Source organism: Centroberyx affinis, unplaced genomic scaffold, assembly GCF_046629955.1.
Source record: "Centroberyx affinis isolate AG114_WGS23_722 - 3 ecotype Tasmania unplaced genomic scaffold, CSIRO-AGI_Caff_v1 ptg001634l_1, whole genome shotgun sequence".
Classification (NCBI taxonomy): domain Eukaryota; kingdom Metazoa; phylum Chordata; class Actinopteri; order Beryciformes; family Berycidae; genus Centroberyx; species Centroberyx affinis.
The window spans coordinates 1-57,857 of NW_027280071.1; the positions used below are offsets into that span (position 1 = coordinate 1).

Here is a 57,857-nt window from a genome sequence, read left to right on the forward strand (position 1 = left end):
TTTACTTTGATGTCTTGAGGTCCATTCAAAGCTGTGTGTGTGGTGTCATGTACCAAAAACACTCTCAATCCATTTTTACACAGTACATATTCATTCATTCATTCATTCATTCACTACCCCATCTGCCCCCTAGTGGCTTAGGAGGCATGGCAGTGTCTACAGACACTGTGGGGTGAATTCACAAAGAATGAATAGTCACCACTGATACACTGATGTGTCACTTTTAGAAATTTAGTTGCGAACGCAATTTGCATGTCTTAACGTCCAATTCTCTAAAGAAACCGTGAAAATCAAGTAATTGCGTGGAAACTCCCACACAATTACTGCTGATCGCAATTAACAATGAGACAGATGTATTTGGACCAAGCCACAGAAATGCAACCTGCAAAACATCCAACGCTGCCCTACTGATAGATGGCTGCGATACCTCCTAATTGTTATGGATGGGACGATATATAGAAAATTCAATATATCGCAATACAAAAATGTGACAATACGTATTGTGGGGCAGAAAAATTTATTGCGATATTAGCTCCATTTTACTCTGCTGTAGTAATCTCAAATGAGACGCTTGACCATCACAGTTTCGCAAGCTCTCCTTCAAAACTATATTATAATGACATTTTTTAATTGTTGTTTACATTCTAGCAGCCAATGCCAGTGCTAGAAAGATTTGTGACTCACAAATAAACATAACTCTGCACAGTCAGACTTTGTCGTCATTGAACTTTTATTTATTACATCGTAGCGTGGTTGTATTGAATCGTGAACCCCATATTGTGTATCGAATCGTATCGTGAGATAAGCGTATCGTCCTGTCCCTAGACTACAACCTAGAACGCGAATATTGGTCTCAGCCTTCGAAATATAACAATTTCACCTTAATTGTGAGTGGCAATTGGATGCACTCTGTAATGAGGCTAATTTGCATAGAAAGGGCTGTTTTTGCGCTGAAATGCGTATGGATAACACCCACTGCGAGTGGTTTGTGAATCACGTTTTTTTTTTTTTTTCAGTTTTTTTGCGACCGTTTAACGGACGCAAAAGTGCCAATCCTCTTGTGAATTCACCCCTGTGTGTCCTTACTATTGTGCTACATCAGTCAGTTATAGAGAGACATTTATTTAGATGAAAATGTCACAGATTATTTTGTTCACATTATCCTGATAACTATGATAAACAGGAGATCCTAAGTTCGCCACCAATCATAATCAGTCGACAGACATTCTAAATAGGCCACCAGAGAATCAGTCAACCAGTGTTTCAATTGCCTGATGTATAGGCCTACATGCATTATTTATGCTCATGCGGCATTTGGTAGTAATTGAATATGGTCTTTTAATTTTTTAATAGAGAACGGCCCTATGCGTTCTTTAAGCGGTTTTGCCGTTTTTTAATTTCTTCGAGAGACTTCATTACACTTCAATACACATTGACAGTTCACATTCATTTATGAGGTGTTATGAATTTAGCCTATATTTAATTTAACCTACATCAGGGATGGCAACCGTGTGCCAGGGAGTACTGTGGTTGGAATGAAAACCTGCAGACTCTCAAACACTACAGCAGCTGATTTCACTGATTAGTTCCTCCTCTCTGGTTGAAAATGTGCGAAAATCAGTGAAATCACCTGTAGTGTTTGGTTGAATGAAAACCTGCAGACTCTATCACTGGCCTATATGATTTGACCCAGTTTAATGTATTGAACAGAAAACATTGATCTAACTGCTACAGTTATGCTATCACTTAAAGCTTCTTCTTATATATATTATACGTTTATACAAACCTGTAAATTGAGCCTTTGGTCATGCTTCAACATGCTGAAAACGGATGGCGAGTATCATGTCCAGAGAACTGAAGGGATCTGAATTTTCGGGCCAAAACGTGAACTAGGAGTTCTGTGAATCTGCACTCGATTGCTTTGAATTGTGAGAACTGAATACAGTTTCAGAGCAAATTAATTCATATACATGAATTTCATAATATTACATTTAGTTTCAAGTTTATTGGAATTCAGGTTTCAAACTAATAAATTCAATTTCAAATTATGCTATTCAGATTCAGTTTTTCAATGCAATTATTCAAGTTAAACAATACAAATTCAAATTATGTGGTTCAAATTCAGTTTTTTAATGCAATTATTCAGTTGAGCAATTCAAATTCTAATATAAATAATTCAATTTTAGTTGCTATTGACATATTTCTGCCCATAGAAAGCCTTTTTCATCAAGCGCACACTAACATGTAATTACTATGTTCGGATAAAAAATGATTTATATCCACATGGTCAGGCAGCAGTGTCATGCCGCCATAAGAAAAATATATAGAATAATAATGTAGGCTATTAATAAAAGTCTAATTGTCTGACTCCTAACTGGCCGACAGGCAATCAATCCTGCCTCCTTAGCTTTGTCCCGGTCCGGACACAGCTCAGTCCCTAACCCAGCTCAGTTTTAGCACAGCTCAGCCCAGCTCAGCTTCACACACACACACACACACACACACACACACACACACACACACACACACACACACACACACACACACACACACACACACTCTCATGCCCAGGCTGCATCATCGTGTAGCCTCAGCTGCTAGCTGCAGACGCTCGCTGCCACAGTCTGCTTCCTCAAACTCCTCTGGGGCTGTACCATTCTCCGCTGAGCCGGGGGGGTGGGGGGTGGGGGGAGGTCCGCCTGGGGTTTCAGGATCTCCCGGCCAGCGAGCGGCGTACCCTTTTCTCCGCCATCTGATGCGTCGCGGCCCATTTCCTAACACCCCCCCCACACACACACACCTCCCCCCTCCCCCCCCCCCCCCACCCTTAAACCACACCGTCTCTCGGAGCGGCTGTCTGCCAGAAACAACGCAGCCTCCTAATACCCGGCACCCTCCCCGCACACACACACACACCTCGGATTTCACTCCCCTGCTTATAGTACAATCTCATCATTTCCAGCTTGCTAGGGCAGCGGAAGAGAGAGAGAGAGAGGGAGAGGGAGGGAGAGAGAGAGAGCGAGCGAGCGAGCGAGAGAGGGAGATGTTTTCAGCTGGTTTGCAGGGAGCGAGGTTGGCCTGAATGCGTTCTGTCTGCTCTTCAGAGGCATCCAGGTGAGCTGTTTCCTGCTCGAAGGTAAGAGGAAGACTGAGATTAGTGCTGATTTTCCTCCTGCACCCACCCCCCACCCACCTCCCCATCCTTCTCTTCCTTCGCGTAGATCTCTCTCTGTGTGTGTGTGTGTGTGTGTGTGTGTGAGCATGAGCGTGAATAGTATTCCCCGCACACACATGTCATACTGTACCACGCAATGTGCAGGCATGTCGGCGTACTCGTACATCTAGGGCAGATGCAGCGTGCGGGTATAAATGGGGTTTGTGTGTGTATGAGTGGTCGTGTTTATGTGTGTATATATGTGTGTGTGTATGGGGTGGGGGGTGGGGGGGAGTGGGGGGCGTTGTATGGGTGAGCTCTCGTGCTAACGTGCTAGCATCGGGAAAAAAAAAAAAAAACGGGCTGGCCCACCTGAGACTCGGTGGTGACGAGGGGCTCCGGGTATAGTGGAGGGTATAGAAGAAGGAAGTAGCGGGAAAGGGAGAAGGTGAGGGAGGGGGGGGAGGGAAGGGGGGGGGGGGGATGTCCTGTGTGTGTGTGTGTGTGGTGAGGGGGGGGGGATCTGTAACCTGAATAGCCTCGTCTGCAGTTTCTCGAAAAAGCTTCTTCACGTCCGTGCGTTCGGCCTGAAACGTAGATGCCGTCTTTGCCCCCCCCCCCCCCTCTCACACACACACACACCTCCCAGCTCCCGCCACCACCACCACCACCATCATCCCCCTCCGTGCTAAGAGACGCCGTTTCCGTTTTGTGGTGGCAAAATGGGTTGCTGACGTTTTTGCCGGTCTGATGGATGCGTGCACGGAACTCTGCAGCATTTGCTCGCACCGTACGTCCGTTTTTGGACGATCTGTAACCACGCTTGTCTTTCCCGGGGGCCCCAGAGGGGGTAGGGAATGTCGGCGTGGCGGGGGGAAGACAAGACAAGGAAGGGAAGGGAAGAGAGAGGGAGGGAGAGAAGAAAGAGAGAGAGAGAGAAAGACAAGGCCACTTTGCCATCTGCGGCGACGACTTCCGAGATGCATCGCAAGGCTTTCTTGCGGGGCCATATGCAGCTCCTCGGGAAGACAGCAGGCCAGGCTGTTAGGGGGAAGGAGAGAGAGACTAGGAGGGAGGGCTGAAACAGAGGAGTGGACACAGAGTATCAGGATTTCAAGTGGGTGAGACGAAGAGGGAGGGAGATAAGTGTTGTCAGGATACGAATGCTAAGCGGCGCTCCGTTCGCAGAGACGCAACGAATATTCTTGGCAGAGCTTCAAATCCTTCCCTTGAGTACATGCGCGAAATAGTTGGGAGCGAAGCTTATTTTCCTTTGTGTTTGTACCACCTCCTCATTTTTATCTAGTCCTAGTAGTGTGTATCCAGTGTATTCTCCGTTGTGTATTCTATCTGTGTTGTTGTGTTGAGGTTACAATGAAATCCAATGCCTCAAGTATAGCCGGAGCTTCAGTGAAGAGGCGGGTTCCTGGAAGGAGAGGTCAGGACAGACATGAGAGCATCACTTCAGTCTGAGAGCAGACACAATGCCGTGATTCATCACCGCCATAATTCAGCTTCTAATGGCTGAAACCATTTCCCCATGTGTAACAGGGATGGATTCAATGGCCCAGGGTGTGATTCATATCAAGTGGTCACGAAACAAAGGTGATCGCTTGAGCGGCATCCATGCCAACTGTGCTTCAAATCCAAATTGGTTCACGCCATAATGTGACACCGGTTCCATCTGGACTTGATGTTCTCGCTGTCATGCAAAATCTCCACATGGGAATAACGCTGAGAGATGTCGGGAAGTCCGAAATGTTTGGCTTTGCAATGGAATGGATGGAACTTCCAAGTCCGAATTCCAACTCGGTTTCTCCACCCAGTTCCATCAGAAATCACTGCCACTGGAAACGATACATAGCATTACTTTTAACACGTTTCTAATCCTCATAATACACTTAAGTTACATTTTCAGCATGGCATGACCTGAAATCTATCAAAACACCTATAGTTACCTCCGCCAAGGAGGTTATGTTTTCGGTGCCGTTTGTTTGTTTGTCTGTTAGCAGGATTACGGAAAAACTACTGGCCCAATTTTAATGAAACTTTGTGGAAGGGTGTAGCATGGGGCAAAGAAGAACCCATTCAATTTTAGAGCAGATCCGACTCACGAACAAGCAATAATAGCACGAACCTTGGCGGAGGTCTGCGCTCTTCGAGTGCCCTTCTAGTTTAACTTACAGTTGCTAACATTCTATGCTAACTAGCTAGCTAACGCTGGCAAATGTCATTGAATTAGCTGTTTATTTTACGTGGGGCAAAGAAAATTTCGTGGGCGTCCATGTTTCTCTCTGGTTTTTCCGAGCAACCACTGAAATGTACCGAGGTTGAGATTAGTACGTACAAGTTGGGGATTTCTAGAAGGTATAGTGGATCCTCAGAGCAGTGCTTGGCCCTGAGGCAGACTTGGTCAGAAAACTGCCACCAGCACTCTCGCATCCTAACAAAGTGAAAGGTGCTTCTGCTTTGTGAACTGCTGCTGGGTTTGGTTTTCACAGCCTTATATGACAGTGTTTTGAAGATGAGGGAGGCTGCGGGCTGCCAGGGGGCCGGTCGGGAGAGGTGGAGGCTGAGGTAAAGAGCTTGGCCAATTCTCCCGAGTGACTGTGCACACTCCCGAAGCCCGAGCTGTCGGGACGCCGGCCAATTAAGTCATTTGTATGTCTGAGCTTCCTATTCTCCAGCATCTCAGCCGGAGCCAAGGGCCGGCTGTGCTAATCAGGAGGTACAAGGCCCTCGCTGACTCACTCGCTGGCCAGAACATTTCCTCCCCCGAGACGTCTGCCTGGGCTAAAGGACCCACAGCCACCTCCTCCTCTCTGGAGGGACCGGCTGGCCAGCGCTCATAAACGGTCTGGACACTCACTTTGAAGTGTGATGTTTCTTTGGAGTTAAAAGCTGCAGATGGAGATGGTGACACATTGTCGTGAAGTGCAGCTAGTGCAGCGCAGTAGTGGCGAATAAAGCGGCGGGTAAACCCTGATCATCCTACCAACAACCACCAAAAACCGATAATACGCTCAGACAAGCCTTCATTTTTGTGTATTTTCCATAAAGACCTCATCTTTCCTGGCCAACGTTACGCATTGTCACATTTTTATATTGCTATATATTGAATTTCAATATATTGTCCCATCCCTACCCTCCACTACATCCTTGATTATAAAGCAGATACAACCACATCAGTTATTATAAGCAGAGCATGATATAATAAACACAATCCGCACATTTTTAGGGGGTTGAGTATGTCATGGGGCAACTGTATACTTAATGACATGATATTAAACTGAATGTGATTTGCTGGTGTTTATCCGATTATACTGTAAGAAAAGTATCTATGCTTTTACTGGGGTTATAATCTGCTTGTAATGCATCATAATGCACTTCAAGTCATGTGTTACCCTGGACAAACCTTTCAAATGTGCCATATTAATGTCATTATATTCATAATAGGCCCATTTAAACCCAGCATTTCAAACTAATGGCATGTCTAATGAAAGCAGAATTAGACCTTGTTTGCACCTTATGAAGCGGGTCAATATAGATCACTTTCTATGTTCTTCCTATGGTGTCTAGATGACAGATATCGTATGGAGCTACCGCAGATTTTCGCTGTTGTCTTCAGTGGTGGTTTATCTGCGTGCGGCTCTAATGAAGGGCCTCTATCTGGGGCATCAGTTGGCTGTTGGGATATTTTATTTCTCCATGGTGCTAATTAGACTCTCGTCCGCAATATCTGGAGGCTGGTTTTCAAAATGATTTCAAATAAGGCGGACTAGAGCCACAGCATGCAAGAAAAAATATATTTTGATTTTATATTCTGCTGGTGCTCGTATCCAGAGTGACTTGCAGAGAGCGAGTGGTCAGTGTCAACAGGACACTGAACCCCGGCTCCCTGTTTACCTTGAGTGACTGTACGAATGAGGTTTTAGTTGTTGCCGTGTGCTTTCACAGTAGACAATAATTTAATGTAACCTAATAACTTTATTTGCTGAAAGTGGCATCTAATGTCATTTAGTGGCAGCTCTCAGTGTCGCATTCCTTGGAGAACGAATCAGAGGTAATATCTCTAGGTAATTTTATTGCTGGAAATATACTGTATGTGATATTCTGCTATGCTGTCCATCCATTAGGGATGGGACGATACATTGAAATTCAATATATCGCGATACAAAAATGTGACAATACATATTGTGGGGCAGAAACATGAGTCGCGATATTAGCTCGATTTTATTCTGCTCTCGTAATCACAAATGAGACAGCTTGGCCATCACAATTTCACAAGCTCTCCATCCAAGTTATATTATTTGCTCTTTGTAATGGCATTTTTAAATTGTTGTTTGCATTACAGCAAGCCAGTGCCATTGCTAGAGATTTGTTTCTCTTGTCGTCATTGAACTTTTATTTATTACACTGTATTGTGGTTGTTTGGAATCGTGAACCCCATATCGCGTATTGCATCGTATCGTGAGATAAGCGTATCGTCCCATCCCTACTGTCTATTCATCCATCCATCCATAGTTCAGATCCCTGAGATGTCACAAGACGTTGACAGAGGTGTCACATGAAAAGCTGCTCTGTTAGAGGAGGCGCCTACAAAGGAAGCCCTATTCAGTGCAGCACACACACAAACACACACACGCGCACACACACCCCTCCTTCATCTGCCATTCAAGAACGGCGACACAAAAGCACGCCCGCTCTAGACAGTGTGGATGGCAGGAGGATGAGGTGTTTTTTTCCACTCTCTCCTCTTGGTGTGTCGTCTCACTATCGTTGCCTTGAGCCCCCGGAGTGATGAGGGCCCCGGCAAGCCGATAGCCCCGCATTGTCTCGGGGAAATGGAAATGCGTTTACAGAGAATACAGGCGGGTTAACATGGCTGATAGCAGTGAGTAAGCAGAGCACATAAGTAGGCTTTATGGCTGATTGGTCTTTTATGGCCTCAGTGGCTCTTGTCATCATTCAGGCTAATGTCATCAGTAACTACTCCTCTGGAGATGGTCGCATTACCCCGGACCGGCCCACTGCATTATAACCTACCTATTGCATTACTGCATGACAACTGTGGTAAGATAAGATGAAGCTTAAACGATTCCCGCGGGGGAATTGGGTCACTGCAGCAGCAAAGAATCAAATCTAGACAAGTATACAATGCAGTTTATCACTGTTTGTGTGTGTAGGTGAGCATGGGCGCATTGGTGCATGTGTGTGTGTCGGTATAGCAGGCAGCGGGGCGGTGCAGTGATTAGAGAGACGGTCCTTCAACTAGAAGGCCGGCCAATGGTTCAAATTAATGTGACGACAAGGATCCACCCTGCTGAAGTGAAGCAAAAATAACATTTACCTTCACATATGTACATATCTAGTTCACATACTGTATGTATAGTCTGCTCGCATGTTTATATGCGGGAATAGCGTTAACCCAACTTTGTAGCCTGATGTAAATCTTTAGGGCTGGAAATTCTTAGTATATATCATTGTAAGTATAATCAAGTTTATAATTTTATTGTTTTATATTATTTTATATAGGTACTAGCTGATCGTTTATTTACATATAGAACGGTGTATGGAATAGTGTATGGATCAACTGGAGCAGAGAGGAGTCCTGAAGATTCTCGGGAACCTGCCAGGTGACGTCAGAAAAATAATTTGTTTGTTGTTTTGCCTAAATCGTGCCCAGGCTTCGCTTATATCGTGCCCATGTTTTTGCAGCTTGTGAACATGCTTTACTCAATCGGGGTCACGCATAAAAAAAATAAAATAAAATAAAATTCTGATGTCACCTGGCAGGCTCCTTAACATTCCTCATCAGTCACATAAAACAGAATACCATTCTGCAAAGGCTGGGGATGGTAGAGGAAAAACTCATTAGCTATGAGGATTGTCCATTATTCACCAAGTTTCCAGCCCCCTGCACACAGCCAGCTATACATAATAAATAACACTAATGCTTTGACAGTAGTGTATGCTAAAGTGTTAGCATGGAGCCTACTATCTCTCAACATAGTGTACGCTAAACAAGGCATGCTAAAGTTTTAGCATGGAACCTACTATCATTCAACATAATGTATGCTAAAGTGTTAGCATGGAGCCTACTATCACTCAATAGTGTGCTAAAGTGTTAGCATGGAACCCACTATCACGCAATAGTGTGCTAAAGTGTTAGGATGGAGCCTTCTATCACTCAACATGCATGCTAAAGTATTAGCATGGAGCCTACTATCACTCAACATAGTGTATGCTAAGTGTTAGCATGGAGCCTACTATCACGCAATAGTGTGCTAAAGTGTTAGCATGGAGCCTTCTATCACTCAACACAGTGCATCCTAAAGTGTTAGCATGGAGCCTTCTATCACTCAACACAGTGCATCCTAAAGTGTTAGCATGGAGTCTACTGTCACTCAACATGTTAACACGGACCCTTCTATCACTCAACAGTGTACGCTAAACAAGGCATGCTAAAGTTTTAGCATGGAACCTACTATCATTCAACATAATGTATGCTAAAGTGTTAGCATGGAGCCTACTATCACGCAACAGTGTGCAAAGTGTTACCATAGAGCCTACTATCGCTCAAGTGTGGTAAAGTGTTCACTGTTTTCCTTGAAGTAATATGGATACCAATAATTATAACAAACACAGACAAAAAGAGTATGTAGTATGAAAAGAGTTGGAAATAGTTGAGTGTCTGGAAATAGTTGGGTGTCAGCCCCCCCCCCCCCAACATAGCTAACAACCATGTTGTTGGCTTGTCTGCAAAGGGTAGAAATTCCCCTCATCTCACACAGACTAAGTCAACATGATGGGAGGGTATTTGAGGAATAGAGTGTATGAAAATGTGATTATTTTAAGGAGGCAGAGGTGATGGACCAATACCTACACACTTGGTACAATATAACCACAACTACTTAGGATACCTATCAGTAGGCTACCTATGAACACACCTACTTAGGACATGTACACGCTTCTTTTTTTTAGGCTTCCCTTACAGGCTTAAAGCTTGATTACACTGCCGTTGGTTCATTTTCATCTCACTTTCGATTGCGCTGCCAAGACCGCTGCGCAGGAATTTGAAGACAAATAATCCATCCTTTTTTTAGTCTATTCCTAATTCCGACTTCCGCTAGCCCCAATCTATCAGTCTTTCTGCTTCTGTCTATTTTGGAAATACTCCGGTGACCTTTTTTTAACGCGCCGAAGATTGTACCGCGTCCCGTTGTCTCTCAGGATCCCAGCAAGGAGTGCCGCTGAGTTTAAATCCTATGAATATAAGCCTCGTCGAACCGCCTTCCCTCCCTATTAGGCATTCTCATCAAGTATTGATGCCTTGTAGTGTGATAAGTCCTAAACGGCGGCGTTTGTTTGTGTTGGTTTATGTGTTGCTTGGTTTTCAGAAGTCGTGTACGCCAATGTTCCAGATGACAACTGCTGTCACAGAGGACACACTTGATATGCATGGGACACATGTTTGTGACAGCCTCGCCGGCACATTAACATGCACATTTCTACTCTTCTTCTCTCTTTTTTTTCCCTTTTTTCCCCGCATCTCCCGCTCTGTTTCTCTTGTGTTTTCATCTTGTTCCTGGCCCATTTTACCTGCTCGTCTCTCTAAACCTTTTTCTCACTTCTCTTGGGAGTTCTTCCCGCTTACTTCTTGCTCGTCATTGTTTAATCCTAATTGGACCCATACTAATGACATGGAAGTATGAGAACAAATGCTGTGCAGGACACAAAATGGTTTGATTTGCCGCTTCTTAGGTCGTTGTTTAAGACAGTGATTCTCAACCTTTTTCATATCAAGGACCCTAAGGACCCCCATTTGATGAGATTTTGTCTCTCGGACCCAAATCTGAGAATATTTTTATTGTCAGATATGATTTTGTCCAGAATCCCATGACTATCTGTATTGTAGGTAGAGAGATAACAGAGAAACTATGATCAAAACAGTCATTCTTCTACATTCTCTAATTGTGTTAACTTCTTGTAAATGAAATAATGGTGATGTTTAACAATTCATCAATTTTCTGGGGACGCCCTGGAACCCCCTCAAGGACCGCTGGTGGTCCCCGGACCCCACGTTGAGAACCACTGGTTTAAGAGACGTTTTACCATTTTTAGCACCAAAGAAAAAGGGAAATGATGCAGTGTGGGAAATGTTCCAGTGTGTACAATGAAACCTGGCCCGTGTAAAGAACCTGCCAGGGAGCTGCAAGACGACTCCTCCTTGTGTATTAGAGTAATTAGAAGTTCCTTCTGCAGGGGAGCCCGGGCCTAAATATTTAATCTGAAGAGAGAGCCGTGGCAAAACATGTCATGCCGCCTGCGTCTTTTGTGCCCGATGTACACACTCCGATGGAGCACCGGCTGGTAAGGCGCTGTGTGTTTTGCAAAGATAGACCAGGAGCGATTGTGCTAGAAAGGGGGGGGGGATTCCGCGGCTATATACGATTGCGCGGACGCGGAGAGATAAAAGCGCGATTGCGTGAACGTTCGCGGTATGGCAACATCGGCGGCAGCCCGGCAGCACGGAGGCTGGAGCTTGTTTTTGATCAGAGAGAAGAGAGATGGAGATAAAAAGGCTCTCATCCTAGCGGAGAGAGGTAGCAGCAGGACTCTACGGGGAGGGAAGAGACCCAGGCTGACAGAGAGATGAAAAGCCGCTAGGATCTGGAAGAGGGGGGCCGAGTCAATTTTTGGCTGAACAGCGGTAATCGCAGATGGATTTTTTTTTTTTCGCTTCTCTTTTTTTTTTGTGTGCTCACTTTTATCTTCTCCCTCCCTCTTCCTCTTCCTCTTCCTCTCTCTCTCTCTCTCTCTCTCTCTCGCTGTTTGACAGATATGTGTCACAAAGATGTCCACACGCAGCTGCCAGGGAACGGACTCGGTCATCAAGCCCCTGGACACCATCCCTGAGGACAAGAAGGTGAGGGTTCAGCGCACGCAGAGCGGCTTCGACCCGTTCGAGAAGCCCACCAGCCAGGTGAAGAGGGTCCACTCCGAGAACAATGCCTGCATCAACGCCAAGAGCTCGTCCGCCGGCAAGGAGTCGCCCAAACTGCGCAGGCACTCCAGCCCTAGTTCTGTAAGTGGATGCTTTTGATCGTGTTTGTGTGTGTGTGTGTGTGTGTGTGTGTGCATTAGGGTTAGGCCGATACATCAGTTTGCCAAAATATGGGGGCTGATATTGTCCTTTTATTAAAAATGGGATCTGGTCCAGCCAGTGTGTTCCACCTCTGATATGATGCAGTTTGATTGATTATATATTCATTGTAGAATTGATCAATACTACACTGGTTGTCTATGGGAAGACCTTAACCTGAACTAATTCGAATGAGACATTCTGATCAGATTATATACAAGTAGCCTATGAAATTATATGTTTTAGTAGTAGTAGTAGTAGTAGTAGTAGTAGTAGTAGTAGTAGTAGTAGTAGTAGTAGCATTAGCATTAGTAGTATTTGTACTAGTGTCAGTATCAGCTGATTCTAATGAGACATTCCGATCAGATTATATACAGGTAGGAAATTATATGTTTTAGTAGTAGCAGTAGTAGTAGTAGCAATAGTAGTAGTAGTAGCAGTAGCAGTAATAGTAGCAGCAGCAGTAATAGTAGCATTAGCATTAGTAGTATTTGTACTAGTGTCAGTAGTAGTAGTGTTATTTCGGTTTCAGTGGAGAGTTTTAGTGTCCCATGATGGTCTAAATGCTGTTTCAGAGGCTGACAAGAATACAATTCTGGGGGAAAAACTGAATACTTGGAATGCAAATTGTTAAATTAAAGCTAATGAATATCGGCACAAAATATCAGCTATGACAGATTCAATCCACAAAAAGTAAATAAATCTGTATCTGCCTTCAAAACCCATATCAGGACCCTAGCATGCACTTGATTGACTTTAATGTGAATGGCTGTAAGTAATTTGTATTTTTCAGGTGTTTTTGTTTCAGCAACTAAGCCGTTTTCTGTTTCTTAATCTGAAACTAATTAATCAGGATGTATTTTTCTCATGGTTAATTGAAGCTTGTTTACAAACATGATTTTCTTAATCATGCAAATGAGATACTTTCAGGTTTTATACGTATGTTTGCTGTTTTTTTTTTAATTTAGCTCCGAATGTAAAACGTCTAATTACTGTGCACACAAATAAGATTTAATAACCGTGATATGGGGCTTGACTGATTGCCTGCCAGCGTCACTGTGAGATGTAAATGAATTGTTTGAGCCATGATTAAGGAAACCTGTAAATTGGCTCTTTCACGGTCCTATTTCTCAGGCGGCCACACTCCCCTTCCCCCCAACTCTCTCATAAACATTTAATAGAGAACCACTTAGATTGAAAGGATGTAGCAGCGGCTGGGTCTACAGGACCACTGTTCTACTGTTTCAGTTTCCCTATCGCTCTGCCGCTCCGTCTAGGTTTTGGCCGATATTCAGACATTATCGAATATCGCGATATTTCGGCGATATTTCGTGAATATCACGATATTTCCCGCAATATCGAATATCCCCCCCACACACACACACAAACAAAAAAAACTCCTCCTGGCTAGGGCTGGGCAATAATTCAATATTATTGTTTATCGTCTTTCAGTGGAATCATATTGTGATGATATGAAGATATTTTGATATCGTGACACACATTTCTGCTGTCTAAATTGATGATGACAAGCAAATTTTACTTAAAAACTCTCATAAAATGAGGTATGGTAGGAATATTATTTGAATATTTCTGTTTTGTTTGACATCACACCTAACATCACCATTCGGTTCAATGAGATGAACATTCATTTGATTATTTAACGTGATTTTGCATACATGAACCATATTGTGATATAAATTGATATCGAGAAAAATCCTTATGATTATCATGATATTGATTTCAACCATATCGCCCACCCTACTCCTGGCCATGGCACAATGTGTTGCTTGGATCCCAATTGTACAAGGATTTAAACTTATAAACCTATAATCTACTAGTGGTAGCATAGTAAAAAACAAAAATAATCATACTTGAAGTGAAAAATAGTTAGTGGGTTCCCTTTTCCACAATCAGCCTGTTTTTCTGGAAATAGGCGAAATAACCCCCCCTCGTGATAATATCGTAATATCGCGATATTTTGGCGGGACAGTATCGCAATATAAAAGTTTGGATATCGCCCCAGCCTAGCTTGATCAGCCAGTTCTCGATAGAGATTGGTCAGTGAATTCATCAATCTGGAGTGAATAGGCCTTAATCAGCTGTGACATTAAAAGGCGAGGACAAAAAGAGGGATTCACCAGACCTGTGGAATAATAAGGTCACTATACTCGTATGCTGCATTCATGTCATGGGAGAGATGGGAGATACGAGCTTCCTACTAAATACTGTTCACCTCAGCTTCCAGATGGTAAATACTACTGGAAAATACTGTTCACCTAAGATTTCACATGGTAAATACTACTAAAAAAAACTGTTCTCCTCAGCTTTCACATGGTAAATGCTACTTGGGAATTCAGGGTTTGGTGATGGACTCTTGATTTCCTCAAGGTCCTGAATTCTAACGTCGCCGACAAGAAAATAGCTGTAGTCAAATGTAGGGAATGATACAGTCATTTCAAATCAAACCAACTGAAGGAAAGACTTTCATCTCATAAGCTATTTTGAGATCACAACTCGGAACGCCACGCCAGGACACGACTACTTGCTGGATTTTTTTTTTTTGTGGCTTGTGGTTGACATTGCAATGTTTGCTTTGCTGTAGAACATGAACTCAGATGTATCACTCACATGTGTGTTATGTGCGAACCAGCTGAAAATGATTATCAGGAGCAGCCAAAGTCTACAGAAACCTTCAATCATGGCGTCTTGACGGCTTCAACGAGTTTGGACACTCGACCGCTTCCGAGCGGTTGCTTTCAACCGCCGAGCCGTTCCGACGGTTATTCCGGCGTGACGTAAACGCAGCATCATTCAAAGCATTACCTTGAAGCTAAATGTCAAACAGTTGTCCTCTTACATTAGTGGAAATCCTAGTTGAGCCTGAGAATGGCCTCTACCCTTCAGTGCTGATTCATCTGTTGGCTGCAGTGTGCGCACGCTACAGTCGGAGGTTGACAGAAGCCAGAGCTCACTCTGTTTGTATGTGTGTGTTGCACATATTAATGTTTGTGCATGTAATTCCTGTCTGTATGTGAGGGTGAACAGCCATCTGCTAACCCCAATACATGCCGTTCTGTGTGGTGTTGGTGAGAGTTTCATGCCAAATAACGTTCCAAAATTTGGCAATTTAAAATGGTAATCTTCTGTTTTAAGTGCCTGTTTTTTTATTATTTAGTCTCCATTTTTGGTGCTCAGCGCTCAGTGTTCTGGTGTTTCTGCACTGCTCTTCCCAGAGATCAGCTGTCAATCAAATAGTGTGTCCAGTACTGTGACGTCTTTTTCCTTGGATTTTCTGTTGATGAAATCCATTTCAATGAGGCCACAAAAATAGCCTGAAAACTTTCATTGAACACGTTGGTGAACAGATTCAACAACAGATCCTGCTGCTGTGATTTTCAACTGACTGTGGGTCCAACGTTTTAGAACATAATTTCACCAAATAGCATTTTTATTGATAGAAGACCACATAGCAGAGGGATACCATTTAGGAGAGATAGTTCCTGTTTGGGAGACCGGATCTACTTTCATTTTTAAATACAAATTTTAATGTAAACCAAGATTTAAAATGCAAAATGAGGATGGACCCAGGATGCTTTATTGTCTTAAAAGCAGGATCTGTTGTTGAATCTGTTTTCAGGCTATTTTCGTGGCCTCATTCAAATGAATGGGAAGTAAAAATCCAAACACTACAAACTCGTCCAGCTGCATCTGATCTTGGTGATTAGTTTATATTCTGGTGGTCAAGTGCTGAATAACCCCCATGTTAAAACTAAATGGAATATTGCTTTAAAGGATAAGTTTGGCGATTTTGGACATATATATAATCTGTCTCTTACATACCTGTAGTACTTGGACCCACAGAGAATATTGGCTCCAGAGTCAGCTGTCAGTTGAAACAGTGAGCTCTGTTGCCTCTTGCTGCTAACAATGAGTCCAAATGGGGTTTTTATCAAAATATCTCTAAAAAAGCTGTTTGTAGGCTCCACAGGAGAGTTGAAAGTAAACATGACACAATTCCGCCATTACGCACACTTTCACTAATCAGGAAATCACAGAACTATTTTCTCTGCTGCAGCACAGACTGCTGTGGGGTGAAAGTGCGTTACTGGCGGAATGATCTATTTTGGACGGTCAGGTCAGATTGTGAACAGTAGAGTTTGGTAGAAGACGATCCACTGTGTGGAAATGGTGCTGCTGCTTTTCAGGCTGTGGACAGAAATACGTTGGTTGGTCGCCATATTGTTTTCACAGACTGGCTTTTTTAGAGATATTTTGACAAACCCCATTTGGACTCATTGTTAGCAGCAAGAGGCAACAGAGCTCACTGTTTCAACTGACAGCTGACTATGGAGCCAATATTCTCTGTGGAGTACTACAGGTATATAAGAGACAAATTATATATAGGTCCACAATCGCTGAATTTATCCTTTAAAGTATTCACCAACCACTACACTACAGCACGTAAAGAGGCTGGGGGTGGAGAGTAGATTGGAGCAGAAAGGCTTGGCACACAACGCTGAAGATAGAAACCACTTGATTTCTTATTCTCGGATGAAAAATGCATGAGAAGAGCAGCGGGCTATTTAAAGATGAAATGCATTGTAGTCCAATCTCAGCATCACTCTGAGGGAGATGAGGGGTGATTACAGCAACAGGAGTTTCTCTGAGAGGTCACAAGGAGGAGACTATCTTCCACAATATGCTGATTAATCTCAGGAGGATATGTGACAGTGCCCCTTGTGGCCTGGATGACCAATGCTGCTGTAATCTGCTGCTCTGGATATGCTGGGTTTTTATTTATTTTAGTGGCTAAAAGTTAAACACTATCTTACTATTATTGTCGAGGTTAGGCTGATATAGGTCCGATATAGTCCTTTTATTAAAAATCACATCTGATCCAGTCAGTGTGGTCCACCTCTAATATGATGGATATGACACAGATTGATTATATATTTATTGTAGAATTGATCAATACTGCACTGGTTGTGTATGGGCAGACTTCCACACAAATATATATATGAATATGAATGTTTTTAGAATTCTTATTTCTCCTCTTCTTTTTTCTGAGTTTTAGTGTCTCACTGACAAGAATTAAATTCTTGGGTAACACTGAATACTTTTATTTTGGGGAATTTTTTGATGAAAATTGTCCAATTTAAAGATATCGAATTGAATATCAGCACAAACTACCAGCTATTGCCATATTATATTGCCATATTAGTATTGTTGTCAGGATTGGTCTTCATAAATACATATCGGACAAAGCCGAGTAGTAACACAACAAATTTCCACGCATGTTCCTGTCTAGGTGTCTGCTATTGGCAGCTTCCATCCAAAAATATCAGTAGCAGCCTTCCTCTTCTTCCTCATATTATTACTATCAATGCATGGCTGCTAAAACAGCAATTAATTAAACCCTGTTACCACTTCAGTGCTTGATTTATGGGCCTTTTTTTTTTCTACCTATCTGAGAATGAACGTACCCTAAACGCAACATCCTGCCTCGCCTCACCTATCCGGGCCCGCCATGTCGAACGCTTTTCTGCCCAGACAGTAGCGAATGGAGTAAAAACCCCTAGCACTGCCGGAAAAAGCGGAACACGGCGGTCTTGACGGGTTCTGATGTGCGAACGGGGCTCGAGTCTCACAGATGCAGTTTCACTTCCTGCTCGGTCCCAGGAGGAATTCACATGTTTAGAGAAGCCCTCAGAAATGCTTATTAGTGCCGCAGAGGATGACAAGATAATACTAGAGGGAAGATAAACTAGAGAAACTAGCACAGATGTAGATAACAAAGACCAGTCTGTTGTTTAGACGTTCTCTGTGTGTGTGTGTGTGTGTGTGTGTGTAGCCAGTGGCAGACAGCGGTGATAGCAGAGCAAAGTCATTCCTTGGGGATTGTCTGGAGCCTTCCCTAAGAGCATGCCTCCATTACCGGCTGGGGGCTGGGGTTTGCTTGCAGATAAATTAGTAATTTAAGGGCATATTATTGTACGTGCGCATTTTAAGCACCGATATATCATTGTCAAATTAATTGCGATACCTCGGTGTAATTACAGTACACAAATGAGACCACGGTGGAGACGAGTGGTGGTCTCTGTCTCATGCCAGCGGTGTTGTCGGTGGTGGCGTTTCTCCAAATTAACACCACATTTCCCCAGGGCTGGGCACCGACGGGCTGGGCTTTTTTGGCACCGTTTCTGGGGAAGTTTCCTGGAAAGAAGCATGAAATGATCTAGTAGTTGTATAGAAAATGTAAACAGTCTGGTGGAGTCGATAAGATACTGTATACTGCAAAATTACAAACTATTTATTATTTATTGGGGAAAAATAAGAGGTCAGTTTGGTAACCCAAGTCATTATTCATTATTGATTGCATTACATTAATTATGTAATATACTGTAGTTATTTGTTGAATTCCTTCCTCTAATTTCAGATTTTCTACATGACTACTACGTAATTTCATGGTTCTGTCTTGGAAACAACAGAAAAACTACCTTTGAACTCTTTCTCTATTTTCACTTTAATTAGTACATAATGTAATAGGGCGATATGGTTGAAATCAATATCACAATAATCATAAGGATTTTTCTCTATCAATATATATCACAATATGGTTAATGTATGCAAAATCACATTAAATAATCAAATTAATGTTCATCTCATTGAACCGAATGGTAATGTTAGGTGTGATGTCAAAGAAAACAGAAATATTCAAATAATATTCCTACCATACCTCATTTTATCAGAGTTTTTAAGTAAAATTTGCTTGTCATCATCAATTTAGACAGCAGAAATGTGTCACGATATCAAAATATCTTCATATCATCACAATATGATTCCACTGAAAGACGATAAACGATAATATTGAATTATCGCCCAGCCCTATAATGTAATGCGTCTAATGCTTGTTGGTTTTTTTTTATAAACCATATTAAACTGCATGTACATAAATGCATAGAACATCTACAAGCATGTCATATTCCTGAAATAGTTCCAAATATGAAGCAGGCTTGGGTTGATATTCGATAATATTGAATATCGCGATATTTTGTGACTATCGCAATATTTTGTGACTATCGCAATATTTTCTGTGGTATCGAATATTGTCCCCCCACTTGGTGGAACATAATGTAAAATGCAGTGTAGGGGTCAGTAGAGGCTGCCAGTCGTCTGACCAATTAATGCAGTAATGATTTATTGATGTTAATATGCTACACATGCTTGCCTAACCTGTCTGATGGGGCGGACATTTGACTACATGGGTTATCTGACGGAGCAGATGCACCATGTATAGGGATGAATGGTGTTGTGTTGGAACATGCTCGCCCTGAGGCTGCTGGAGGGATAATCCAGACAGGCCCAGAACCAGAGAAATAATCCTTCAACCTAGGGCTGGGCGATATGGTTGAAATCAATATCATGATAATCATAAGGATTTTTCTTGATATCAATATATATCATGGTATGGTTCATGTATGCAAAATCACGTTAAATAATCAAATGAATGTTCATCTCATTGAACCGAATGGTAATGTTAGGTGTGATGTCAAACAAAACTGAAATTTTCAAATAATATTCCTACCATACCTCATTTTAGTTTTTAAGTAAAATTTGCTTGTCATCATCAATTTAGACAGCAGAAATGTGTGTCACGATATCAAAATATCTTCATATCATCACGATATGATTCCACTGAAAAACGATAACATTGAATTATCGCCCAGCCCTAGCTGTAGTAATCACAAATGAGACGCTTGACCATCACAATTTCACAAGCTCTCCATCCAAATTATATTATTTACTCTTTGTAACGACATTTTTAGATTGTTGTTTACATTCTAGCAGCCAATGCCATCGCTAGAAAGATTACGTGGCTCAGAAATAAACAGAATTCTGCACAGTCATACTTGTAATTGAACTTTTATTTATTACATCGTATCGCGGCTGTATTGAATCATGAACTCCTGTATCGCGTATCGAATCGTATCTTGAGATAAACATATCGTCCCATCCATAGATATTACCATACAATTCAATGTGATATCGCAATAAATATTGATATCGAAAAATGTCCCTTTGATCCCTTTTATGTCCCTTTTATCATGATATATATAATTTCTTCCATATCGCCCAGCCCTAATAGAAAATCTACAGTACCCATTTGGATGAAGGAAGGCCCAACCCAAGCGCCCCGGTCTCTCCCCAGTCTCTCTCTCCTGTTGTGTTTAGCGGTTTGCATTAAATCATTGATGAGCCGGGGTTTAAAGTAACAGTGTTCGGGCCGGATAATGAAAGGCGTCCGAGCCTGAAGCGCATTACACATCCAGTCAAAGTTCTTCCTCCAGCTCTCCTCTTACTGGCCCCGTCACATATGATCCATCATGTTTTTGTTTTTTTGTCCCTTCAGTCCTGATCCCTCCTGATGAAATGTGATACCAAGTAGAGGATCCACCCATCCAGCACCGGGGCCTCATTTCCTCCTTTTAAAGAATGCTGAGTCACCTAACAGCTATTACCCAGTCATTCTCCGTGAACCGTAGAGACGTGGAAAAGTGTCCGATTGCAATAGTCATTCCGAAATTCCCTGACATTACACCTCCCAGATGATTCTGCGGGGAGTATCCGGATATTAATCTCTCTCATAGCCCTTTCTTATGTCTTCTGCGAAATCATCTGGAGACTTTTCATTCATATCTCTCTCTCTCTTTTTCTTTTTCCCCCGCAGCCGACAAGCCCCAAGTTTGGCAAGGCCGACTCCTATGAGAAGCTGGAGAAGCTGGGAGAAGGTTCATATGCCACAGTTTACAAAGGCAAAAGCAAGTGAGTTGTGCACGCATGTAAAATCGTCTTTACAGTTCATAAAGCCCACTCATAAATGCATGGAATATTGCTTTTAATTATAAAGCGCCGCTGTAACTGATTGATATAGGTTGGAATGGAATCGTACTAACAGTTACAGGGTGCACTTTAATGTCAATTTTTTTTTTTTTCTCATATCTCTTAAATAGAAGAGCTGCACATCCCAAGCATGAAATGTAATTTTGCTTTATTAAATTACTATGGAATGGATTTGTTTAATGGTTTAGCGAAGTTATGTTCCAGTGTGTTTGTGCTTTACAGCCACTTTCCCAGGTTTTGCTAATTAAAATCTCCAAAGTGAAAGTTCACACGCCGCAAATGCATAAAAATATACAGTCTCTGGTCTTCTCGGTAATGAAGTTATTTTGTGTTTCGCCTCACTACAATAGAATTGATTGGTGAGCTTCATTGGGCTGTAATCCTCTGGCCTTGTACCAAGTCTCACTCCGCTGCCGCTAAATTGCATTTCATTGACTGAAAGATCGCCGCCGCCGCCGCCTTGCTCCATCTTCACCGCTTTTAATTGATTCTGTTTTTCATGTCATGAAGCCTCCAGATCATGTTGCGCTTTGTTTTTCTCTGCGTTTGCCGCCAGGGTGAATGGGAAGCTGGTGGCTCTGAAGGTGATCCGCCTGCAGGAAGAGGAGGGAACTCCCTTCACAGCCATAAGGGAAGGTAAGGGCTTCAAGTGCTGTTACTTTGCTGAAATATGACTGAAGTAGGAGTTGATTTACTGGTGTGAAAATCTACTTTGCTGGTCAATTCCAATGACTCAACAACTGACCGTTTGCAACATTTCTATTAACTCCCACCCTCCTTAGTTACTGTTGCTATGGCTCGCCCGATGGACATTGCTACAAAGTCTCCAACATTCCATCATTGCTCAACTTTGATTTTGGATGCTGTTGCTCATAAAAAGTATAAACACTAGAGCGATTATAGAACACATCACAGAGGTTCAGTCATTTGCTCTCATCTAGTTACTTTACTTTGTTACTCTAGTTCTAAATAGCAACTAGTTACTTTATTAAAAGTAACTCAGTCGAGTGCTTTCAAGTTACCCGCTTAAAAACTTCACAACTTTTATGTCTACTGGTGATGTTCTCACTAGCAGGCTATAGAAATCATGGTAACACGTTAGATTAGGGAACACATATTAACTATTAACTATGGGTTTTCCCTCAATAGTTTAATAATTACCCTCAATAATATGTGATACTAGCACCTTATATGCCCCATGAGCAAAGAATACTTAAAGCCCAATTCATCCTCGCTGACTGCTACAAGCACTAATTAGGAGGCTGTTGAGGGAAAACTCATAGGTTATGGGGTATACTTGTAGAATACAATAGTACAGAATAAGGTGCTAATAAGTGGTTTGTAATGACTAATAATAAACCAATACACTACTAATATGCACGTTAATAAGCAACTTGTTAATAGTTAATATGTGTTCCCTAATCTAAAGTGTTACCGAAATCATCACTGAGTACACTGCTGTTATCTACTTAACAAGCAGCTTTCATTTATTCGGGGTCTGATCGTCTTTATGGTAAACTAGTATGATCACAGAGGCAGCCTTGATTAATCATGTCTGGTCTAAAAAAAAATAAACAGCGGATAACGCTCACAACATTGGCAGGTGCTTTCAGTTCTCAGATATAACAGGTAACAATAATGTTCTGACCCTTTTCTTCCATCAGTTCAAAGTAATGCAAATATTCCCAGGTTGTGAAGTTTATTGTGCCTCCAGACTCCACCGCCTCCACCCAGCCGCTGCAGTCTGCTTTTAATAACGCCATGTAGCGAAATATATTTTCTTAATTGCACTAATTGAAAATTTAACGAATTGAATTGATTACCGTTTAATTTGAGCTCAGAGAATTAATTGACGTTAGGATAAGAGAGTTCCATAATGTTGCCATGACAACTGAGCCAGCGATGGGGGCAAAGTTCAATCCAATTTAAGTCTCAGCGACGGGCGCAACGACCATCGCAGCGATGACAGATCGCCTGTCGCTGGAAGTATAAACAACATGTCATTGCAAACAACGATAGAATATGATCATCGGCGGTGGTGACAGTCATAAATCGCTGTACTATAAACTGCCCTTTACTATCCGACTCAGTTGTTCTCCAGAAACACAGTTTTACCGCATGATGTCAAACCGCTGCAACAAAAGTCGTACTTTTGTACTTCTGAGCCAAACTGTCAGTGCGGTGTCGCAGGCTCTGTCGGAACTGTTGGAGCATCATGTCGAAGGAAGTAGACGGATGCTAAGCACGGATCGGTGGATCGCTATGTCAATCATTAGTTTGCAAATAGTCAATTACTTGGAAAGGTGCTGAGATTTCTGGCTCTCAAAACTCACTTTCCCTCCTGCACTCTGTTTTCGAACAATTCTATTCCAATAACTATTCCTTTAAAGATGGAGGACAGTGCTACGTTCAAGCGACCGGCATCACAATGCGTTTCATTGTCAAGCCATAAAAGCAAATGACAAAGCATTAGTATTATTACAGTATTGTCATTGTGGCTAGATTCTATGTGATGGTAAATTATGACTCAACAGTGTTAGGACGCCTTTTGAGGCCTGAACAACACGAGGCACTGCCGTTTTTTGCTGAAGCCTACTAAGCAGAGCGGCCTGCTGTGTTTTTAGTGTTGTTGTTGCTAAGCAACCACGGAATCAGCTGATGATCAGCTGTCAGCCACACAACCACCTGTTGTTTATAGTGCTAGCTGGAGTAAGGTTAACATAATTTAGCTAAATTATGCAGGTTTTATAAACAACAAAAAAAAATCTGATAAAAAGTTGCCAGAGATTTTTTGAATGCAACACAATTTGCCTCCAGGCCTGCTGCTTTCTGTTCAGGTAGTGGGAACTCTGGTCTGTGCTCCAGGTCATCCTCCATGTTTAATGTATATTGCCGAGGTCCTGCCTCTCCACTGATCCATCTGGACAGTAGAGGAAAGACGACAGTGACGTAGGCCACCTTTCCACTCTGAGTTGGACTTTTGTCATCTTGGGGTATTCAAGGCACTCTTTCAAAAACGCGAGGCACTCACAACACAAAAGCAGCGAGATGAGTGAGAGACACTGTGTGATTGGGCCCTTAGGCAGTTTATGGCTGTGCTATTCATAGTATTCCCATGATGTCACATGCATCTCCTACCTATATGGTGCTTTACCATACACAGCTCATTAGCTGTGGCTGGCATTTGATTACAATCACCTGTTACTTTATTATAATCACCTGATATTTTCCTACCAAGATGGCCGTAACAGAATACTATGAATAGAGAACCTAAAACTGCCTTATCAACTTCCTGTTTTCTCTCCACAAAATACACTTTTGACATTGTACATATTTTATAGTACATATTATAGAGTATGTTGAGCACTCTAAAAATGAGATTCTGAAATGTATGTTATTATCCAGTCTTTGATAAAACATTGAAAATGCCCATCCCCATTATTATTACACTGATCTTTCTTTTGCTACTAGCTAGCAAACTAGCTAGCAAGGCTAGCTAGCTAAACAACCAGGCAAACACAAACCAATAATAGTGGAGCTGGATGGATGTTAACTAGCTACTTTCATGGTTCAGTTTGAACATTTAATGTTACAGTTAGTTAACGTTTCCTCCATATGCTTGAACAGGTTTGATGCTGCAGTTTAACATGTCCAGTTTCACATGTAATGCTTATGGAGAACCACTAGAATTCTCATAAATATACAAGTAGGGTAGAAAAAAGGCTAAAAATAAATAAATATATGCAAATTAGACAACAAAGCTTTTCAGTTACAGTAAGAGGAGTTAATGTAATTTGTCACTTGCAACTTTGGTCTAGTGCTTCTTAGTTAAAGATCAAAAGCCGTGGTGTTTCTGTGATCCATAACTCCATAAGGCAAATATTGAACTTTTGCTCTGTGCTCATACATCTCATAGGCATTCCACGGTCACCTAGTTCCCCGTGTGTACCTCCAGTACATAGCGTGCGCTGACTCGGCGTCTCCTCCCAGTATAAAGCGTTTCAAGGTCTGCGAGGGTCTTTGGTCTTCTGGCTAACTGAAGCCGAGTCAGAGGATGTGAGAAGAGGAGAGACACGCTCACCTCCACGGGCAACAACTGGCATTTTAATTTAGATGAGAAAAAATGATTCTGTCTGTTTGATCTGTATGATCCAGGGCTGATGAAGTGAGGGCCAGCCGGCACTCCCCCCCCCTATACACACACACACACACACACAACTCTCCCTGTGAGCGGATCAGAAAGGCACTTTGAAATTGAACTAATTCAGCAATTACTGGGCAGGAAGCTCCCAGCCTCGATACGTGGACGGAATGACAGACCGGCACTAGAGAAAGCAATGCAGAGGAGACCCAGGTGTGTGTATGTGTGTGTGTGTGTGTGTGTGCAAGCTGATTTAAAAATGCAGTCACTCAGGCCCATCAGTTGGAGGATGGGATGGGATGGGATGGGATGGGAGGGGGGGTAAGGCAGAACACGGATCTTTAAATTGGGTGACAGTATCTTTTGAGGTACTACGACGCTAACCTACTGCTTACGCCTTTGATCTGCTGATATCTGTGTGTGTGTGTGTGTGTGTGTCCCCCCCCCCCCCACCCTTAACGTCCTTTAGGTATTCACGCAGGATGAATGTATTCATGAAGGGCCCCCGCCCAGTCGTTCGCCCCGGGGCTCTCGGGGCAGATCTGTCCGTCACAGCTCTCCTTGCCCTTGGAAAGAACTTCAGCTTCAGCTAAAGTTAATCACATTGGCAACAGTCTGAAAATCCCATTTAGGCCTCCTCCATAATAAAAAACAAAAAAACAAAAAAAAAACGGTGCTTATTATGCCGCTTCTCGCCCCTAATGAAACCGTAGCCGTAACCGGAAGCGATTTCTGTCGACTGTTTGTTTGCCGGCAGTTTTTTTTTTTTCTTGTCTCTCCCGTAATTGCTGGAGAAAAAGGGCTTCAGTTGTGTTACTGCCAACGTCTGATCAGATCTGTGAAACCCGAACTTTTATCTGTGAATTCTTTCGACTTTTCTCCTCGCAGCACGGCGGTTTTTTTTTTAGAGCAACCGGCTATTACCGCTAATTGCAGCGTTCACACTCAGCCCCCCTCAGTGGAGACAGTACACAGAAGCTTCTCTCCCCCCCCCCCCCGAGGCGCCATCTAAAACTCCTCTCTCTCCCTTCTTCACCGGTTGCTGTTTTAATCACAAAAAAAGTTGTTGACAAATTAACGTGAGAATTCACACCGGTAAATCCACCCTCTCTGTTATCCCTCTCTGTATTAATCTTTGCCCAGATCCCCCCCCGTATTCAGCGGAGCTTGCAAGAAGGGCCCGTGTTGCATTATAATGATGCCGCTAATGATGGCATAGATCAGCGATTCTCAAGCTTTTTCCTTATCAAGGAGCTCTGATTTAGTCCACATTTGGGCCACAGACTCCCATTTGATGAGATTTTGTCTCTTAGACCCGAATCTGTGAATATTTATATCATTAGATATGATTTTGTCCAGAATTCCATGACTATCTGTATTGTAGGTAGAGAGATAACAGTGAAACTATGATCAAAACAGTCATTCTTCTACATTCTGTAATTGTGTTAACTTCTTGTAAATGAAATAATGCTGAAGTTTAACAAGTCATCAATTTGCTGGGGACCCCCTGGAACCTCCTCAAGGACCCCTGGAGGTCCCTGGACCCCACGTTGAGAACCACTGGTCTATGGGAAGCCCTTAACCCAAATTGATTCTAATGAGATGTTGATCAAATTCCACACAAGTATGCATGAATGTTTTATTATAGATATAAAATTCAGTATCCGATGATGGTCTAAATACTGTTCAGAGGCTTTTCCACCCTGACAAGAATAGAATTCTTAGGGGATTTTTTGGCCATCCCTTACAGAAAAACCACATGAATTTCCCATGTGATAACATGTTTTTCCACACGTGTACACATGTTATCACATGTGGAGCACCTGAAAATGTTCCAGAACCACACATTTCCCATGTGCAAGTCATGGTGTTCCACATAGGATTTTCCACATGTGAAATTCATGTGGTTTTCTGTAAGGGATGGAAATGGCCAAACAGTCAAAACAGTCATTCTTCTACATTCTACTAATTGTCTTGTAAATGAAATAATGCTGAAGTTTAACAATTCATCAATTTGCTGGGGACTCCCCCGGAACCCCATCAAGGAGCCCTGGTGGTCCCCGCACCCCCACGTTGAGAACCACCGGCATAGATCATCCCAACTCTCTGTCTCTCTTCTCTGTCCCTGTCTCTCTGCAGCGTCTCTCCTGAAAGGCCTGAAACACGCCAACATCGTGCTGCTCCATGACATCATCCACACCAAGGAAACCCTGACTCTGGTCTTCGAGTATGTGGTGAGTGATCCGGCCTCGTCTGGTCCCGCTGCACACAATGCCGGCGCTGAGATCACCCACCCGGGGCCCTGCACTGGGCGGACCGTACCGAGTCTGAAATTAGCTCCGGGAATCTGTTTTTAGTGTTCGCTCAAAAGGAAAAAAGAAGCCGCAGTTTTATAAACGGAAAGGAGGTCGGCGTTCATGTGTGTTCCCGGTTTGATTGATTTGACCTCGGCGTCTGCTCGGTTATTGAGTTTCAGTTTTTAATACTCTGCCCGCAGAAACATGAGCTCCGGATGCTTTGATTGATGCGCTCTTGTTTATTGGACAGTTTAAGAATGTCTGTTAAAGCGAGACTCGAGCTCGGCTTTTTCCAGCCTTAGCTTGGTGCCGTAGGATGGCAGCCATAACCACCACCGTTGGCATGTGTGTTTATGCCCAGAGCTGGAGGCCAGGCGGCCATTTTATTGGAAGCACACTGTTTTAGTAGGTTTCCACAACTGTCCTGTCAAATGCTGTGGACAGCTACAGCAGTATGGGTTCTTCTGTTGCTGCGTTCATCGGAAAGATGGCAGATGCGAGCTTCCTTCAGGTGGTAAATACTACCAGAAAATACCGTTCACCTCAGCTTTCGCATGGTAAATACTACCTGGCACCAACTCGGCAATGTCTGGTTTGCTGTGAAACATGAACTCCAATGTCTCATCACTAAGTCCATGTGTGTCCAAGTGTGAAAAAGCTGATCAGGAGCAACCGAAGTCTGCAGAAAGCATCAATCACGGCTTCAAACAACACTCCCAGGTTTTTGCTTTGAACTTTCAAGTCATTCCATTTCCAACGGTTACTCCCATAGGACATGAATGGATGAATGGGTAACACTTTACAATAAGGGTCACTAAGTTAAGGGTTAGTTAATGCTTATTCAGTGGTGGAAGAAGTACTCTGATCCTTTACTTAAGTAAGTAGTAAGTAAGTACCAATACAGCAATGTAAAAATACTCCATTACAAGTAAAAGTCCCGCATGAAAAATCCTACTTAAGTAAAAGTACATAAGTATTAGCAGCATATTTAAAGTATTAAAGTAAAAGTAGTGGTTTGGTCCCTCTGACTGATATTTTATTATATAGCCTATGACATCATTAGATTATTAATACTGAAGCATCAGTGTGTAAGCAGCATGTTACTGTTGTAGCTGCTGGAGGTGGAGCTAGTTTGAACTACTTTATATACAGTTAGCTAGTTTAGTCCGGTGGTTCCCAACCTAGGGGTCGGGCCCCTCCAAAGGGTCACCAGATAAAGCTGAGGGGTCGTGAGATGATTAATGGGAGAGGAAAGAAGAAAAAACAAAGTTCCGATACACAAATCTGTTTTCAGTTTTTTGACTTTTTCTCTAATCTTTGATTTTTGCTGAAATATTGGATCATTTGAACATTTATTGAAATGAAGCCATGTGAGGTTTAGAGGGAAAAATCACTATTTGGTGGAGCTGTTAACAACTCATAGACATCTGAAATGTGACCTGACTACACATTGCTTTTTGTAAGACGTCAAAAGCCAAAAAGATTGGAAACCACTGGTTTCATCTTTAACAATGTGTTGTATTTTAAAAGCTTGTTATATTATCCAATGTGTCAAATCTCCATCTGAAAAGTAACTAAAGCTGTCAAATAAATGTAGTGGAGTAAAAAGTACAATATTTCTCTCTGAAATGTAGTGGAGTGGAAGTATAAAGTAGCATCAAATGGAAATACTCAAGTAAAGTACAAGTATCTCAAAATTGTACTTAAGTACAGTACTTGAGTAAATGTACTTAGTTACTTTCCACCACTGGTTCCCTGAGTAATGACTGGAAGGCAGCTGCCTCCTCCAAGGATGCTAACAGTGGGTAGCATCCTTGGTATCCCTGGTAACATTGATTAATCATTTGATAATTCATAAGAATGAGAAGAACATAATAACTCAAATTATTACATTAAACCATTCATCATCAGTTAAAATGTGTTACACCCATTGCCGCTGATAGTAATGGGAGGTTGTTACATTATCCAGCAACTTATTATATTAACAAGTTTTATTACATTTCAACCCATTTAGAGGTGCATTTTATTACATTTTCACCAGTTATTACATTATCTGGTACTTTTTACATTTTCAGTTACTACAGAAGTTCAGAGCCAGAGTGGCAGATGAACTGGTCTTAAACTGATCACACACACACACACACACACACCTTAGAAATGTGTGTGGTGCATCTGTCCATGAACAGGCCATCGCCTTAATGCCCCCCCCCACCCCAGATTTAATTTTCAAATCCTTTATTGACAATGGAACTTCATTTCACAGCCCATTAGCCCGCTGGTAAATGACTGCCAAGTACTGGTGATATTTCAGAGAGAGCGCGGGAGAGAGAGAATTAAAATGAAGGAGAGAGACCGATGGAGAGAGAGATTGAAATTTAGGCCACAGATAGGCTGAGAAGTAATAATACATTCACTTCATTAAATGTATTCTTGCTGCAGGTCTGTGAGAAATGCCGTTTGTCTGAGTTGGATTACCAGGAGCTGCTTGTCTTTGTGCTGCTGAGGGGATGTTGTCCATGTTGCAATACGGCATTTTCTGATGAAATATAGAAATAATGCGAAGCCAACTTCCCTCTCTATATGAAGAATAAACGGCCGTCCGCTCTTTTTTACATCTTTGGAGTGTCTAGATTAGGATTCCACCGATTCTCCAGACTCTCCGAATTGCTTGACAAAATCTGAAACACGGGCAGGATGCGATTCAGGACTCCGGACCTTTTATATCAGAGCATTTCTTTTTCATTTCGATTTTTTATAAAGGGTCCAGCTCTCAAAATTGCCAGCATTAGATACTGTGACAACTTTTGTTTGGTTGGTGATACCTGAACTGCCATTTTTCCCACACAAAGAGAATGGAATGACAATATTACCAAACACTGTGAAATCTTGGCACATGCATAATAGCATCATTATATGGCACTTGTCTCTGCATACTGCCTAATGCAGTGATTCTCAACCTTTTTCATATCAAGGACCCCTAATCTAGTCCACATTAAAGCCACAGACCCCCATTTGATGAGAGTTTGTCTCTTGGACCCAAATCTGAGAATATTTCTATTGTCAGATATGATTTTGTCCAGAATTCCATGACTATCTGTATTGTAGGTAGAGCGATCACAGTGAAACTATGATCAAAACAGTCATTCTTCTACATTTTCTAATTGTGTTAACTTCTTGTGTTAAATAATGGTGAAGTTTAACAATTCATCAATTTGCTGGGGACCCCCTGGAACCCCCCCAAGGACCCCTGGTGGTCCCCAGACCCCACGTTGAGAACCACTGGCCTAATGTCATTGTCATGCATCACTTCTGGGCTTTGCGAATAATATGGATAACACCTATCAATGGTTTTAGTGCTGTCCTTCTGAAAAAATGACTAAATATAGCCCAGTATTCATCAAAAACCTGATTCTGACCACGAAAATAGCCTGAAAACTTACATGTAACACGTTTGTGAACAGATGCAACAGATCCTGCTGCTGTGGTGTTCAATTGACTGTGGGTCCAACATAATTTTGCCAAATAGCATTTTTATTGATAGAAGAGAACATAGTGGCATGATACCATTTAGGAGAGATAGTTCCAGTTTGGGAGACCGGATCTACTTTTATCTTAAATACAAATTTTAGTGTAAACCAAGAATACAAATGCAAAATGATGAAGGACCCAGGACTGCTTTATTGTTTTAAAAGCAGGATCTGTTGTTGAATCATCAAAATTTTCGATAAGATTTAGGGGTACCACATTATGGAATGGCTTTTCCCACTTGGCAAAAAACTGTTCCTCTATAAAATGTTACAAAAGATGCTTAAAAGACCATTTAACTGCTATTTTGTAACTGATTTTCCCCATGTATTCCATGTTTTATTTGTTTCACTCATAGTGACATGTATCATTACTATTGATCAGGAGTCAATACATCAATACATCAATCACAAACATACACACGCACTCACACATACACACACGCATGCATGCACACACACACACACACACACATACTCACTCATACATATCACACACTCACATTTTTTGCTTTTATTTCGATATTATTATTGTTATTATTTTGTTGTTGTTGCTTATATATATTTTGTTTTTATTAGTTTGCCATCACTTTTATGTAGTCATATTATTTTCTGTATGTTATTTTTGTGTTCTCTATAATATTGTGAAATTTTAACATTTTTTAGGTGGAGGCTTCAAATAAGCCCATTGGGTTTTCTGCCTCTCCTTGCACTGTATATTATTTGTTATCTTTGTCATTTGTGTATTTTTTAAATTGTGCAAAAATTAAAACTAAAAATATATATATGTATGTTCACATGTTAAATGTCAGTTTTCAGGTTATTTCCATGGCCTCATTCAAATGAATGGGAAGTAAAAATCTGAACGCTACAAACTCGTCCAGCTGCATCCAAACTTCATGATTAGTTTATATTCTGGTTTACATGGCGACCAAGAGCCAAATAACCCTCATGTTAAAACTAAGTGGGATATTGCTAATAAGAGTGAGTACAGTTGAGTTAACAATGAACTGAGGGGAAGCTGTGACATGTTTTATAATCCGTGGCCAGCTCTCCTTAAATCACCTCAAATTAAGAGCAACTCAACTTTGTTCCAGGCAAAGTTTTTTTTACTTTTTGCTTAAACGTTAACATGGTTCACTTGGTGCTTAAACAGCTCTCAGGCAAAAGAGCCATGTGAATATGACTTGGGTAAAGCAGAGGAATTCTCCTTGACCTCTGTTCAAATTCATAGAGACTATAAATACATCTGCCAGGCCCTGATGTGAGATTAGACAAAAGAACATCTGATCTGACTACAGGCCTTTCTATCAGGGAGGGAGAGAAGATGATAGGAAAGAGGTGTGGAAGGGAGAAAGAGTGGAAAAATTAAACCCTAAATTTAGCTGCTCTATGTCTCTGGAAAGAAATTATAATCCAACCCAATAGTTGTCGCACTAAAAGATATTGAAAGAAAATGCCCAAGAAAGACAAATTCTATTAAACTAGGTCATTGCAGCAGCAAATACTAATAGGGAGCAGCAAAGAAAAAAAGAATATAAATAATAATATTAAATAAAAATTTCAACAGTCAACCATTTTAGGTAGAATGCGCTGTATGAATGGGAAGTATGTGGGAAAAATCTGGATTATAGCAGTATTGGTGTGTCAAAATCAGAAGCAGCAGGATTTACTGAGGCAAAGAAAATAATGAATGCAGAATATTCATGATATGAAAATATGCCAAATATATGAGATATACACAATATGAAATAGGTGGATGCATTATAAAAAAAATCTCTCTCCGCATACAGTATATATACACAGTACACTGCCCATCATTTTTCTTTATTTTTACTACTTTCCACATTTTCCAATAACGTGAACACTATAAAAACTATGGTAACACGTTACAATAAGGGTTAGTTAATGCTTAATAACCCTTAATTAACAGTTACATAATGTGTAATTTACTAATGTGTTCATGTTAACTAAGGCATCAATTTATACATTATTTAATAGTTTATAAAGATGGCTATTAAATAATGTATAAATTAATACCTTAGTTAACATGAACACCATTAGTAAATGATTACCAGACACATTAGTTAACTGTTAATTAAGGGTTAGTTAATGTTTATTAAGCAACTAACTTAACTAACCCTTAACTTAGTGACCCTTATTGTAAAATGTTACCAAAATTATGAAATAACACAAATGGAATTATGCAGTGACTAAAAAAGTGTTAAACAAATCAAAACTCTCTTATATTTTAGATTCTTTAAAGCAGCCGCCCTTTGCCTTGATGGAAAGACAAAGGCTTTGGAAAGAAATTCATACATTAGGCATCAACTTCGCTACTTATATTTGTCTGAGACACATATTTCAAGCATTTAAGCATAAGCCTTTAGATCAAAATGGCTTTAAGAGAATGAAAAACATAGTGCATTCAATGAGGTGGGTCAAAATTTGTGACGGGCAGTGTATAGCGCTGAGCGATTAGTGTTTTTTGGGTTCAGTCATACTGATCATCATCATCACTTCATCTAGGATACCTCCTCCTCTTGTGTGCAGTACTGTACTATTTCAGTGCCACATAGCGGCAAACACTGGTAAGCATACAGGGGATTGTGGTCATTGTAGTCATAATTACCGCATATTCTGACCTGGATGTGTTGAACAGCTGTCTTCTCCATACAACAAATTTACAAATTTCAAAACTACAAATTTCAGCAAATCAAAACAACTGAAAACCGAACTTTGCATACTTCAAATAATTGAACCAAAATCGGTCAGTTATTGCTTTTCAGAACTGAAAATGAACTGAAATTACAGTCAATTTCAAGCTCAGAGGGTGCTTATGTCGGTGTAAGTGTGTGTAAGTCATATGTAAAGCTGCTGCAGAATGGCTTTTGGAGTTAAATGCCATGTGGCCCAATTGGACATATAATATAGTAAACTTTACTTGTATAGCACCTTTCATACATGAACTGCAGCTCAAAGTGCGTCACAATTTAGTGATAATTATAAAACAAATAAAAAGAGAGACAGTGTAATGGGAAAAATTATGGATAAAATATATAAAATACTTACAAGAGGTGCAACTAGTGATAAGAGCGATAAAACAATTAAATTAGGAAGGAAGGGAAGACCGTGCGAGTTAAAATAATAAAGATAGCAGAGATCGGAAATTAAGAATGGTAAATGTGGAGAAGACTTCAGAATAAAAGTCTTTGTGTGTGTGTGTGTGTGTGTGTGTGTGTGTGTGTGTTAGCACCAGAGGAGCAGTCTTTCTCCCCACAGAGACACTCCTTGAAGGACTACCAAACTGCAGCTGACAGTGGTGCTTAGCAGTGGTGTGTGTGTGTGTGTGTGTGTTTGTGTGTGTGTGTGTGTGTGTGTGTGTCTCTATGGGCTTGTACCTTGTCGTAGCTACTCAGTCTCAGAAACAAGTTTCTCCCTCCCCCTGTCTCTCTCTCTCTCTCTCTCTCCTCCCCCATATAAAAGCAAAGTTGTGTTCAGTTTTATGCTCTCCGGTGTGATTGACGGCAAGAGAAAGGGACCCACACACACACACACACACACATACACACACTAACTGCAGAAAGTAATATCTTAATATTAGCATCAAAATTACGTGGAGGGTAATTCTATGGTGAAAATTTTGTTCACATTATGACGCAAAAAATTTTAGGATCACAAACCCAAAAACTGCATTTCTTTGGATTTCTCTTTGTGTTTCTGGGTTTTTGTTTATTGAACAGAAGTATTAGGGGCGGGGCTTTGGAGTGGTTGTGGGTCTGCTGCTCTTCTATTGGTTAGATCAAGGATTGAGTGACAGGCTTCTCATTCCGTCCCAGTCAGTTCCTTCTGAGGAGGGCAGCGGTAGGTATTGAAAGCAGGAAGATGTTTTCATCATGAAGGAACGCAAAATATTTAAGAAATCGGAAGAAGAGGAGTGGGGCCACATTTATTTCTGAGTTTAGAGTCATAATTCTGAGATTAAAGGAGGGATACCATTTGGGAGAGAGAGTTCCTGTTTGGGAGACCGGATCTACTTTTATCTTAAATACAAATTTTAGTGTAAACCAAGAATAGAAATGCGAAATGACAAAGAACCCAAGATTGCTTTGTTGTCTTAAAAGCGGGATCTGTCGTTGAATCTGTTCATGTTAAATGTCAGTTTTCAGGTTATTTTCAGGCCTCATTCAAATGAATGGGAAGTAAAAATCGTAACACTACAAACTCGTCCCAGCTGCATCCGATCTTGGCGATTGGTTTATATTCTGGTTTCATGAGTGTTCAAGTCCCGAATAACTCCCATGTTAAAACTAACTGGAACATTGCTTTAATTTGCAAAAATCGACATTTAAAAAAATCGACATTAAAATCCTAGACAGGTCAGTCAATATTTGTGATCATGAAAAAACAGAAAAGGAAGAGAAGAGGGTAATCTGTGATTTTGTCAAGAAACAAAACGTTGCTGTTCTGTAATGACTGTGAACTGAACCGGACTTGGATAGCTTCATTTATACAGTTACACACTGGGAGCTGTCCAGTACAACCACAGTCTTCTACTGGTGGCCACTGAGTGACAGTTAGGGGTGCAGTGCCTTGCTCATGGGCACCTCACTATAAGGCAGTGTAGAGTGTTACTCAATCACTTTCCCCAGCCACATTTTCCCTGTCAGTCTGGGGATTCTAACCAGTGACCTTCTGTTCACAAGCTTCTCTAACCTCTTGGTAAATCAACATCCCCACACGCCATCTTCAGTGAACAATCATGGAAGAGCTCGTTGCCAAAAAGATACAAAAATCCCCTATTTGGGATTATTTTGGTTTTAAACCGGACGAAACTGGCAAACCGAAGGACCTAAATGAAGTAAAGACAGGCTGAACAGCTGTCCGGCACTATTTGAAAAAGAGTCTGATGGTGCCAGATGAAAGAGCCTCCCTCTGTTTGCAGCCTCCAAATGAACAAACAGGTGAGGCTAAACATATTATGCTATTAAATGATCAGGGTGCACAACTGCACATACAGCTTTTGGTCTCCGGTCAACCGGTGATGGACTCAGCCAATCACCGATAGCCGATATATTCGTCCTACCACCCAACTCTATTCTGGCTTCTCTCTTCTCCATCTGTCTCTGTCTCATAGTTTCTCACTCCTTTATTACACACACACACACACACACACACACACACACACACACAACACCACCTACCAGTCTATGTATTTGGCTGTATGTAGTGGTGACTGTGTAGTATAATGTAATAGGAGGTCTGGTCTTCTGTTTCCACTATTCAAACAGCCGCAGGTAGAGCTTCACTCTGGACTGCTGCCCAGACTTACACTGTGTGTGTGTGTGTGTGTGTGTGTGTGTGTGTTATCCTCATCTCTGTTAAATAGATTATAAGAGATGGAGACTACAGTACAGTCAATATCTTAAGCTTTTATTGCAAGTATACTCTCTTCTCTGTCACGGTGTGTATCTCTCGATCCCTCTCTCTCTCTCTCTCTCTCTCTCTCTCTCTCTCTCTCTCTCTCTCTCTCTCTCTCTCTCTCTCTCTCTCTCTCTCTCTCTCTCTCTCTCTCTCTCTCTCTCTCTCCCTTCAGTTCAATTCAATTCAATTCAAAGCTGCTTTATTGGCATGACAGGAAAGAAATCTGTGTTACCTACAATACAGGCATTAACAGATGACTAGTAGGAACTAAACAAAAATAATCATCAGTCCTAATTAAATAATAGATAGCAGTGTTATCAGTAATAATATAAAGAAACCTTCAAGTAATTCAGTTAAATTGTTTCATTCACTTATATTTAAATACTTAGTTTAAGAAACAGGCAATACAGTATCAATTCAGGTAAAATTATCAATTAACAGATGACTAGTAGCAATAAAACAATAAATCAATAAAACAAAATCAGTGATAGCAGTGGTATAAACATTCAATAACAATTCAATTCAGCTGTTCTGTGCAGGTCAAATGACCTTTATTGGCTTGTAATACACAAACAGTTACTAAACACAATCTACAATAGGCCTACTATATCTCTCGCTTTCTTCTCTTTCCCCTTTCTCTTTTGCTTTATTCATTCATTTATTTATTTATTTCAGTTTGTTTGATCTCAGCATTTATGGAAGACTACAATAGCACAGTAAGACTTAATACTGTACAATATTGAAGCAGTTAACTAAGAATTACCAGCCGCTTAAAGGAATTCTTCCTCACTGACTGAGAGTGTGTGTGTGTGTGTGTGTGTGGGTGTGTGTGTGTGAGAGAGAGTGTCTTGTTTACATAACTGTCTGTGCCCAGCAGGAGAAATATTAATGTCAAAGCAGAGGTTGGCTTCTTTAAATACCAACAGACAAAAAATCCCACATTGACATCATTAACCCCGTCCAGCAGCACTGCTTCCCCATTAAAATTCTGCTTCTCAATACATGCTGTAATACTGCAATTATAGCTGTTTTGCAAAGTCGTTCTTACTGTGAGAAATAAACTCAGTTTCCAGTATATACTGAAGTGAGAGGAAGTATGTTGTTGTGTAGGAATCTGGGATATCTGGAGTCACCTCCACTTACTCCACAGAGTTTTGTGTGGGAATCAAAGGCAGTTGAGATTTTGACTGAATCATTTGGGGTTTTGAAACTAGGGTTCAACTCATTTGGGGTTTCGAAACTAGGGTTCAACTCATTTGGGGTTTTGAAATTAAGGTTCAACTCATTTGGGGTTTGAAACTAGGGTTCAACTCATTTGTGGTTTTGAAATTAGGGTTCAACTCATTTGATGTTTTGAAATTAGGGTTCAACTCATTTGGGGTTTTGAAACGGGTTAAACTCATTTGGGGTTTTGAAACTGGGGTTCAACTCATTTGGAGTTTTGAAATTAGGCTTCAACTCATTTGGAGTTTTGAAACTAGGGTTCAACTCATTTGGAGTTTTGAAGGCCAATACTGATACATATGGGTTGATGCTGCCAATATATTCATACTTTGTGGTGATATTCAGTATCTTCACATTTTATTTTATTCTTGTCTGAAACAGCATTTAGACCATGGCACAATAAAACTCTCAATTGAAACCAAGGATAATAATATTAATAATAATCAAAACATCCAGACATACTTGTGCGGAATCTGGTCAAAATGTCTCATCATAATCAGTTCAGGTGTAATTCAGGGCTTCCTGTAGACAACTAGTGTAGTATTTATCAATGTTATAATAAATATGTAATCAATGAAACTGCATCATATCCATCATATCCGAGGTGGACGACACTGACTGGACCAGATCCCCTTTTTAATAAAAGGACAACATCAGCAAACCGGTATGTAGGTCTGACTCTATTAAAAACAAACAAACAGGCAACGTCGGTGACAAAGCCTCTACTGACTTGGTTATTAAATCCTAAACAGATTGCCTTCACTCTCCACAAGCTATATTACTGTGGTATCTACCATCTATTTATATGATTATTTTATTTGGTCAATAAGCCTACAAAACCCCCTCATATCCTGGTTGACTTTGAGGGTTATTAGAACCCTTGAAATAAACTAGTTGAAGCAATGTACCAGTATTTTGTTATTTTACGGAGGGTTATTTCGCTCAAAAATTTTGCTCAAAATTAAAATGTAACCAATAAATAATAAATACTTCATTTTTTACAGTAGAACTATTAATAATCATATCAAAATAAGATCTAAATGGAGGAGGGGATAGTGCCACCTTATAACAGGGAGGTCAGTCATGATTCTGCTGTCTTAGAAAAATATCTATATGAAAATCGCTAATTGAAAGATCTTTAACTGGTTTTTTCAACAAAAATTAAAAAAAATTCTTTCAATGCTGCATCTTCCTGTTAGAATCCCAGCCGGTAGAGCAGTAGTAACTCGCTAGCCAAACATTATCACTGTGGTAAATCATTACTTATTAAGCTAAATGAGGTTATCGTTTGTGAAGACAGTTTTATTATCTATAGTAATACACTCTTGATTAACGCTGGAAATGGCTGCTACTTTGTAAAAGCGGCAGACATTCTCACTCCTGAAGGATTTTAACTGCTGTAATACAACCGAAACAGCTTGGCTGCATGTGTTATGTTAAAATCAAATGTGTCAATGCTTTTCCTGTTCTCTTTCCCTGTTTAAGGTAATATTGCGCAAATGCTCAGCCTTTATAAGTTGGTGTGTGTATCGACACAATTTATAACATCTACAAAAGTCTTACATTTTACTTCTTCTGAGGAGAAAGGACTTCTGCGTGTTTGGGCCACTGAATTGGTTGAATTGTTTGAAATTCCCTTTTTGTACCATTGTAAATTTGACACAATGGGGGAAATCTAAGCTGACATGTAACGATTTTCATCTGAGCACCATTGTTACGTAGCTGCCTGTTCCCTTATCAAGTATGGTTACAAGATTTAAGATTTAAGATTTATTTATTTTAAACAGGGACAGTGCATATTAATGAACATTTAAAATCAAATGTAAATATGCCGGATTTAGCCACCAGGCTAATTTTCATCTGTTGTCCCTTGGCAGGTTGAGGTCACAGTAAAAAAGAATAAAAATCATCATAACCATTCAAATTAATTCACAGTACAAAAACAGCACATACTACCTAAAACTCACTCTATATAATAACAAGCCCTAAACACATAACAGCAAGTTGATGTCACAGTAAAGAAAAAGAAAAAAAAAAAATCATCATAACCACTCAAATTAATTCACAGTACCTAAAAATCACTCTACACAATAAAGAAGCCCTAAACACATAACATACAGACAACACATCCAAAGGTTTTTTATGATAGATTATGGGAGCAGTTTTGATTATCCAGTAACCATTTTTTTTAAAAATGTTTGGTAAATGAAGTAAAGGTTGGCAAATCCCTTATGACACTTGGTATCGTGTTCCAGGTCTGCAAAGCTCGATATGAATAAACTGACTGACACAAACACAAAAGGTGAGGCACTGTAATTTCATATGATATACAAATCAAGTGAAACAGGAGGCAGTACTTTGACATAGGAATAGCATGGAGGTTGTGTGGTGGGTGGGTGAATACACTTGCCTTTCAGTCCAGGGTTTGAGTCCTGACTCACAGTCTCAGCATCAGTTCTATTGCCTTGCAGCTCCTTGGAGTCGTTCCATTCCGTATAGGCAGCACTGATATTTATTCTCATTTTATTGTGCTCCTTATCACTCTCCTTTTTTTGCTTGGAGACTTTCCAAAGATCTAATTGTGTTTTTTTCTGGACGGCTGAAGGCAGAGGCATTGACCCTGCTTCTGCTATAATACACTACACTGCACCTACTACCATCCAAAACAGCCCACAGATCGTAGCATAATTCATGATTTTATTATGAAAAACTTGTAAAATGTAGCTTTAACTCTCTTTCGGTTACAGGTGAAATGTCTTCAGCCCATAGAATACTTACTACTCTCTCTCCTCCTTCCTTTTCTTTCTCCGCACGCTCCTCCCTGCATTCAAACAACTCCCATAAGAAACAGAGGTGTAGAAAACAGTGTACTTTGTTGGCAAAAGTTGATTATGAATCTCTTTCCGTTGGTGTGGTGTTATGATTAACTGTGTCATGAGTCTCCCAGAATCTGCAGGATGTGTTGAATAAAACATGTGAAGCCAACGTACGTGTTGATCCTGAAGCACATACAGCATGGGGGGGGATGCCCATCTGTGTCATGCATTTTAGATAAAGGAGACTGAGAGGCCAGAGAGGGAAATATTCAACACCATTGGAAGGATTGCAAGGAGAGAGAGAAGCTGTTCACCGCTGCAATGAGCTAGCAGTCTCTATACAGGAAACAAGTGTAGGTAGAAACAGAGGGGAAAGAAGGGAAATGTTAAAATGAAACTTTTTTTCCTATATTCTGACAGTAAATGCCACATATTTGTCCTCTGTCACAAATTGTGTTGTTGTTTTTGAGAAACAAATGCATGACCATTCAAATCCACAACAATGCTAACTAGCTAACTATAGTTAAAGACCCTATAGACAACTTTTTTGCTTTAACTTATCATTATGAAGTAAACGTTGATTGCACAGTGTAATGGCTATAGAATAATGACACCATCAGTGTTTAGATTGGTTCCCTATAAGCCTCGCTTTCACTGTGCAATTCTGTCTGCCACCGGGTACGATCTCCCGGGAGAATGGAGGCTGGATTTACGGCACAAAGGAAGTGCGTCATCCATTGCGCAACCAAAAGAGGAATAGTTTTCCCTGGTAGCTATTGGTAGCAGCCAGAAAACAAACCAGAAGCTACACAGAGGCCTTTTATTGTGACCAGCCCAAGGCACACCTGTGGAATAATCATGCTGTTTAATCAGCATCTTGATATGCCACACCTGTCAGGTGGATGGATTATCTTGGCAAAGGAGAAGTGCTCACTAACATGGATTTATACAAATTTGTGAACAAAATTTGAGAGAAATAAGCCTTTTGTGTGCATAGAAAAAGTCACTCATGAAAAATGGGAGCAAAAACAAAAGTGTTGCGTTTATATTTTTGTTCAGTATATATTGTGTTACGATCAAGGAGTTGATAAGCAGACAGATTTGTTCCATAGACATATATACGTATACGTATATATGTCTATGGTTTGTTCTATTGCACGGAGCTAGGCTCTAACAGAAAGCGCTAGGGGGGGACAACGGGGGGAAAGTTGAAAAGTTGTCTTGTATCCACTTTAACCAAAGCTGGTCGCCTTTTCGTGATGTAAAGAATTTTTTATCTTTATTTTTCCTAGGCTGTTTTTGTAGAGTTTTGGGTATTCGTTGTGCAGCAAGTTGCGCATGAACTGATATTTTCGAAACTGGCTGCATAAAGGAGACAAAGACTCGCAGGTTGTTAGAAGGTGCAACATTAGCATAATGTTAGCATCATGTTCTCTTTTCGACATCACAACTATGTGATATAATTCCTGGCCAATTTTGTGTTTATTTTTTTTATTAATGTTTTTGGTCAGACATTTACATTGAAATAACAGTTACATTATTACAATTACATGAATGACACATAATATGTCTTCTTTCAGGGTCTGTCCAGTCTTTTTTTTTTTAAACTAAAAGAAAAAAGTCTGCAGATCAGCAATAACATTCAAATCTAGCCAGACAAAGTCACTTTTAATGGTGATGCAGTTGTCTGACAATCTTTTTTTCACTGTGTTTTGTTATAGTTTTCATTGAAACTCAAGTGATGGACAGACTCGGTGGATCTCGCATTGATACTGTATGTGATTTTTACAAATACAACTGTCATCCGATCATTTTGAGGTTGATGCTACACATTGATCTTTACACAAAATATAGGTTGCAACACGCTTGTGGCTACTGATTGATCCTTACTCAGGCCAATTCTAGACAGTTAATTTCATGCGTGAAATCTCTCGCTCCCTCTGTCATCGGGAGCTTGTGTTTGGGGGTTTGCTGTGTTTGCTCCGAGCCAAATCTGTGTCATGCTTGCATAGATTTGTTCTTTGAGCATCCCGGGAGCAGAGCCACACTGCCAAATCCAACTGTATTACCATTTGTTGCTATAAATGGTTTATCTCAATGACGTGAGTGTGCTGACTGAAATGGATAGCAGTAGTTCAGGCAGGGCACAGTAGTCATGCATCAGGAACTCTACAAGTCCACCAACCACATACCACCACAACCTAACTGTGTTAACTAGACCAGTGGTTCTCAACGTGGGGTCCGGGGACTACCAGGGGTCCTTGAGGGGGTTCCAGGGGATCCCCAGCAAATTGATGAATTGTTAAACTTCAGCATTATTTCATTTACATTCTCTAATTGTGTTAACTTACACAATTAGAGAATGTAGAAGAATGACTATTTTGATCATAGTTTCACTGTTATCTCTCTACCTACAGTACAGATAGTCATTGGATTCTGGACAAAATTATATCTAACAATAAAAATAATCTCAGATTTGGGTCTGAGAGAGAAAATCTCATGAAATGGGGGTCTGTGGCCCTAATGTCGACTAAATTAGGGTCCTTGATATGAAAAAGGTTGAGAATCACTGAACTAGACCAATATAATTCATTCATCATTCTGACCTACAGTTCATGACAATATTTTTAATATCTGTACCCAGTTTCACATCTCTACGATTAACGGTGCGATCAGGGCCGAACCTTAGACTTTGAGTGCTTACTATAGCGCCCCCTATTGGCCAATCAGTACCATTCTTTGTGTCCAAGTAGAGAGTGACCAGGACTATCTGTGCGCCAAATAAGAAAAAAAGTTACTGATGTATGGCCAAGTTATTGGACCAAATAGCGGAGAAAAAAAAAAAATCATAATAATAATAGGATTTCCAGCAATAACAATAGAACATGTCTAATGTCACCATTATATATTATTACAAATATATAATGGTGACATTAGACATGTTCATTTTGCTGGGGACCTACTGGAAATCCCTTCAAGGACCTCTGTGTAGGTCCCCAGGCCACACTTTTAGATCTGCTTCAGTAATGTATCATGTCCCTGTTTTTGTGTTATTTTATGACTGACATTTTGTTGACATTTTAAAACGTGGAGAGTACAATCCAAGTAGCAGATTGAGAGGCTCAAGGCTCTTTGGGGAACATAAGGAAAAGCGTGGCTGTGTTGTCTCCTGGAATAACCTCACCATCTGCAACCAAAATCACCAGACTGAAGTTTCTTGCTCAATGACATGACAGCACTGTTATTTTTTTGGAGGAAAGGGTGTGTGTTTTCTATTTCTACATCATACATCAGTACAGTCTTCAACTGTCGGCTTCTGATATATTGTATATGGTGCTGACAGCTTCGACTGGAGAAGTAGGCAGTTTAAATGCCTTGCGTAAGGGCACATCAGCCAACGCATAGATATTTTGGGTCTGCGAAGTCAAGGGAAAAGGGTCCTGTTGCACCGAAAGTTTTTTTTGGAGGAGGAGTAGATGGTGGCAGAAACAGAAAAAACATTTGATAAAAATGCATGAGTCCGGTTATGCTAGGCGAGTACTGTATCTTATGAATGTCAAGGCAAGTGGATGTCAGTGGGGCACTGTTTGGGTGCCCCATGTTTGGGGCACCCAAGTATTTCTACACCATTATAATGGGGATTTGGGGAACAGATAACAACAGAGGTGGGGATTCGAGTCAGACTCGAGTCACAATTTTAATCGCTTGAGATGCTTGATGCATGGAGAGAAGACTTGAGACTTGACTTGACTTGGGTTCTGGTGACTTGGGACTTGACTTTGTTTTGTACTTTGATGACTTGAAAAGGTTTCTAAAGTCTTGACTTGGGGATCTTGTGTTTGTGTAAATGACTTAGATTGAAAGTGATGAGATTTGTTCCAGCAGACGACTGAATTTAAATTCTGTTTTCTGAATTTGTATGGAATGATTGAATTTATTGAAGTTGAAACTGATTCTAGAAATCAAACTCATGATGCTCTTACCAAGTTTTTATTCTATTAAAACCATATTCCATTAGAGAATTTAGTTTTCTTTAAGATATTAAATTGATACTGGACTCTTTTGTTCAGACTTGACTTGCTGTTCTACATTTAGACTTTAGACTTAACATTAATGACACTGACTTAACTTAGACCTTACTTGGTAATCTACATTTAGACTTGAGACTGACTTGGGACTCGAGCAAAGTTGACTTGGCCACACCAATATACAAAGCTATTTTCTGACTTTGGACAAATTGTCAAAATTTTGACAAAAGAAATTACAACCACAAACTGATAATGAGGTGTTTTAAATGAAACATCTGAAATAGAGAATTATAAGAAAACAGTTCAACAGAATTTACAGAATCCAACCCAAGTCATTTATGTTGATCAAAGCACAGAAGTAACTTACAATGAATGTGTTGTAGGCCCAGACATATAAATAAGTCAAATAAATGGATACCATTAATACGCAAGTCTAATACTCACTTATAGACATGAACACAACCTTTTCAAGCAATGTTATCAAGTAACCTATTAAGGAATTAATTAAATGTTAAATCAGTGGCATGTACAAACTTCTCCACAGGAAATTCAATAGTTTTGCATATGATCTCTCTATTGTGCCATAGGAGACTAGGTTTTCAGCTGAGAATCTGTATTCAATGGAGTTGGAATAGGTTCTTTTGATGTTTACCTTTGTATATTTGACATGTTCACCTGTGAGTCTCAGTGGTTGTGTTGTATTTTGTGTTTCAGTTTCACTCCTGATTCATCATTGCATGCACTCATGAGTCTGCAATAAAGCTGGAGCTATTCCCTAACACATTGTTTTTGAATGGAGTTTGGCTGACTGTCAAATTTGGTTTCTCCATCTTACAGAGTACAGTACACATTGTCTATGACTTTTTTTTTTCACTTCCAATGTTAATAATCTTTTGAGCAGGTGTGTATGGGGATGCAAACTGTCAACTAACGCTATCTGCTGGTTCCTTTCAAAGAAAAAAAAAGTCATCATTCGTTTTCCCATAGGGGGACTTTGCTGATTTAACACATCAAAATCAAGTCTTCTCGTCCTGGGGGGGAAGTGTAGCGCATGAAAAAGAAGCATCTCGAGCAATTTGATCCAATGCAAATTTAAGTATACTACTCTAGTGTAATCCTGTACCACCTTGTACCAGTGTTGACAAAGGAAATGTTCACATTAATTGAAACATTTAAAAAAAAAAATAGTTAACCTTAGGAGCGCAAAAATGTGAGAGCAATGTTTTTCATAGATTTTATTCACAGGTTTAAAAAAATAAAATAAAGAACAGAGTGTATAGCTGAAAGTGCCTGTGTATTTGCTTTGAGTGTCCATGTCCATGTCTCTAAAGCCAGCTGCATGTCTGGAAAGCCTATTTGAACCTGGACCGGTATATCCTATAGCCTGCTAACAATGCCAAAAAAAAAACAGTCATTTGTTCAGGTTACTTGAGCTGACTCTTCTCAAGCTACAACTCTACTACAACTGTGTTTTGTAGTAGAGACTAGAGCTAAAGACAAGACAGTTTACTAGGTCACAATAACCTAAATTGAAAAAAAAAAAATGGAAACAAATCTACTTTATCAGACTATTCATTTTTATTTATAATGTTCAGATACCTCTCTTGTTCTACCCTTGTTATATATTGAGACATCATTTGCGCATAGTTCTCCAATGTCCCTCCATGATGGAGCCGGACGTGGTGACAGATTTGTGACACAACTCTCACAACCTCTATTACATTTACTATTTGCTTTGGAAAAGGGCATTTACACTCCTCATTTGATTGGTGGACTGGATTTGTTTCATTTTTTTATTTTTATGCCTCGGCAACAGCCGTGGCCGAAGGCATTATGTTTTTGGGTTGTCCGTACGTACGTACCATTCTCATGAACGCGATATCTCAGGAACGCCTGGAGGGAATTTCATTACATCTGCCACAAACGTCCACTTGGACTCAAGGATGAACTGATTAGAATTTGGTGGGCAAAGGGCAAAGTCACTGTGACCTCACAAAGACGTTTTTGGCCATAACTCAAGAATTCATACGCTAATTATGACAAAATTTCACACAAATGTCTAATAGGATAAAATTATGAAGTAATGACATTTTATATCCAAAGGTTCAAAGGTCAACTTCACTGTGACATCATAATGTTTTGCTTACCACTGTAACTGAGAAAACAATCTTGGGTCATTCTACAAAAACGGTGGAAGTGCTGTCACTTACTTTTGCAGACACCAAAATCCTTTAAGTTGACCTAATAATTACATTAATTATATATGTTCAATAAATAAAGGCTGTCCTTGCAATGATAAAACAAAGTTTATTGGCGGAGGCATACAACCGCGAGGCGGTTAGTTTTCTCCTGCAGGTGTTTTGTCACTGTCCATTTTGCCGTTGGAAGGCCTATGCACAAATAACACATTAGCAATTGGCATTAGCAATCATGTTCATTTGGACATTATCATTGCTTTTCTCAGGTATTTCCACACCATTTACCTGGGCGTTCGGAGTCGCCGGAGTGGCGAGACGGAGCGCTGGCGCTACTACTGGAGGATGGTCTATGAGTTTGCTGATGTGAGCATGCTGCATCTACTGGCCACGTTTCTGGAGAGTGCTCCACAGCTAGTGCTGCAACTCTGCATCATCATACAGACACACAAGCTTCAGGCCGTGCAAGGTAACACATGCACACACACACACACACACACACTACATCTACAACAAGATAGCCTAGCATCATCTTCACTGTCCAGACACACAAGTTACAGATCATGCAAACATTTTAAATCATATGTACGATTATCATACATTTTTAATGCTTAATTTGGATTTCTAAATGTAATTTATAGACTATATACGATTAAAATATTGCAGTTGTTCAACATGTTTTAAGGTCATTCAAGGATGCATGAATCGTTCCATTGTTCCAGTAATGATGTCAGTGATGTCATATTGTGTATATGGGCTGTTGTTTGTGTGTGTTTGGGCCTTGAATTTCCTAAAGACATCAGTGCCCAGATCTAGTAACATGGATCCACTCACATGGTTGTTAGGGATTTAAGTTTTTTCACAAATCAAATAGTGGCATGAATGTTAGAAGTCAAAATAACACTTTTTCTAGGTAGTCACACAGATCGTCTCGCAATGTGAGCAAGTTATCTGCCCCCAATGACAGGTCCATCTGAATTAGGCGATGGCTAATAGCTAAAGACAATAACAAAAATTACGTCAGTAGGCCTGATCAGATTTAAGACTAGGTCAAAACCTAGTATATGGCTGGACCGTGTATGGGTGTGCCATGTGCCACGGCCGACCAATGGTGTAACTTCATCACTCAGTCCATCAGTCAGTCAGTGAGTGACAGACATTCGCGTTTATAGGGCTGGCCCCGCTGTTGCGGTCCAGCCAAAAAGATATGGAAAAAAGGTACAGTGCATTTTCTAAGGCAAGGTGTTACCCTGATGGAAACTCAGTGGGCATGAAGGTGTTGAGAATGCCACAGTACTGTTTGGCAAGAACACAAAGGCCCACATTCGCTAAAGGTTGAAATTGAGTGCTATATGCCCAAAATGACCACATCAGAATTTAAAGTGTGCCTAATAATGCTGGTCAAAAAATAAAGCCTCTTGTCTGCATGACCTGTCATGGTCATATGCATATGTCGATCTCAGAACCCATCGTCTATCGGTCTGACGACGATTAGACTCTGGGGGCGACGGCCAATATTTCAAGGTTTCCGGTGTAGCCAGTGGACATCTCAAGACTTCCTCTTCCGTGTGCCGTCCGATTAGCAACTTGAGACACCACGAGTTGAACGTTTCTCCACACAATACACAAACATCGATACTTTTTGTAGGTGTTTTAGGTCCAGACGACATTTCGGCTAATCTCTATAAACAGATATCTGCATATGAGACGTCGTCTCTCAACTCCAACTCCATTCTCGCATCTCAAGTTGCTAATCGGACTGTAAACAATGACCGGCGCATGGAAGAGGAAGTCTTGGCCCGGATGTCCGCTGGCTACACCGGAAACTCCAAAATATTGGCCGTCGCCCCCAGAGTCTAATTGTCGTCAGACCGATAGACGATGGGTTCTGAGATTGTGCATATGTAAATTATTTTGCCCACATAATATTTATTTGTAGACCATGAAAATTTAGATTGCGCCCAATTCACTAACGCTTCGCAGCGCCAACTCCCCTAAATTATTGTAGCGCAGATAATCCTTTGAAAGTCAAACAGTTTGTCCATTCAGAATGGCTGCTGTCATTTCTGCAAGACGCAGCATCGTCACCAGCGAGTCAGGCAAGCAAGGGAGCAGGTTTTCCATCCTAGAATCTCAGATCAGAGAATGCTCCAATTACAAAGGGCACTTTAGGTGCAAGGGTGCTAGCCTTGGTGGTGAGTCTGTTAGTCTTATAGCTAAAGCAGTGATTCCCAAAGTGTGGGCTGTGAAGGTACTGCAGGTGGGCCACGAGAGGTCATTTACAATAAATAAATAAAAAGTTTTTAATTTTCAATTTTGTAATTAAGTTTGAAATTACCATAAAATATTTATGATTAAATATTTGCATTAAAAAAAGTCATCAGAACTAATAAAACAAAGCCATGGGATTTAAATTAGGTGTTATTCTTCATTTATCTGACCTATTTTTGATCCGGCCGGAACGTATCTTATATCTCATCATTGGCGGGGAATTGTAATTGAAGGAATACCTCATCATTGGCGGGGGAAGAGTAAAAATGGAGCGGTGGCTATCAAGTTGCAAAAGGAAAGCTGTTAATGGAGAATCAACCTCCACAAGCGAATCATCAGAAGATCAAAATGAATCCGTGAAAACAAAAAGAAGGACTCGTAGAAAGTACTCAAGTGAGTACCTATCGCTGGGATTTACAAGCTGTGATGGATTGTAATAACTGCATCAGAAATTATATTTTCTGTCTGTTTTTTCTTCATGTTGATATTGGGTTGGATATTGTGGAATTTTATGTATAAGCGTTTTATTATCCAGTGTCAAACAGCCAGGATACAGGCTTAACAATTCACTATTTGCACTTAATTTCTTATTTGTTGGGTTTGTTGGGTTGGTTGGGCTGCAGAAGATTTTCAGATTTCAAATTGGGCCACGGCATTCTTAAGTTTGGGAATGGCTGATCTAAAGCATGCAATTTCCCTTGCTGATGAAGGGGCTATTCGCCTGTGCAGTGCTCTTTTGTGGGCTTTTTGCGCCACAACTTCATTTGCATGAATTTCTTAATGAATAAGGTGAAAACTCGTCTGCACTCGTAGCTCAAGGTACTAAGGTGCAACAAAATGGGCAAATTGTCCTCACAACACAGTCTAAGTGAATTTGGACCTAAGTCCTATACACTCAAGTGTGGATCCAATTAGTCCTGCAAAGTATTAACAAAGACTGGACAAATGAACACAGGAGCAGATGATTCATTTGAACTGAACCTGCAAATATAAGTAGTGAGAAAGTCACATAGAGCTTAATTGTTACTGGCCTCCAGAGCAAGTCTGGTAAAAGACAAGTCAAATTCTCCAGTGGAGCTAGGCATAAATTTCACAGGACTCATATTGGTGAACTTAGCCAAGAGGCCTTGAATGTTTTGGTTATTTGTTCAGTGTAGCTCACTTATTTCCTAAAAACACAGAAATAGATATAACAGCAATTGTCAGTCCTAAGTGCTAACTCATAGCACTACAAGTCATACAAGGCTTTTCAAAATAGTAATAGTAGCCTACAGATCCAAGAGAGACAGAGAAAGAGACTTCTGTGTCTTCTGTCTGGTCCTCATGTTTAAGTTTGGCTGTAGCTTTTAAGTCGGCTTAATATTCTTTGTGCAACACAGGGAGGCTTGTTGTTTTGAAGAGATTACTACTAGCAAAATTAGAAAATGGGCGCTCAGCCAATTCAGTCGACAAACAGCCTCAGTCTGGTGTTGCATAGCTTTTGTAATCCCACAGACTTCACAGTTTTACGTGTATGACATCCCGGTTTATTATATCTAACAATGAGCCAGTTGTTGTCAGTGTAGCATTCCTTCAGTATTGGTGGGTGTAGTGGCATCGGCCATCACCAGAGTAAGTTGAGTACAGCACATATGTGTCAAAGACAATAATCAAAAGGAAATAGAGAAAACAAAAACAAAACAAAGAGAAAAGAAATAGTAAATTAAAGGGAAAAAAAGAACAATGTATACATGGTATAATGGTTACTTTAAGCTAGCACAACATTAGCCTGGTCTGAAGGACTGTAAGCCTCTCTCTTTTCCTTCTATTTTGACCCATGCTAAGTTTGGTTACTTTAAGCTAGCACATTAGCAAGTTACAGCAGAACTTGGTAGTGGTAAAGCTGACTGTTGTATATTGGGTAAAGAAGTGTTTCATATGACATGATATGATATGGAAAGCAAGGCTACACTAGTCCAGATTTTGATGTGAAACTGCTGCCATTTTATAAGTCTAAATCACAAAGTGTGGCTGCAGACAAGAGTGGTGTTATAAGTTATAATCACACTACATTTTTTGGTGACTGGTAAAATGCAACAATGCACAAGTGATGACTTGGGCATTACTGCATACCGCATTTTAGTAATTACTTAATAATTATGTAAATAAAGTAATAATGAGGTTTTGCAAAAATTACCAAAATTACAGAATTAACAGGCATAGAAAGTGTAATTGTTTCTGAATGATACAAATCTGTTGTATTTGCTGTGCGTGTAGCTGTAGTGTTCCTTTGTTGCAGCATGCTTTTTACTTGCCGCTTGCATCTAGTTTATGTATCGCAGATTGACTGTCTCGGCCGCCGAGCAACAAAAATAGCAACAATCGACATGAGAGAAATAAGCACGAGCAATAAACAATAAAATAAGAAAGAATGTGAGCTCACACAAACAATCCACTTCAGGTTTTCCTGGTAATCCAAATGAAAAATCAAAACAAGGAAGTAATCCAACCAATCACAATTCAAAAACACAGTTCTATCAATGTTCAGTTCTCTTCAGCAATAACAAAAAAGATAATCTCCACAAAAACCTGTCAATGTTCCAATCAACCAGTAGCTACTCGCATTTACCGTTGTTAGTCAGAATGTCCGTCACCGTCAGTCATTCAGTTAAAGGGATAGTTCACCCAAAAATGAAAATTCTGTCATTATCTACTCACCCTCATGCCAGCTGAAACTCTGGTGAACTTCATAGCAGCGTTCTCCAAAAAAACTGAATTCTTTGAGGACCAATCTTTAGAGTTCTAAAAAGAAAATATCCATAAAATTGCTCCATACAGCTCTTGCAGCATAATCCAAGTCTCCTGAAGCCAACGATCGCACAGATATTGACGGCATCATATAGAGCAAAACTTCACTATAGATTCAAGATTCACTCCTAGTCATACGGCTACGTCACACAAACTGAAAAAGCTTCACTTGGACCAAGTCTCTGAAGGATTGAGTCCGTCAGAAGGAGTTGCTGCTCTGCCTCAAAGTGGGTAAACGAAGCCATTTTAGTGGTTGACAAGATAGGTGGGTGTGTGGAAGTGGGTGAGAAGAGGCAGGATGATGGAACTTAGATGATAATGTATTATGATGGCTTGTGACATCTACTATAAAATATAGGACTCAACAAATTCCGCTTGGCTTGCATCCATACCACTGAAGGCACATTGACAGCAATGATTCAGTTGTGGACTTGCCAGTCACATATCTCTGCCTCAGTGTCATATTATTCTCTCAGTACGCGGGTCATATATAGACTGGAAAGGATAGGACAGGATAGTTGACAGTGGTGTGTTGTAGGAGGCTGGATTTCTGACTGTGGCACTTAATGTACAGTGATATTTCCTATTCAATAGTCCCAGCAGAGAAAATAAAGTCTGCTAGTCCCACCATAAAAGCCACTACACAGCCAGCACCTATATCCCAGACACATCATGCATAATCAATGAAATAGACTCATCCTCATGTGGACCAAGAAGTTAACCACTAATAGAGAGCGAGTCTCCCAGATTGCCTTTCAAATGGTAATGCAGAAATGAAGACTTAAATGAGATGGTTAATGTAGGGCAGGCCATAAGATACGATCAACTTTATTGTCATGTACAGACTGTCTGAGCCATCCAGTTCCTGAGTGTGTGTTGTGGCTAACAACAGGCACACTTGAGTTCCAGCTATACAAAGTAAAGAGGGTGGTATACTTGCTGCAGAAATGAATTTTGGCAGGTTTGTACAGACAAAAGGACAGGTTTGTGAGAGAAAACAAGTACAGCATGGCGCCTGTGTTGAATTCCACTGATCCGTCGGAAAACGGACAGAATTATTGACGGATAGATTTCTGTTCATTGGGCTTGGAATGTCAACATGGTGGAGAGGCAGAAATACAGCAGCCTTAAGTTAAATTTAAATTCAATTGAACACAAAAAAATAGGAAAGAATGTCTAGTTTCCTCTTTCTCAACATTTTCACAACACGACCTGTCAGCTCCGCAGCTCAGATTAAACTGTCTGTGTCTTGTCATTTGATTGTGCGTTTGTTTAATGTCGCCCGGCATCTCGGTTGAGTGGAGCTTTCTGTTTTTAAGCACTGTGATTGGCCCGAAGGTCCAAACACCGCCCAGTCATAAAACGAACCGAGCCAGTAGTTTAAGCTCCTAAAACAGATATAACCACCAGTACTGCTCTATATTTATTTTTTCAGCACCGGAATTCGCGCTACGTCGTCAAATTCATTCATATCAGTGTGTTCCGGCCCAATAACCCCCTTGATATAGCCTAGAGTTGTTTCCTCTGTCAATAGACTTGGGGCCATCTCTTAGGGCACTGGTTCCCAACCTGGGGGTACTGAACCCCACTAGGGGTCGCCAAAGCTTCACGGGGGGTCGCAAGGCCTTCTTGGTTTTAAGGGGCGTAAGAAAACTTCAAAAAAATATATATCTCAGCATTTCATTAATTTCTGTGAAGAAAAGAACTAAATGTAGTTGTTATTTTTAAAGTTTAGATGTTTTTTTAAGATATAAACGAGGATAAGTGCGGTGAAGACATGAACACAAGCTATATTCACTCTCTGCTAAAAAGCCTCGTCCTGCATTATAAAAGTTCACAGTTAAAACAACCAAAAAGCTAATAGAACAACAGCCGAGTGTCAGGGAGAAGAAAATACTGAATTTGTCCAAGATAAATAAATAAATAAATAATACAGAGAATTGTATAAAACGTTCCTAAAAATATCAGGAAAACTAATTTCTGATACAATATCCACATAATCTGCTCAATATTCATCCAAATTGCTCGTTTTACACAAATTTCCTGCAGTTATTGCGTTCACTATTAGGGTTAATTGTACAGTTATCAGTTGTTCTGTGCTGTTATTGTTATGCATTGAATATAATATGAAATATCCATAAAATATGTCACTTCATCAGGGGTCGTCTGTTTACTCAGTGATAGAATAGGGGTCCCTTAAGGAAAAAGGTTGGGAAGCACTGTCTTAGGGAAAGACACCCTCTAGAGGCCATCTCACAAAGCGTTACCTGACTGACTGACTGACTAACTGACTGACTGTCTGACCTGAATTTGGCGCCTGATGCCCTTGGCTGCGCCGTGGGAAAAAACAGCGCTGTATGGTTTCGGATTCCGCAGTCTGAACAGGTTTGCTGGCCAGACAAGTTGAATTCTTAACACACCAGCTGTGTGCAATTGGTCTAAAACTGTTTGTTTGTGTTACCTTGTTTCTTTCATTTCCTTTGTTTCCATCTCCATGCTAACTTCCCTCTTCAAAATGAATCATTTGTTAGAGGATATCTGCACCGTTAGAACTGATCAAACGGCTTCTAAATCCTCATATTTCCTCAACTGCTTTTGTCGCTCTTTCTCTCTCACCTCAGCTGTTGTTTTTGTCACTGCTATTTGCAGTTTCCTCAGGTTATGGTTACCTGTTCAATCTTCCTGCGCCCCCACTGGCTCTGAGTGCAAACAAATGAACAAAGCTGCTGCCACTGTTGTCTGTCATGAGTCTTGCTCCATCTGCTGAAGTCTGCTTTTATGCACTATATTGGGTTTATTTATGCACTCCCTGACTAAGGTCTAATGCATGTGCAGCAGCGAGCCATAAAAGCAGATCTATTCTGCCAAGACCAAACGTATTGCTATGTCATAACCATTAATAAACTTAATATGAATATGAGTCATGAGTTGCCCTTATTGAAATACTCTCAAGCTGTCCCAAGGGGTCAATTTAATCACACTTCCAAGCTTAAAAGGTGGGGGAAAGTGGCCACTCTGAAGCTTCTATACCTGTTAGTGGATTAGAAAGTAATGATCATCTCCTAACCATCTGCTGAACTGACCATGATAGGATTGAAAAACTACATCTACACCTGTATAGATGACCAAGGAATACAGTAGCGTTGAGGAAAACATCATGGTAACACTTAACAATAAGGGTACATTAATTAAGGGTTAGTTAATGCGTATTAAGCATTAACTAACCCTTAATTAACAGTTAACTAATGTGTCTGGTAATCATTTACTAATGGTGTAATAGTGTAATAGTAATAGTCATCTTTATAAACTATTAAATCATGTATAAATTAATACCTTAGTTAACATGAACACCATTAGTAGATTACACTTTAGTTAACTGTTAATTAAGGGTTAGTTAATGCTTATTAAGCATTAATTAAGCATTAACTAACTCTTATTAAGCATTAATTAACCCTTAACGTAGTGTACCCTTATTGTAAAGTGTTACCAACATCATAAACTCCGATCATAATGTAATGGTGAATTCAATGATACTGTGTAATAAAATAAAATGAAATTGCAATTTTAAGGGAGTGTGGAAGACCAATCTGAAGGATTCCAGCGAATTATTCTCCTCTTATTTGTCTTTCTTCTTTCTCTTGTTCTCTCTCCTCTGTCTCTTTCCTCCATCTCCTTCTCCTCTGTCGTCATTTTGCTCATTACAGTGACGAGGCAGAGAGCCCACAGCAGCCCTGCAAGCACTGGCATGGCCTATATACAGCACAGACGCTCACTGTCACACACACACACACACACACACACACACACACACACACACACACACACACACACACACACACAATTCCTTGCGTTGTTATACTTGCAAGGGCACTCCATTGAGTTGAATTCATTTCCTAACTGCTAAACCTTAACCCTGACCCTAACTTTAACATTAGCCTGACCTTTGACCTTAGCCCAACTCTAGTTCAAACTAACCCTAACCCAAGCCCTTTTCCTAATAGGCTTTGGAAAATAGTAGAGAAATAGACATTTTGGACCCCAAAACATAGTGACAACTGGATCTCTCTCACTCACGCGCACACATGCACACACGCACACACACACACTTTTCTTGCATGGCTCCTCTTTGCCCCTGAGCTAGTCCACCCCAACCAATGTAATTAAACATGATTCACTGTCTTGGGGGTAAGAGAGAGAGAGAGAGAGAGAGAGAGAGCGAGAGAGCGGTAGAGAAAGGTTCAGCCTGAAGTTGGTTTTTAGTCTCTGCTTCAGTGTTGCTGCAGTTGTTCTGCTACGTTCTTCTCTCTGGCATTCAGTAAGAGCCTTCAGTCACTCGGTCAATCAGAAGTAATGGATTAACATGAACGTCCAGCTGGCTTGGTCCAAGATAGCCTCATGGAAATCTATTATTTTAACCTTTATTTATCCAGGGAAAGTCTACAGACTCCAGCAACACCCTGCTTCACATTCACACAGTGTAGGGGTTTCTGGCACAACTTCACCTACTTCCAAGGTGCATGGAGAAGGGAAAAAGGTCTAAAAAGGTCAAAACTCCAGCAACACTTGTAGTATATAGAACAACTTTATTGTTAGATCAACGCGTTTCGGCTTGTGGCCTTCATCAGGATCATCATGAAACACATTACAAACAACATTTAAATAGGGTAACAGAAACAATTCAAAAAGGTAAAAAAAAAAAAATAAAAGACAACCAATCATATACATCCACACACATATCAGCCAATGGGGTACCTACAAAGATGGGTTGGGTATATGGTCATGTGGCTTCAGGCCAATCATAGTCCCAGACAGGCAGAGAGGCAAGGGGAGTGTCCAATAAGGGGCATGGGTGACACCATATTGGGTCATTAACTGGAGAAGTGCAACTAAGGGGTGGGACTTGAGTTTGTACAGAAGAGGCCTCAACCCAAAATGTGCCAATTTGATGTGGCCTACTTTAATCTAATAAAAAAAAATGTTTATAAAGTGCTATATATGGAAAGAGTAGGAAGAGCAACAAGATACATCATAGAAAATACATCATAAAAGAATAACATAAAAAATAATAATGCATCATAAAAAAATTATACATTATAAAAAAAATACATCATAAAAAAAACCCACTACAAAACCACATAAATGAATAGGGATTCGAACTGGCAACTTTCTGATCACAAACCAGCCCTTCCTAACCTCTAGGCTATTGCCATTGAATTGGTTTACGGTCTGATTTTGACATATATTATAGCCAAATTTTAGAAAATTAGGAATTAGAACTCTATTGCAGCCCCCCACCCCCCCTCCCATTTAGACCCCCCCACCCTCCTATAGCTAGAGAGAGAGAGAGAGCTGGAGTGTGGGTCTGTGTGTGTGTGTGTGTGTGTGTGTGGGACGGAGGCAGAAATCACTAACACTGCGCAGTTGCCGCAGGAATCGAAGCCTGCACCTCAAAGTTCAGTGTGTCTACCCATCTCAATTATATAATTCAAAGGCTTTAATGAACTCAATTTGCCCTGCCAATTAGCATATTCCACAGCTCCTGTTGTGGTTGCCTGCACAGGCCCTGAGCAACATCCACCGGCTCAAATGGCTGCAGATGATTGGGAAGTGAATGAAAGCGTGGCCTGGTGCAGACAGAGGGACGATGGCGACACTTCTCCAGCCTTGTGGTTGAGACCTCTTGCAGGCTTCACAGATATCAACATGGGTGGAAAAATATTATATATCTGATTTTTATTTGAAAATGAAAACATAATGCAACCAGCCTCTGGCCTGTAGAGGAAATAGTCCATGTCTTTGTGTTGTCATTGACTATTAAATTATCATTGTCTGGTTATATGTATGCCTGCTTTATGCTTCCATTAGTTATCACTCTGTGCTGATACCTATGGCTGAGTTATCACTCCTGAGTTATCACTCTCATTATATTTAATAAATCACTGCTCTGGTT

The 57,857-nt window shown here is 40.6% G+C and overlaps 1 protein-coding gene across 1 annotated transcript; it reads left to right on the forward strand.

Moving 5' to 3' along the window:
• Positions 1-11,999: 11,999 nt before the first annotated feature.
• LOC139651322 (cyclin-dependent kinase 14-like) lies at positions 12,000-47,318 on the forward strand (the record flags this gene model as incomplete). Its single annotated transcript, XM_071528198.1, has 6 exons — positions 12,000-12,242; positions 21,028-21,122; positions 21,757-21,836; positions 27,481-27,659; positions 28,083-28,195; positions 47,119-47,318. Coding segments are annotated over exons 1-6 (898 nt in total), but the record flags the coding sequence as incomplete, so codon positions are not given.
• Between the last annotated feature and the right edge of the window lie 10,539 nt (positions 47,319-57,857).